The sequence below is a fragment of the Homalodisca vitripennis genome, chromosome 1 (genome assembly GCF_021130785.1).
Source record: "Homalodisca vitripennis isolate AUS2020 chromosome 1, UT_GWSS_2.1, whole genome shotgun sequence".
Classification (NCBI taxonomy): Eukaryota; Metazoa; Arthropoda; class Insecta; order Hemiptera; family Cicadellidae; genus Homalodisca; species Homalodisca vitripennis.
Window position 1 is genome coordinate 220,500,324 of NC_060207.1, and position 67,074 is coordinate 220,567,397.

The following is a 67,074-nucleotide window of genomic DNA, read 5'->3' on the forward strand; positions in this document are numbered from 1 at the left end:
GATAAAATTACTTATATTGCAATGTCATTGTGTATTGTGACATGTAGAACAAAATTAATTAATTTTCATTCTTAGAAGCCAATTTTAAATATTTGTAAACTTTACTAATTAAAAATAGGATTTGTTATTAAGTTCTTATATTTAAGCATTTCAACAAACATGTCATAAATGATTTCGTTATTCGTAATTAGATATTAAATGTAGTTTTTCGCTAACTGGATTGCAGTTGAGGAGAATATTGTAATGAAACATGGTAGTAAAATTGTTTTTATAAAAGTCCTGATTAAACCCTGTCTCTGTCCAAGAGTATTTAATTTCCAACGCTATCCGGTAAATATCCTCTCCCTGGATGTAAAAAGTAGCGCCTCAAAATCCCCACGGCCAATGTATTTTAATTATCTTCTTTTTACTGATAATATAATTCAGTACGCTGTTATCGCATTGTCTTTACATGATCGTAAAAAATTATCTATTAACGCTTTGTGGGGTTGGTTCTTTGGATTTTTAGAACATAATAAATCTTACAATTATTAATATTTACAATACTAGGTATATATACTCTTCTATTGCTAGACAAAAGATCCTAAAGTATATTAGAAGAGAGAAGAGTAAATTACAGACACCATAGCATAGTCTTGTTTCAAACAATATTTGAAAGTAAGACCTTCAAATACTATAACGTAATTTCTTAATAGACCAGATTAAAATTTTAGAATCAATTTTTGTCAAGTTAATGCTATTTTTAAAACTCGTATCGGCTAAAGCTTTTAATACCTGGTTATATATTTTTATTATACTTCTACTGAATTATGTAAAGTGTCAGAACTTGTGTTGAATTAGCTATGCCACATCTGCAATGGGAAACACATTCATTATTTTATGAATGAATTAATGGATAACGGACAGGTAATGTTTCGTCAGCGTAGTGCACTGATGGAGTAACGCTAGAATTGCATACCGGTGGTATAAAGCAATGAATAGCACACCAGTTGATGAGAAGGAGAGTGGCATACTGCTTGTGAAATAACAGACTGGTGATGTTATGTCAGAACTGTATATTGATGGTGTGACGCTAGAGTGGCACATCCATTGTTTTAACCCAGAGTGGCACCCCGATGGTGAAATTAGGATGGGTTAGGTTAGATTAGGATAGGTTAAGTTAGTGGTAAAGTCTGATCTACAAAATAGGCACATTAGTTGTCTCCGCATCCCTACCGGTACACCCGAAAAATACTTTCAAATTCGAAAATGTTGTCAAATGTTCGTAATTTTCAATTGTAGACTTTTGTTTGAGGCTCTGTATTGTCTAAACCGTAAGTCGTAGCTCGTGCCTGACGAAAAGACGCTTGTGTGGAGTGAAGTTATCTACAAGAAAGGTCCAGTGACTGTTTACCTTTTCTCCATCGGTTTCGTCACAAGACGCGTTTAAATGGGAACTTATTTTAATTTTTATATTTAAAGTGTAATATTAATATAATGTACGTATAAGAATAATAAAATCATAAAAATTAGGTTTAATCAAGCACTCATCGACAGGATAACAATATGTTTATTCAAACGTGTTTTAATATGTTTTATTTAAATAAATTAATACTGGTGCAGCTCTAATCCTGTTCGGAGAGTTTTTAAAATATGTTGCACCAAGGGAAGTAGTGGATAACCTAAAATGTTGGTGTTATGACTTCGTATGATAAGAAGATCCTAATTCCTGGTTGGATGCTGATGTTGATGAACTGGAATTATGCAAGTGTGCAAGATATACACGCATACGAAGTAGCTAAACAGTGATGGTAAAGTTAATATGCGTTATCTGTGAAACACCTACCTCTGTATCTCAATCCACATGTTAACCTCACAACTATCTTCTGCAGTTTAAAAAGTTTTTCTCTGTATGTTTTTTCACTCAACTGACGCCATTCCCAAGAACAACAGACCGTACTACACCAAACATGCAATCAATTCAACTATCCTTGTTATTTAGACTTTTAGACTTGGTATTTTTTTATTTACCAAACATCGTCTTAATTTGAAAAAAAAAAAAAAAAAAAAAAAAAAAAAAACATTCAGTTTTTACTCTATTATATGTTCGGTAGTGAAGTTTATTCTTATATATTTTCAGAGGATATTCATACTACATATTCTTTAATATTTATCACACTAAAAAGGATTCTTTAATGGATTATTCCAATTAACTTCTCAGTTGTATAAATTTAAAGGCTGAAGTGTTCAATGCACAGTACAATATTATATCATTGTAAGATAGTTTGGCTGAAAGTGACGTCAGTATAAGCAATGGTAAGCTAGAGTGTGTCGGAGAACACGTAGTAGAGCGAGTACGTGATATCCATCCAACGTCTCTCTACTCCGTCAGAGTGTGATTCCATTATCTGACAGCTTTTATTCTTGTAATGTGTTTTTTACTGCCCTTTATTTTCTTTTACGTGTAGGCTAGTGTTGTTTGCTTTAAAATATTCAATAAGATACATAACAAAGTTTAGTAATTAAAGGAAATTCATAGGTTTAATCGGACCGATAAAATTCTTTTTCCCGTAGAAATTAAATTCACCTATTTAAATGTAGAGTACTTTATCGTTTTATAGAATCGTAAGTATATGTAGCTTCATTTGAGGATACTTTTTAAAGAAATGTGTGGAAGTAAATACTTATAAAGTGAGCTGTATGTTTGATGAAATAAATTAATGAGATGTGGCATAGATTAATTGAAATTGTTGCTATCCAAGACGAAGCGATCGTTATTTGACGTTCAAAATAGTGTATTAGTGAATAATAAAATTTCCAGATAAACCTAAGGAATTGTACCAACCATTATCTATAATCAACTGTTGTGTTGGTTTGATTATATATTTACTAACTGACAATGTTTCCGGCCAACTCCCGAGGTTGCAGAAGGAATCTAACCTTAAAAATTAAATACATCACGCACATAGAAAACAACCCATGTATGTCAGTAAGGTGCGAATTGTGGGTAAGATCCGATTGTCTCAAAATTACTAGATGAATGACCTCCTAGTAGCAAGGTTACAGGCACGCTAGCCGATCACGTGACTGGAGAGTAATTGCTCCCCGAGTAAGTAAAACATGTATTTATTGTTGCAGAAGTAAGTTTTGTAAATTCACCTACTGAAATTTACTTATACGCTTATAAAAACTGTAGAATGCTTTTCTATAAATTTGATACGCGAAAATTTTCTTATATTCATTGCAATTAAATATTTTTATTTTGGTTACGTTATTATTTTTACTTATTAAAAACTCTTCCATTTTCCAAATAGTTTTAAAAATTCTCATATAAAAATGTGCCTTTTGTTTAAACAACAACTACAAGTACTTTTTTCCAACAAGTGTGGATGTAACTGATATGGTAAATGTAATGTAACCTATGGAAGAGACAACGACACGAAGTGAAGTGGAGAAGTGTTCACATGACAAGTAGCCAGACTGGAGCTTGTTATTTCAGTCATTAATCACTGTCAAAGTTGTCACTGCCGGCGACTCTCCAGTTGCAAGTTTGTATCCGCACTCTAGTGTAACTTGTGGAAGAGGCAAGGACACGACGTGAAGTGGAGAAGTGTTCACATGACAAGTAGCCAGACTGGAGCTTGTTATTTCAGTCATTAATCACTGTCAAAGTTGTCACTGCCGACGACTCTCCAGTTGCAAGTTTGTATCCGCACTCTAGTGTAACTTGTGGAAGAGGCAAGGACACGACGTGAAGTGGAGAAGTGTTCACATGACAAGTAGCCAGACTGGAGCTTGTTATTTCAGTCATTAATCACTGTCAAAGTTGTCACTGCCGGCGACTCTCCAGTTGCAAGTTTGTATCCGCACTCTAGTGTAACTTGTGGAAGAGGCAAGGACACGACGTGAAGTGGAGAAGTGTTCACATGACAAGTAGCCAGACTGGAGCTTGTTATTTCAGTCATTAATCACTGTCAAAGTTGTCACTGCCGACGACTCTCCAGTTGCAAGTTCGTATCCGCACTCCAGTGTAACCTGTGGAAGAGACAACAACGTGACCGACGTGTAGAACTGTTTATATGACAAGTTGCCAGACTGGAGCTTGTTGCTCGTGTCATTAATCACTGTCAAAGTTGTCACTGCCGGCGACTTACCAGCTGCAAGCCTTTAACCGCACTCCAGTTTCATCTGTGCAAAAAACAATTGCAAAAATCACCAAATAGGCAAAAGATAGTGATTACCATTGAAAGGATACTTTTATTTGTGATTAACTGTACTTGTGGCATTAAAATTCATTGATCATAGCACTCATTTGCATCATTTATCTATTTCCTAATGAGGTCGGTGGCTTTCTAATAAAGCAATAATAATTAGGTTGAGTTGGTTTAAATATTAAGCTAAAGCGTTGGAACACGAGTTAATAAGATTGCTACCCAATAAAGTATGCAGATATCGTGACACACAATGCTCCAGAGGGATTGACCTAATGGAATGACTTCACCTAGTTTACTGCTTACGTACGACTTGTACTCTAGTATCACGGCAAGCTGCACTTTACTTTAGACTATTAAGCGGCAACACGCTCAGTTATATGTACAGCCAGCTCGTGGCAACGTACACTTAGCTGATCAATCTAAAAATGAATCCACCTGCATATAATCAATGTATAGACAAGGTAAGAGTATGCCTCATAACATGTTGCAACAAGCCTCGCTAAGGTTGCTTGCCAAATTCAATTCTTTAGATGTGCTGGACAGATAAACACATAGTAAATCATACATAACACTTTTTTTATTTCACCTACAGACAAAGAGGAAATTTGTCAGCCTACTGACTCATACTTAATTACATGTCTATTTTAGGACATGCACGTTAATAGACATCATTCTTGTCTACGTAGAAATAAGTTTCATGCAAAATTATATGTCTACAAATGTCGAAAGGAATTTTGATCAAGATGTCTTACCTCGTAGTAAATTCAAAGTTAGTTCATTAAATTAGGTTTCATTGAAGTTTTCAAATAATAAACGTTCCGGTAAACTAAGGAGGATACTTCAACAGAAGATTAATAGAATTTAACGCGATGAAATCGAATCTTATCACCATATAATCTATTAAATGTCCACTAATGTTTGTCTTTATACTCTATGACTAAATATTTTACATATTAAATATCATATGATTGTACTCATTGTATTTAAAAATGTATTTATTCTGATATTTTCTCTTTGTGATCATGGTTACCCATAAGATGCAAAAATACTCGCTAACAATCAACCAAATCCTATGTAGTAAGATGCAAAACCTTTGGACTCATTGTTGCCTGTATGTCAATGAAGCTTCATGCAAAATTTCAATCCATAGATCAGTTCGTTTTCGAGATATCGTGCTGACAGACATACCGATAGACATAAAGACAGAAATTCAATTATTACATGCACCTCGAGTGATAGGCTTCGCTGACGCTCAGCCAAATAGAATCCCGCTCTAACGAACCTCAACTGGTAACTCTTAAATATAGATTATAGAATATAGATGACAGATCCAGGCTAGATGTTCGCAATCAACTGCACAATATTGCAGTAGTTGTCGTTGAACAATACTTTATATGCAAATTGAACTGCGTAGGTATATAAAAAAGCGTAAATTCTATGTAAATCATAGGTAATTCCAGCCCACGTCATTACGCCAGTGCACGACCATTTCAGAATACCCTGTGATGTTGTAACGAGAAAGAGTTGATCTTACGACTACCGCATCCTAGACCTAACATATATGGTGAAGGTCAACCGGTAGACGTTATCGACTGGAACTTCTCCTTTCTATATATACATACATGCCATTGTTTATTGTGTGATTCTTGAAGCTTGCATGGTTTTTTAGTAATTTACTGCAGTTTGTTAGAACAGTAAACACAAAAGTGGGTCAGACAAGTTTTACTCGCCATGTTTTAGTAAGCCTAAAAATGGCCAAATCATTGCAAAAGAATGATGATTAAATTAAATATAGTTAAATTTGCATTCTCAAAAACTTTTTTAACTTAGTGCGTTATTTTCAATGTTGTCTTGAGTAGTAACACCATTTGGCCTATACATTTGAAACTCTACTATATGGCAGTTTTTTAATGGAAACGAGAAAACTGTTAAAATACATATTCAGCTGATGTTAATCAACAAATTTAAAGACTTTATATCAAGGAATTTGTTATGGTTAAAAAATTAAATTGGACAGTATTTTTCAGATGTTAGGACAAGAGCTGGTAATTTAAATTAAAAGGAGATCCATTTCAAATTGATTTGGACGTACTTCTTGACCATTGTCAGAAAGCAGCAATGGAAATAACATGTTATTCTCAAGCATTGGCGGAACTTAAAAACATGGGTGTTGAATATTTTTGTTTGGTTTACCAACAAGTTGCTTTAGAAGCTGCAAGGTTTTTAGTGAAGTCTTCAACCACATAGCTCTGGGGTTTTAACATTGACTGATCTACAGTCGAAATATCGAGCAAGAATGTACGTCGACAGTTACATACGATGTGCCTTGTAACAGTTACGACCATTTTTTTAATTGTAAAAAACAAACAGTGCCAACTTTCTCACAAGGGAACAAATTGACTGTTATAAAAGTGTCAACAACTACCTTTTGTAGATTTCACACAAAACATTTGTATTTAGTTCTGTGTTTAATTGATTTATTAAAGATACTTACTAGCGGCAATAAGTGTACGCAAAGACTGTACGTTCAAAAAAATGTTTAAGGCAATTAAACGTTTTTGAAAACATGTAATAATAATATAATATGTAATAAATATCAAACATTAAAGCGAGCATGTCTGACCTATACCGTAACCTACAACATGAAATTTAACGATTTGTGTTCACCACATATGGTGATTATAGTAGAGGGGAGACGTGACCAAATGTCAGTGTACTAATGTAGGCAAAAATCCTGAAAGGTTTAGAACCCCTGGGTTAGAGGAATGCAGAGAACAGGATATTATATATATATATATATATATATATATATATATATATATATATATACTATACAATATATAGTATATATGTATATACAATATATATACATACATATACATATATATATATATATACAATATACTATATTGTATAGGGAACCATATACAACCATATATATTGTATTTATGGGAACCATTAAAGATACATCGAAAATATTTTTAAAACAAACTACGAAAGTAAGATGGCAGAATGAGCCGCATTTATAAATAAACCAAAATGAAACGAATAAAACGGACCTATATTCCATTTATTTAAGGAATGATTGATAATATAATAGTTTATGAAGGAGGAAAAATATGCATTCTATTCTCATGCAACTCAAAAATAAAGACTGTTTGAAGCCAGTGAAGGTTACGATTTCACTGTAGATGCTCGTAAGTTTTGACGGTTTGGTAAACACATTTTTTTATATCTACAGGATTTTCTAACCCCAAAATGCATGCAAAATATCAGAACATATACAAAAATTTGCTATAAGAAAACACAGGTTACAAGGCTAGGCATATAATACTATTCGACGAAACAAAAGTAATTGCGAAAATTCCAGAGGTAGTAAAAGAAACCATTCATAATGTTTTTCGCAGTATGTAATTGGAAAACTTCTATGATTGTTACTATTACCATAATTTTTCAAATTTCAATAACACTTTTACGAATAAAAACTATATTTTTTAATACCACTATCAACACATATAATTCAAATTTAAAAAATATTGTTGTAAGTACTATTTTTTACAAAAAAAATTATTTTAGTGAAGCTGCATGCACTTAACATGTTTATTGTATAGTATGTATAGAACTGAACATTAGTCGTAATACATGGAAATTTCTGATTTTTCACAATTATCGCAATAACTTTTAAATGTAAAAAACACTTTAATTTTACAAACTCATTTGATACATCCTAAAAAGGTATAAACCTTGTTTTATACAAAATAAATTATGAATAAAAATAAAATAGTCAAATCCCAAACATCATTTATCAGATTCTTTACTCATGATCATTTCTTAAAACATAATTATCTATCAGTATTTAAATAAAACGGGGGCATTGAGTGCTTCGTGATCCTTAACTATAAAAGAATCGAAACAAGTGTAGAATTTATAAAATATTAGTTTCTTAACGTCTAAATGCTTTTTAAACTAGTATTAAAAGAGATATCCAATCTCTTAGTTTTGAACATTACTAAATGATACATTTTAACCATTAAAATTGTTGTATTTATTTGAATATACAACTTTCCAGTAGTAACGCAGTTAAAACTATCACAGATAATATTTGTTATTTTCTTTCTTTGTACAGAAAATTATATTTAGCTGGATATTGAATTTACTGCATCAGTCACCCAGCATGTATGAAGCTAAAACAACTTTCATTTTAGAGTCTTTATCTTTGCCTCTTGGTAAGATTTTAAAATCCATATCTGTACTCGTAGGTATCCACAATGCCATTTCCGACTAAAATATCTGTTATTTCCGGTCAGTGAACGAACAGACTTCCGTTTTCTCTAGAGTGTAAGGAAGCAGCAAAAACACTGATGCAAAATTTACATTTAATACCCTGATATTAAATGTATATAAGAGTTTTTAGATTAAGCTTTACTTTAATATTATTACTGTTTACGAGTTTCATACCAAGAAGTGATCAAACTAAAAAATCCCGGTTTTTTTATTAGTACCTTGATCAATATTGCAAAATATGTCAATATAGCAAAATTTAATATTATTTTGTCAATATTAAATTCCAATTTCTAATTAACAAGTTTTGAGTACGCTCTCCGCACAATTTCAAACCTATAGTTATAATTATGCTGCATGTGTTAACATGTCATACGATAAAATCTCTTATGAGTGTACTTCGCTTAGAAATTTATCTATTCTGTTATTTTCTCTTTGCCATTATGCTTAGACGCATGTACATAACGCGCAGCCAAATCCCTTGGAATGTCATACAACATCATCAAACTTAATGTTTCCTATAACAGAAATTAAGCTTCAGGTAGAAAGGTTTTTAGATCTATTCGTTTTTGAGATTTTGTGTGGCCAGACAAAAAAAAAGAACACAACGTCTACAATTATTATTTTACTATAGCCTTGATATTCTTCAAAATCGACAGAAATGTGCCTGAATAAAACAACTACGAAAATTCGTATACTAAGTATTGAAGATTGTTATCATATGAAGATTATATTCTGTATTATTTTAATATAAAAATATACTTATTAAGGAGTATCAGATATTTTCATTCCATTATCAAAATATAGGTCACACTGAGGCAAACCAGTAAACGATTTCCCAATATTACTAGAGAGAAACTAAGTTTTTCTATATTCTGCATCACAATCGACCTAAATAGCTGACGCCGACTCTGTATGTTTCCAGTATTATCGATTACATGTATTACAAAACTGTAATATCGTTACTTTTCCACAGAATCTACGATAATAATGAGAATCATAACAACTGACAAAAAAATTGATTACCATCAGCATGTAAATCGTCAGCTCATTTTGTGTTAATGTTAGCTTATTATATATTAACGTTAGCGTGTTAGGCCTAACACGTGCGTGTGTTATAAAACTGAATAAAATATATGTACTCTTGCTTATAAAATGTTTTTTTTTTATTGTAAATAAATAATCCTAGTAAAAATAATGACTATGAAGAAGCTTTTTAAATGTTAAAACCCTTTATGAAAAATCTTTATATAAGCAAACGATTTCCACAAATTTATCTAAAAATAGTACATTATTTATAATACATTCCATTTCTCAAAGATTTCTTAGTTTGAATTATTTCTAATACTAATTTTCTCTTTTATATTCTAAATATTGTAAATTTAAAAGTCGTCGCTTTTATATACTTCCAATATAACAAAGAGTCTGTAGAATGCTACTGATATATGTATATGTTCATGTGAGAGAAATACATTCCAACAAAACATGACTAAAAAGGATAGTAATTGGCACATTAATAGGTTTAAAGACATTAACAGAAAAAGGTTAAAATGGGCATTAAATCTATATACTTTACATACCAACTGTCAAAAACGTACACTTCTTGTATATTTTTTGATATTAGAAACCTATTGACGGTGGGATCTACATGCATTCAATATTTCAAAAAATGCTCTGGATGAAACAATTTTTTATAAAAAAATTGAACACGTTATAAACATTCCATAACACATCTTATTTTTTCCTCTAGGTTTATAATTAACGTAGTTGTGTGTTTGTTATAGCTGCCATATTGAAACGAAATAATATACCAAATTTGTCAATAAACTTCGCTGTCAAAGAAATTTTAAGATCACTTTTTGTACCAAGCTTCAGCTTATTTGGGCTCTTTTGGGACTTATCGTTTCCAAAAGCTGCAATACGTAGCATACGTAACTGTGACAGATTATTCCTGGATCAAAGAGAGACCAAAATATCATATTCATATTTTCGAACCTCAAACAGCTGCCATTTTATTTTTTATTTAGCTATTTTTTTATTTCAATAGTGGCTTGTTGTAATAAGTTCAAATTATGTATATAGTTTGTAACCAAAAGACTCAATTAGAGAAGAAAAAACAGTTTTTACAAACTTCATATTTTACTAGCTTCATAAAAATTTAAAAACAATATATTATTAAGTTATTACATTTTAATTATACAATTTAATTATAAATCGAACAAAATCAAGTTCAAGAATTTCTTTAGTATTAAGGGAGATATTTCAATTTAAAATGCGAGTACTAAACAATATAAACTGGCATTGTGTGACACAACTGGCAAGTCGTTTTCTGACATGAAATTAAACGTATATTCTGTTTAAATTTAAACATATTCCAGTTAGCGATCCCTAGATACATCATTTACAGAAAGGATTTCCATTTTTACGACCCACATTGCATAGCTGTACCTGCATAGCCAAAGTTAAATCCCTAAATCTAGTAATACTTGTAAGTACATGTGACAAGTAGGTGCTTACGTGTTGCAATCACGTACACAGGACTGACGTCAGATACCGCTGGAGCAGCGGTAGAGAAAGGACATAGAAACCAGCCTGCTGCCGGCAGTACAAAAGCAGCCGTGTTGATTCTAATATAACATCCGTATGTGCATTGAGCAACCTCGAGCCTATTTTTACTTCCTTGTTTAGTGCTCTTTTTTCTAATTATATTTCACTGTCGGTTAGAGATGGGTAAAATACCGTGGAACAGTTCTTTTGGAACGGTTGCGCTCAGACAACGGTTTCGGGTCGCAACTGTTGTCTGATATTGATAGTTGCAGTTGCAAACTCTATAATGGTACCGTTGATGTATACAACTACTGTGGATGCGTTGCACTTTGCCCAGCTGTTGAAACTAAAACTAGACTCAAGACCGTCGTCAGTCATCGTTACCTACAAGAAAAACAAGTTTTTTTTATTATTAAAGACTTATTCACACTATTATTTGTTTAATACTTGTTGTTTTCAATGGAAGGCTTGAAATGATAACAGGATTTCGGACATTTGCCATTTTCTTATATTACAAAAGGTAAAACACAACGTTTCGAGGATTGGAATCTATACTTTTCGTCATGTGGGGGATGCATTAATTAATACATACAAAAATAAAGAATAGGAAGAAGTAAAGAAAGGAAAGAAAAGGGTTCAAACATACCCAAAAGCTGCTTGGAGTTCAATCCATACGTTGCCACTGCACAGGATGTAAGTCAGGCGTTGTGGAACATAAAATCAGGATTAAATATAAACCACATGTTAGCTTGTTGTGCTCTAAAATGCATGATTGATTCTTCATAATTTAGTAGTGTATTATTTGTATTACAAAGTTTACTTTCAAATTATTTTGGCATAACTTTCAGTGGGGCCATAACACCCAACATTAAAAAAATTATAGAGTGAAAATTAAATTTTAATATTACACCATAGTGTGCTTGTGTTTCATTTTTGTGTGTATTTATTACATTTTACCTCATCCTGCGAAAGCATTTGTATTTTATATAATGATCTATAAAGTGAAAGGACATTTTCAATAATAACGAGAGTTTTTTTTTGTAATAATTATTTTATAAATTTATATCCCGTTACTGATTTGGGAAATATTGGCGTTTCAGGCAACAGTATTATCTGGAATACACATACTCACCAATTTCTATGTCAAGATTGGATCGAGAATAGACTGTTACATAACTTACAATTAGTTCCTGGAATTCTCAACTGTCCTGGACTTCTGCAGCTCATCAATTTTCGTATACCTGGGCCAACAAGATCTACTGAAATATTTATAAGAAAAGCTTATCCCACTAATTATATGAAAAACAGTCCAATTTCTCGTTTAATGAATCTTGGGAATGCCATTTCAGGATTTGTTGACTTTCATTATGGCAGCCAACATAAATTCAGGAAGATGATCAAACAAATCGATTAATTTACCATCTCTCTGGGTTAAGTAATTCCTTTTCATCCCAGTCCTGACTTCTTCTCCTTCTGTATCCTCATGACATGCACACCATAGTTTGTTTTATTTGTATTTGTTATTATTATAATCATTACACGTTATTGTTTTACCTTGTTATTTACTTACTGTTATACATAATATTTGTGTTATTAATATTGGGAGTTCCGATGGCCGAGTGGTCTAAGACGTTGGACTTTGGTTCTGTGTAAGAGATAGCACAGGTTCAAATCCCGTCTGTGACCGAAGCACTTTTTATCAGTACCATTGACCTTGTACTGTATCGACTCTCCTCCTTATTCTGTTTGATAAGATCCTTGCACAGGCCAGTGGCCCATGAGGACGGACAGAATAAGGCTCAAAAGAGGATTGGCCTCTCCTTAAAAAAATTATATTATATATATATATATATTTCTGTTATTGCGTTATTACATTTAAAGATTTATTATTGTTGTATTCAGTATTTAAATTTATACCCAAGTCCTACTTTCTAATTATGTACTATATTTTTTAATAAATATGATACACGTGTAAACGTGTATCATAATTTTTATTAGAATTATTAGGTTCATAATTACAATTATCATTATATAATTTGTATTCATACCGATTTCATATGTTTGAAAAGGCATTGCCGTTGGTGAAATATATACATAAATATATCTGTGGGCTAGTCATCAGCTCTGTCTTAAAGAATCCTCTTTCAGGTGTTGGAATGGCAATAATGTGAGCAACTTTAGTGTGGATGTTTCTTTTTTAAACATTTTAATTAGTTAAAAATATACGTTCGTGATTGCAGTTTAAATCAAAACTGGTTCGTTAGTGGTAAAAGAGAAGTTAGACAATTAAGTTAAATTTTGTCGGTCAGCAGATGCGATTTACCGCCTAGTAGACCAAGTACCAGGATATCGACCATGATGGGGTACAGAGACCATTTGTCTCCGACGTCTGACCAGATAGCAAACGCAAGGATCGATAAGCTAGAGAGTCAGAGAGCACCTTAAATTCCACGCTTTGTTGGTTCATATTGTTAGCTGTCATGGACCTTGTGGACCAAGCCCTTGACCCTCTGCGACTGCACTTGGCTAACCGGACGGCTATTTGCTGACCAGATGAGGTTAGCCAATATCCTCAATCAGATTAAAATCTAGATCGCTATTTTAGTTTTTTTTTACCTAAAGAAATGGCAACGAGGTAGTCGACTCTGTTATTGATTTTTGAAGGCTCTTAATTATCGTTGGCATAAAAGGTCGACCAGGTGTGAAACTGATGTTATACACTCCTATTCCCGAAACATTTCTAAACGAATCAAGTTGGCTAGGCTCAGGCATATGCAACAAAACTGTCTATAAAAGCAACCCTGAATAGCTGGGTTATGTCAAACAAAAATCAAAAAGTTAGAAATCTAAACTACATTTCTAATAAAACGGGTTTTGTTTTTATTATCCGTGTGTATTTGTATCACAATATTCTACTAACATCGAGGCCTTGTTTTTTAAAAGTATATGATGAAATGCATTCAATTATGTTAAGAATTTATTTAAAATACTTAGTTTTTTACATAACGCAAATGTGGTAGCGAATTTTTAGTTCCGTTTTATTTCACTTTCCGCTTATGCACTGAAATTTAACGCTGTAACTAACTTGACTCCTGGAATCTGGAGTCCACATCTGTCTTAAGGGATCCAAAAGAGGCAATGAAGAGCTCAAAATTAACTATATGAATCGTTTCGACTGAGATTTATAGACTACAACACATAGTGTATCAAGATTATGAGGTATTCTCATTGTATCACCAGGTGAGCAATTGAGTGCACTACGATGTTGACTCATACGCTCTCTAAGCACGGTGGGGCAACCAAGTTTTATACACATAACGTAGCTATCTATGGTGGACACAGGTTATAGTGAAAATATACTTTAAAAATATAGTTAATACTAATTAAAATAGTTAAAAAAACTGTAAGTTTTATTAAATATTAGGTATGGAGCGCCTGATTATTAGTGTAATGCATACATCATAGACAAAGTTACTATATAACTTTTATTATAAATTTAAATACTGTTATAAAACTCACCTTAGCTTTTTTGACAGAAGTATTCTTTTCAGATCTGTATATAATTTTATCGGGCAACAAAGCAAACGCAACTATGGCACCAGAAATATCTGACTGTAAATAAATTAGAACGGCCCGAAGTATATGTTTTATAACCGAAATAGGATTCTCAGTCCTATATATATATATATATATATATATATATATATATATATATATATATATATATATATATATATATATATTCTTGATCAGAGGAACAAGGCAAACTCAAGTGAAGCTTCGTAAAAATAATGTATTCCAACCAGAAGTACTCTTATACGCGCAAATCCAAAAGTCATTCACAATTTTTCTCGACATCTAAAGCACTTAACATCTAATAAACACTGAAAAATATGTACGTGAAATATGCCTACATCCTTCAAAAAATTAAAAACCTTTTGAATAAAAACAAAATAGTAAACTAGCATTACATTAAAGTATTTAAAATCTTAAAAATTAATATTAAAATACTAATATTTTAATATTGCCTTCAAGTGGTAGGTATATCGTGTTGTGTATCATAATAGAATTGTGTAGTTTTTCTCAGTAATTTCTGTTATTTTTAGTTTTAAGTGATATTGATATTATTTTCCCTATTAGGTCTGTTATTGGACCTTCGCTCATATGCAGACTTGCAATCTTTGTGGAGAGTCTATCTATATTCATTATTAGTGCTCTGTCATTCAATGTAATTGAACAGCGGATAAATAATGATTTGATTTCGATTTGAGCCACCGCAAATAACAAACATTTGAACCAGTCTTGACATTTTAAGCAACCCAAATAACGTATTGTATAACTAACTTTGACATTATAAAGTTTACTTAGCATTAAATATTTTCAGTTGACATTCATCACAGGTTTATGGCAGAGAAATTTCAAAATCACAAACTGGTGAGACTCATCACGCAGTCAGTTTAACTGGCTTTTTACAATAAGGCTACATCTCCATCGATCTATTGTAACATATCGGACTTTCACTACGTTAATAATATACATACCTAGCTGTAAAAGGCCTTCTTATAAATTTTAGCTACAACCCTTCCCACCCTACCAATGTTATGTGTATTAAACTCGTATGCCGCGAGCTTTGTGATCGGGTCTAGGTCTAAGCCATCTTAATTGTGCAACTGATGAGACAATGAGAACACCTCTTCAACTAAATTATACTTAATTTTGTAGTCTAGGTGTCTCTGATGTCGAAACGATGGAAAAAGCTCGTTTTAAGGCTCTTCGTCGAGGACTTTTTTACCGACGGAAGCTGACTCCAGATTCCAGGGGTCAAGTCTGTGACAGGATCTCAGACGCTGTACTAATCGGAAGTGAAAAGGAGCTGACAACCTGACAGGATCTCAGACGCTGTACTAATCGGAAGTGAAAAGGAGCTGACAACCTGACAGGATCTCAGACGCTGTACTAATCGGAAGTGAAAAGGAGCTGACAACCTGACAGGATCTCAGACGCTGTACTAATCGGAAGTGAAAAGGAGCTGACAACCTGACAGGATCTCAGACGCTGTACTAATCGGAAGTGAAAAGGAGCTGACAACCTGACAGGATCTCAGACGCGGAAGTGAAAAAGAGCTGAACGCAATTACGTAATGCTTCCCTCAACGCGATAGTTTGACAATGATCATCAAATCAATTATCCTTCAAAGCCACCGGTCTAAACTGTTATTTAATATTACGTATGTGATATAACAGAAGAAGTACTAAAAGGCTATTACGATAGTTTATCTCCCATCGTTATAACTGACACTCCAATGTAAAGAATATAACTTTTCCTCGATAATTGGCACCGTGCCTTTGCACATTTCACTTACATTATTTGCACGCAAGTAAGCTGGTTAGCCGTGAATCAACTTGGACAGGTCGCGGAAGGTCACACAACTCTATTCGTGCAGAGTGATTCAGTACGAGTGAATCAGTTATTGTGCGCTACTACAGTGGACATGAGAGGCTGGACTATCATCGTTCTCCTCTTCTTGGGGATCTCTCTTCCAAGTTCAGGTACTAAATGAACATTATAGAAGTAGTCAGTGTCAATTATATTTACACTAATTTTAAAAGTGAGGTTCTTGGATATGCTGGACAGATTAAAATTTATTTTTATTATACATGTTATGATGAAATTGATTCAATTTTGTTGAGAATTTATTTAAAATATTCAATTTCCTACATAACACAAATATGGTGGCAAATTTTTACTTCAACTTTATTTCTCATTCCGTTTAAGCACTGACGCTGTAGCAAAGTTGACTCCTGGAATTTGGAGTCCAAATCTGTCCAAATGAGGTCGGCAATGAAGGAGCTCAAAATTAACTATATACGTCGTTCCGACGTGAGAGATTCTTAGACTACAACACATATTCTATCTATATGAAGAGGTGATCTCATTTTTTTATGAGATGAGTAACCTACGATGTTTCAGACACTACCCCAAAGCACGGTGGAATAACGTCTTCTACACATAGGGTACAGTAAAAACATACTTTTGACTTTAAGTTTTGTTAAATATTAAGTATTTATTAGATTTAATATTATGCATTAACTTTTATGATTCATTCCAGTAGGCTGAATAACACATATAAAGTACTTGCCTCGCCTGGAATCGAACCTGTATCTCTCAAATGCCTCTTTTTGCGGTTCAATTATATTTTAGGTGGCAATATATGTTACATATATGCTTAAATAACAAAACGTGACGAAATATGTTAATTAATAATAAAATTTCAAAATGAATGTTAAAATTTTGAATTTCTTTAATGTAAATTACGTTAATAGATTGAGAAATTAAAAATATATTTTAAATATTAATTAACTTATAATTACTGAAAATTTCAAATTAGTTACAGTTTGTTTTAATTAACAATATTTTCAATTACAATGTGTTTTACAAGTATATGAATAAATGAGTAATATTTTAGTACAGAGGCAACATTGGGGTCACATGTCCCTTTCTTACATTTAACCACAAAATAGAAACCAACTACTAAACCTTTATAACTATAGTCCACAATTAATTAGCTTTAAATATGGCTACTATTTTTGTCTTATCTTATCTTATCTTAACCAAAGTTTAAGATAAAATCCGGCTCTTATCTTATCTGGCTACATTTAAAAAGTAAAATAAAAACAAGGTATAGTACGAGTATAAGTAACGAAAATGTACGGTTACGTTTATACTGTATATGCAAACGTACCTCTTGTCGGTTCCCTTGTTATACATAACCTAAAACTGTCACACTAAATCAAAATGTATTCTTTTTAGAAACCCTTGACATACACCGACCCCTATTGTTTCAGTAAGGGCTGTAACGACGATATTAAAGTATGTATAAATCGGTTTATGTATAATTCAGGTTTCGGTGGGTGAGATATTCTTCTTTTAAAATTGGGAGACAACCTTTATATTTTTCTAAGCACAGTACTATTGATTGTCCTTCTATACGTAATTCATATATACGCTGATTTTTCACACTTTGATTTGACTCAAACCTTTCGACTTTATTATACTTTTGAGTAGACAAAATGTGTTAAAATAAAATACTTTCAGGCAGCACACATTTTTGTAACGAAATCAAGATTGTTTTGGTTTTTCTTATAACAAATGTCAAAAACAGTTTGTAAACTATGTTAATGCTAAAATGATTATCTAAAAATAACTTAACCTAACTAAGAGCTGATCAACACTGCTCCAAGTAAAAAAACCTGGGAAGGGCTGATCAGGTGTCACTAATGTGTAACAGGGTTTTTCCTGTATACATGGTCTCAAGCGGTTCTCAATTCTTGCCGTTGAATGACAGAGTTGGATGAATGCTGGTGAAGACTCAATTTTGACTCACTTCAATTACTGTGACGTGTTGATTAATTAAATGACTGTTGAACCTTCTAATAAAAATCAGCATGCACAGAGTTATTGTGTTCGGTTCATTTTCAACTTAAGACGTGATGATCATGTATATCCTAATTTTGAGCTACTATTCCTATTAAACTTATAAAGAACTAAGAGATCTTATTTTACTTAGTCAGTTGCGCAATAATTCATAATGTTTGTTCAAGTCATTTTACTTCGAATTTCGTTTGTATGTCTGATAATAATGCTTGTAGAACTCCTAGGGGTGCATCTTTATTATCAATTCCAATTCATCGCATAGCCTTATACCAAGTGCCTTAAAAGTACCACAATCCCCCTTCCCACCCCCCACCCACCCCACAATTAACTTTCTTACAAATAGAGATAGAGTGATTTACTTTGGGGGATGTTTATATGACCAACTGAGGCGATTTTTTATATATGAAAATATAACCCCGAATATTGGGCTTTTGGGGGATAAGTCAAAATTTTTAAATAGGAACTCCTACCAAGTGATACCTTATTTTAAATTCATTATAAAAAGAAGAAGAATTGCACAAACTAGAGGTATCTAATGTTACTGTATCAAATTTGGTAGCCAATTAAAATTTGAATTGTATAAAACCCACACCGTTTAAGTTTCATTAAAAAGGCAGATAAAACGTTCACTCACAAGTTATTTTGAGAACTTACGACACCAAATCATAACAAAGTTATTACAAGAATCAATAAATATCAACAAACATGAATAACATACCAGTTATTAGGTTTTCCCTGATTGAAGCCCATTAAGAAGTCCTGGGAATACCAATAACAAAGTTTTACTGTATCAAAGTGGAATTAATGTGTCACATACTAACTAGTAATTAATAAGAGATGACTTGGCAAAATCAGCTATTGGAAGTCCTAGGAATACAGTAATTAATTGTCCCAAATTGATTGTCACAGAATGTATTATCATATAATATACCAATATCACAGTGATGAGTCAGCGCTCAGACAGGTCGGATCGCTTATCTCTTGCTCTAACTAACCTAGTGCAAAGTTCAGATTATGTTCAATGTGAGTCTACATTGTATGGGTTTTGTATAAGAATTTCCTGTTTTTGCGTCATTCTTGTTTGTATATTTTTATTTATAAATTCTTAATAAATTAATTTTTTATTTTTGGTTATTTTTTTTTTTTTTTTTTTTTTTGAAATGTCTAAGTGTGGTGTTTGTGATGCTAAGATCAATCCTACAAAAACCAAACTGGCTTGTGGTGATTGTAAGGTGGATTTTTCATGGCTCTTGCTTGAAAATGAGTAAGGCCGACATAGAATGTATCTCTTCAGGTGATCTTGTGTGGAGATGTGTTTCATGCCAAGCAACAAGGAGGAAGAGCATGAGATTGGACACCCAGAGTACAAAGGAGGGAGGAATAACCTTGGAAGATCTTTTGAAAGTGGTTAATGAAATAAGAGACATTCAAAAAAGAAGCGAATCGGATGTCAATAGGGCTTATGAAAATCTTAATGACAAAATAGATGACAACACAAAAATGCTAGCTGATCAAAATACCAAGTTGGAAGGATATTTAAAAGTCATGGAAAGCCTGACACTGGAAAATGTGCAATTGAAGAAAAAGTTGCTGCTCTTGAAAATCGTGTAGAAGAAATGGAACAATATTCCAGAAGTAATTGTGTAGAGATACACGGGATTCCAGAGGAGAAGACAGAGAATGTTGTGAGTGTGGTGAAGGAGGGTTGGAAAGGCGCTGGACATGGCCCATCACGGACTCCATGATTGATGCCTGTCACCGACTGGGGAGGAGAATCAGGACCGAACAACCAACCTGCAGCCATCATCGTCAAGTTTGTGAGACGTCTTGACAAAGAAGAGTTAATGAAAAAAAACGGACGGTCCAAGAAGAATTTCTCTACACGGCACATCAACATGACTACGGACAGCCAAATTTATATAAACGAGTCACTGTCACCAGCAAGAAGAAGACTTTTTGTCATGGCCCGGGAGGCAAAGAAGACGAAGAACTTTAAGTATTTGTGGGTCCGAAATGGCAAGATACTTATGAGACGAGATGATGGACAGCCAGTGATACATGTAACATGCCAGGATGACTTTAGTAAGTTGTAAAAGTTAAAAACAAATTAGTAAATTTTAAGTCAGTTAAGTTTAAAGATTGTTTTTTCTATAATATTTATTTTAGGCCTAAACTCCTTTTTTGAAAGGAAAAATGAATCATACAATTAACTATGTTATTGTTTTGAAAAATCTTGGTTTTATTAGACTTAAATTAGTGTTCTTGTAATCAGTGCTTTAAAATTGTATTTTTATATTTTATAACTTAAAAAAAATGGTTCACACTCAATCTTGTAGTTTAACTAATACTTTTGAAAATAATACATCAAAATATTCGTAGCTTAAGACAGAACTTTGAAACTTTTTTTGATAGAATTAAAAAATATGAATAAACTTCCTGAAATCATAATATTATCAGAGATATGGATCAATAGCAATGAGAGTCAGTTTTATGAAATTGAGAATTATAACTTAAATATAAATTGCAATGAAGAGTACAGAGCTGGTGGAGTAGTAGTTTATGTAAGTAAGGTGTTACAAATAAAAGACAAAGAGCCAATAATTTTTGTAACTGCTGATATTTTAAAAATTACATTTAAATTTTTTAATGAAATTTTTACCATTTTTGCTTATATAGAACTCACAGTCATACTAAAGAAGAATTTATAGACGAATTAGAAACATATATTAATTTTTAACAATAATTTAATAAGTTTAAAAAATGTTTTTTTAATAGGAGATATCAATATAAATTTATTAGAAAATGCTAAGGTAGTTGATGATTATAATATTCTTTTGGCAAGAAATGGTTTTACTAGTCTAGTTTCAGGAACCAACAAGATTAACAGAGTTTTCTAAAACATGCATAGATCATGTTTTTGCTAAGATATCAGACTATAATAGAACTGATATAAAGACAGAAGTGATTGACTTAGATATAACAGATCATTGTTTAGTGAAGGTCATTGTGATGGTGCAGATGGAGGGGGTGGAGGGGCTTCCACAGCTGACTCCACCTGCTTATCGCATAGATTACGGTGCCCTGAACCTCTTACTTGATAACGTTGACTGGACTGAAGTGTATTGTGAAGAGAATGCCTCTATTGCTTTTGATATTTTCCATACAATTTCACACAAATTGTATAGATAAAAGTAAAAAACAAATTATTCCAAGGAGAAGCATTAAAAAGGTTAAAAACCTTGGATAAATAATTATATCTGTATAAAAAATCAAAACTAGAAATATAAACTTTATAAAAATCTTAAAAAACATCCACAGAATGAAACTCTAAAAAATTATTATGTTACATATAAAAATAAGCTTAGGACAGAAATCAGGGATTTAAAAAATACATTTTATAAAAATAAATTAATAAACTGTAATAGAAATTCAGATAAGCTTTGGAAAGTTATAAATGAAATCACGGGTCAATGCAGATCAAAAGAAAAATGTTCAGAAATTGTTAATAACGGAATAATTATTAAAGACAAAAAAGCTATTGCAAGTGAATTTAATAATTATTTTTTAAATATTACTGAAAATCTAATTTAAACAGAGAGAAACCCAACAATTTTCAAAAATTTATGTTTTAAAAAATATATTTAATAACGAGTTTCAACTAAACTCCATGTTTGTAGATTATGTAAGTGAAACAAGATGTAATAAAATGTTATAAAATCTTTAAGAAATGGTATATCTCCAGGAAATGACGGGATAAGTTCCTTTATGATTAAAAACATCTATCTGAAATTAGTTAATGTTTTGTCTTATTTAATTAAATCTTAGTTTTGAAACAGGGCTTTTTCCAGAAAAACTTAAAGAAGCAGTTGTAACACCGATTCATAAGGGAGGACAGGCAAATTTATGTAGTAATTATCGTCCTATTAGTTTACTTTTAACTTTTTCTAAAGTTTTTGAGAAAATAATGAAGAAAAAAATTAGTTGCTTATTTAGATAAAATAAAGTTTTTTAGTAAAAATCAGTTTGGTTACAGAGATTCACTGAGTACAGAAGATGCCCTATTAAATTTTTTGTCTGAAAATTTTAATGGTTTAAATACAGAAAATTATACAGCAGGATTATTTTTAGACATAAGAAAGGCCTTCGACACTGTTGATCATAAAAATTTTGTTGAATAAGCTTTTTGAAAATTGGAATAAGAGGAAATATTTACAAATGGTTTGAAAGTTATATTTGCTAAATAGGAAACAATGTGTGAAAATTGAGGACTGTTTAAGTGAAATGAAGGTTATTCACCAAGGGGTACCACAGGGCTCAGTACTAGGTGCTATCCTTTTTCTAATATTTATTAATGATTTTTGCAATGCTAAATTTAAAGGGAAATTAACTTCATTTGCTGATGATACAGCCCTGTGTTACACAGAAAAAAATATAAATTCAGTTGAAGATAAAATAAATTTTGACCTTAAAGCAATTCAGTGGTGGTTTTCAGAGAATCACATGTTATTAAACGTAGACAAAACAAAGTATATGATATTTAGTTTAAGAAAAGAGTTTAATTTTAGCAATCCAGTAATTTATAAATGTATTAAGTGTCTATGTGAAAATAAAATTTGTCATGAAGCATGTAAGGAAGTTGGGAGAGTTAACACTATAAAATATCTTGGAATGTTGCTGGATCAAGAGTTAAAATGGAAAGTACATATCTCATCACTAAAAAATAAACTTAGCAATACAATTAGGTATTTCTTTTTCTAAAAGGGATATGTGATAAAAATACTTTTAAAATGCTTTATTTATTCGCTAGTTCAAAGCAGAATAGAGTATGGTTTGGTCTTTTGGTGCGGTACCTATGATTCAAATATTTACCCAAATTAACATGATACAAAAGTTCTTTATACGCCTGATTTCAAATAAGAGTAAATATGAAACAACACGGTCCAATATTTTGTTCTCTTAATATTTTACCTTTAAAAAATTTGTTTATATATAAGGTTTTAAAGCTATTTTATAACAGAAGTGGACACACACAACAATACAATAATTACAAATGCATATTAAGAAATCCAAATCAAGCATTGTTACTGAAAACCATATACCACTTTTTTTACAAAAACTTTCAACTTTATAGCTCCAAGAATTTATCATAAAATCCCCCCATTCTTAAAGCAATCAAAAGGTAAGAATACCTTCTTAAAACGTCTGAAACAGTGGCTTATGGAATTTGAAGATGTAAACTTTCTTTTAAATATACAAACGTAGTATTTAGGTTTTTTCTGAATAAGTTAATTTTTTTTATTTAACTGTTAATTAGATTCTTTTATATATTGCTGTATATAAGTTGTATAAGCTATCTTTAATTTATAAGCTTTTTAGACTCATGAAATTTTTTGTTTTAGCACTAGAAGATTACTTTTTATTATATGTCTAATGTCTCTGAGAGCTGATATTTATTTTTGTTATTTCTATTTTAGCAATGGAGCCTCTAAACAGGTTTTTTACCTTAGAGGTCCTAAATTTTCACTTTTGATTTAATATAAATACTTGTATGTAATATGCAATAATTTCTCTGGTACTTATTAATATTTTTTGTTGTTGTTTAGTTCCTACATTAAATGTAAATGTGACTAAGATTTTTTTGTAGTCATTCCTGGCATGATGCTCTATTATTCTTAGTGCTAGCTAGTGCTCTCTTTTATTGTTTTCATTTTTTGTAATTTCTGTTTTCTAAGAATCTTTTTACTGTACAAGTATTTATTTTTGTAAAAAAAAAAATTATGTACAAAAGAAGTGAAAATAAATTATTCTTATATTCTTATTCTTATATTGAACTATATGGTTTCTCTGCAACATTAACCATTGAGAAACGGTTTTTTTTAGTAAATTCTTGATTTCTTTTAAATGTATACATAATTCTATAAGTGATTTCAAATGCATTTAAGTAAAACACTGGTGATAACTAATCTTGATAGTATTTTTTTTTTTTTTTTTTTTTTTTTTTTTTTTTTTTAACATCGGCAGAAAGACGCTGAAATGGAAAACGTTACTAGACCATAATGAGTCAAAAGTATTTTTTTTTAACAAACAAAAAAAAGTATGCAATGTAGTAATTTTCTCAAAACATTTTCCTTCCTGTCATATCCCAAATTTAATGACATAATTTTGTTTCTCTGTAAAAACCAGACTAATTTTTAACTTTAAAAAGCATAATTTTCACGTGTTTTTCAATCGAATTTCAAGAGAGTTTGGTAATATTAAATTAAACTAAACTGGATCCAAATGAACGTAAACGTTATTTAACATGAATAATACTTTCTTTGCAAAATATTTTTAGCAAATTCTATTATATTTTTACACTTTGGCAATGTAGATTTCGGTTATATTTTACGCTTCTAAACACCTTTATTCTATATTTGAAAATCTTAAATATTAAAACTCTTAGAGTTTAAACGTCAGGAACATTTTAATATTTGTAAATCGCCTCAAGCTATGTAAACCACGCCTTAAATTATTGTCAATAGTTCCTGAAAATAGCTAGTCATTCCTCATTTACAGCGTCTCTGTACTGAGGGCGCCACCGCCAGCCCCATATATCGGTCAAAGTCGGTACCTACAGCTTTACAGACCACACCGGAATTACAACGCTTCTTCGGTACCGAACTGCTCCGGATGCCAGGTACCTATTAACGATAAAGCCACAGCCACTGTCCTACGTGCATAAATTATTTTTACCCTTGATGTGGGTAAATGCCATAGATATTTCTTTGATTTTGTTTATTTCGGTTTGTAGAAGAAATTGATTTCCCAATTCTGTATAGTTCTTTCTGTATGGTTGTATGACAATATCAATGTCAACGTTCGTCCCTGTACATCTGTAATATCTAAACTAGACTATTGTTTCCAAAAGTAAAAATGCGACGTGAACTTAAACTCTAACTTATTAATAGGGAAACATGATCCACAAGAAAATAATGTATTAATGGCCCTATTTTATAGGTTTCCAATTTATATGCGACTTTATTGTTACAGGGGACAATGCAATAGATGGCCTGATAACAGAATCCCTGGTGAGGGTTGGCCAAATGCAGCAAATTCTGCTGCCGGTGCCAGAAGACATGCTGCAGGAAGCCTGGTTCCTCATGGGGTCTTACATCATTCCCCTGGACTCGGTGACCGAGGGGTGCCGTAACCACAGCTCCTTTCTTTTCGAAAGCTTCCTCAAAAGAGAAATGTGGGCCCTCAAAAGTAAGGATTTTATGAGGTGATTCAGACACCAATCGATAATAGTACTCTAAGTTCAATTACTAATAGCATAAGCTAGGTTGATGTTGTAATAAGAACAACAAAATTGGCTTAGCAAAGTGAGTGCACTATATATGTAGGTTTGGAGCGTTGCCAGATGTACTATCCAACTAGAAAACATTTGGCGCTGCTTCACTCCGGGTACGGTTACTTGCATATTTAAAAATATTGGATAATTGTCAGTCGTGACCCAGGGGATACTGGGTTTAAACAATCAGTTGCCAGGTTACAATCTAGACCTATCAGTGAACCTGTTAGACTTTTCATAGCATCAAACTTTGCACTTTGCAGTCTCATTGTCTCATCAGGTACCTACACCATTGAGTGTATCGATGTTTCTGTCGCGATCTCTAAGCACGGTGGAGCAACCGAGTTTTCTACACATAACGTAGCTACGGTAGCTAACATAACAATTGTTCCTTAAAGAACAGAAGAGCCCATTTTATAACTACTTTAAGCTAATCTCAATTAAGTATAATATCACGGAAACTTTTTATCGCAATTTTGGGCGCAATATATTTTTTTAGGTGGAAAGTTTGAGTTATTTTATTGGTATGTTACTTTCGTGTTTTTCTTAAAAATAAAATTAATTTTGTCAGTAACGAAGATATTACTTGTTTATAACTGATAATTTTTTATCTTTGGGTAAAAGCAACATTATTGAGAATTACTTTTCGATCAGATAAAAGCATTTTATTACACTACAGATCATCATATTCTAGTCAACCCTTATATTTTACCATAACACTTCAGTACTGTGGCATTCAGTAAATTCAACTGCACTACTATTTTGTAAGTTTAATATGTATATAATAAAGAAAGAAAAACACAAAATTTCACAATCCATTAATATTTCGAATTTAAATTGTCGTTTTCAGAAAGAATGTACTGTAATATATTTCTAGTGTACTCAAAGAATAAAATGTCGTAGTTTTTTTGTATCAGTTGAATTATTATAATCTGAATTTAAATTCAAATTTTTACTTAACTTTAATTTTTATTCTCCTTATTATTTTATAACACATTTTTGGAAATGGTCTTAAATATTAAATTTGTTGATTTTATTATTTATATTGTCAACTTGAATATTAAAGTTTAAACTTAAACATCTTTTGTTTTTTGAAATGTGCATGTATAATTTAAAATTAGAGCAAGTACATATATTAAAATTTTCTTTTAAATTATTTAGAAAATTAAACACAGCTCATTTCTTATTCAGACAAAAAGGCAATTTTAATATAGCAACACAACTAATTAGTGCCAAAATTAATAATCTTCTTCTAAATGTTCCAAATAAATTTTAAAAGAATTTTATGGTACATTACAATTCCTTTTAATGAGTAAAATTACGAGATATTTCTTTTTGAAACCAATTCATCTTCTTATCTGTTGGGTGAAGACCGTGATGGTTGTTCATCGTAACATGTAAGGGATTTGTAGTTAAACTAATATAGTACTTGTCATAAAAACTTGCAAGACAACTGAAAAATTTCATTCTTTGATTTATATTTTACAGTGTTATTGGGATTATGTTTTAATATGTGTTAAGTATTTGAATTATTAGTTAAGTTAAGTTTTTGAAGTTTTGCTGATCATTTGAAGTATTTGTTAAGTATTTAAAGTATTTTGAATAATCAAAAATATAATATGGTCAAGAATCAAGCTGACCACCAAATTGCATGTTGTTCGGTAAGCTGGCCTATTTATTCGTGCTCTAACAAACGGTAATTTACTATTGAATTAAAATAGTAATTATTCGCCTTTGAAAAACATTTGATAATTGTTTTTTTGTTTGTAATTTGATAAAACTGTTTTCTCAAATTTCACCACATCATCTTTGATATAAAGATTGAACTTGTTATAAACATCACGATGCTGATGAAATTAAGTGAGTGGAGTTTGAGATATGATGCAATTGAGATAGCACTGCCACATTTTTCAGTACAATATAATATTCATGTTTTGAAATTATGTCTTAGAAAAGATAATACAGTTTCTATTTTTAATTTGTCTTTAAAGATTTTAAGACCTTTGAGGATTTCACGTTTTCTATCATTCAATGATTTTAAAAACACCACAAAGTTATATCCGTTAGATACATTTAGCCAATCAGGTAGTTTTGAGAATATTCAAGACATTATATTACCAATTTGTCAAGTAGGTTGTCGGTAGGTATCAATTTGTAACCCAACAACGTTAAAACAGTCAAAAGTTTAGTAAAACAAAACACACAAAATAATTAATATCTCGAAAACTAAAAAAAATCGGATGACATTTTTAGGTTATTTGAGTACCTTTAGAGGTGCTCTGAGCTTTTGCTTGACACAAATTTTCGGGACACCCTATATAACCTTAGGATGTTCTGCACATTTTGGGCACAAATAATCCTCGGATATTTTTCAGATTTCTGATAATTTTTGTCACCACGCTCTTCTCTAAGTTTTGCTTTTCTAAATGAAATATATTATGAATATTAATTACGAATTTCTTAAATTTTATTTTCCAGTGGTGGACGCTGCTGGAAAACCCGGCGCCGGCATCTTAGACGGCAACATCATGTTCCTGGGAAATTATGACGAATGTTTATCTGTCTCTGCTCCTGGTGGTCTTTTCCGAGGCCAACAGTGCATCGTCGAGACCAGTGGCCTGCTGTCACCAGATGCTGTCAGCTCCTTCACACCTAACGTAATAATAATTATATTAAATTCCAATCTGCTCTTAAGTTTAAATTTATTAGTGCAATGGAAATATCCCAATACCGGAATGTTATAGCTACACAACCTCCACTGGATGTTAGTGACTTTGATGATTTTAAAACTCCATCCGCAATTCTATTTACTCCATGACTGGCTTGGCACCTTCACCTCTTGGGAATGTTGTCACATGTTTCCTGCGCTTTTTTGAAATTCCAGCCTGTCTTTCTTTGACAGGCTCATGAACCCTGGGATTACTGACTTTGCCTTGCCTCTATATCCTGGAGGTGAACCTGTATTGTCGATACAAATTTGATTTTACACAGGGCAGTGGCGTCCACGGATATAATTCGAGAGGAAGGGAAAACTTGATGATGGTTTAGGTGACAACATTCATCTCAGGTTGGTGTCAAAGTGATCAACAGACTCCCGGAGTGTATCAAAGAATTAGCAACAAAGAAACGTTTCAAAGCTAGATTAAGAAGATCTTTTTGTGTCGAATGCTTTTTATTCCATTGGTGATTTCATGAAAAAAAAAAAAAAAAAAAAAAAAAAAACACTTGGATCAATAAAACTTTTTTGGAAACTGTTGCCGAAATGAATGAAATTTTAACATTAATGATTTACAAAAATCGATTAATGTAAAATGAGTCTAAATTGATATCTTAATTGAAATATGTATAATTGTGTTAATAAACGTTATAGGACTTACGCATGCAATACAATTTTAAAAACGTTTATACTGCAGTAATAAAATTGGTTTTTGAATTCACAACTTTACTTCAAACACGAGTAAAGTTACAAATAACAAATAAAATTAACTGCAACCAAAGACTGTCATGAGAGCGGCTAAAATCAGACAATGTAGAAAAGAGAGAAATTTTTGAGTGCAGGACATGTCAAAAGTTTTGGGGTGTTCTCTCAATTTTCTTTTTTTTATAAAATAAATTACTATAGGTAAAACCGCTAACAAAAAAACCTTGGTTGATTTGAGTTCACGCAGGGTGGGGTATAAATATCCCTTCGCCGCCCCTCCAAGCATCCCCACCACTGCTCGGCGCTCACTCTGTTTCAATCTAATAAAATCAGCTGACTAATCCGGCTCAGTCGGTATCGTTCACTGCTGCGACCCGTTCAGTTGAACCGGTCAGTACAGAGTTACTAAGCCTTCCCGCTAGAGAGTGTTTTACGGTCATCGTGTTGATTGAACAAAATGAACGACTGGATGTAATGACCAAGTGAATGAAAGGATCCGCTTGCAAAAATGTGTTCGGATAGAGGAAGAAACAAACATATTTTAAAGTGAATGGATAGATATATAACAATAAACATATTGTTTCAGGAATCTAGTAAATGTAAATATTATATTATTATTAGAACTGATTAACAAACATTAACTGTATGTTACTATATGCATTACTAAATATTTTAAACGTTAATACTTAAGAACAATGGACTTGGTTGATTCATATGCCTTTGATTTATCATAAGATTATTTCACTACAAATGTTTCGATAAAATTACTAAACATCAAACAGAACACATTGCAATGTTTGAAAAATAAATTTATTTTTATAAATAACAACACATTTTAACCATTTAATCGATTAAGTTACCACCATTTTTCATAATACCCAGGCTGAGTCATTAAAATAATATTACGCACAACTTTTACACAGAACGCCTCTTCTCAGATCGACCCTGAACATCGCACCTATATCGACCACATGATAACTTTTTAAATGCTAATAGGCAATCAATTTTTAACAGCACTAATGTTAATGTTTTACATTACAACTACAGAATATTATTACAATTTCAATAGACAATCGAATAAATTTAAAACGAGGTCCAATAAACGCTAAAACCATGGATTACTTCAGATTTAGTTCATGCTATAACACAAAGAGATAAATTACGTAAAATTAGTGAAAAAAGCAACCATTTAATGTGGAGCTTAAAACCCGCTATGTCCAATTGCAGGAACATTGTAAGCAGAAATTTAAAGCGATTAAAAATATTATTTTTGTGATAAATTCGACCAAGCTAATGAGGATTTAAATTATGTTTTGGGGGTTTTAATTAAATTGAGTGATAGAGGGGTTAACAAAGTTTCTTCCTTAAATAAATATTTGCCAAATACCAAATTATTCAATGACAAAATTAAGCTTGAAAGTAGCTAACGAATTTAATAAATTCTTTACTAATGTGGGTCAGAACTTGGCGAACTCTAATGGCTCAAATATAACAATCTTTTTCTAAGACAGATCTTATAGGCTTCATTCGACCTTTAACTTACGCACTGTTTACAAGAGGTTATATGTTACGTATCCAGTTTGAGAGGAACTTTCGCTTCTTGGGCACGATTCAATACATGCAAGTATATTTTTTTAAAAAATCACATCATAATGTGAATGTATCAAAACACATTCATTTTTGCACAAATAAAATCCACAAGTACATTTTGCCTTCAGACAATTACGAGAAGTACTCACAGATAAGGAAATTAAAGTGGTCTATTTTGCTTTCGTTCAATCCCAAATTTCATTTGGTATTATAGTCCATGGTGCTGCTTTCAAAACTATTCTTGAGCCAATATTTTTTTAACAAAAAAAACATACTAAAAAATAATGTTCTTTAGAGTACAACATATTCTTTAGAATTAATTTTCTTCGAGGAAGAACTAATGACTATAAGACATTTGTTAATCAAAAAACCATTCTTATTTACTTATACATTAATTTTCATATCTTTTAGCGTTTGACAACGTATACTCATAAAACACGATACTCGCAACAAGTCGTCATTTACAGTTTCTATATTAAAAAAAAAAAAACATTCAGCGTAACAAAATTTGTATTATTTTTCACAAGTTTTGTAGCGTAACGTGTGTTTGAGTTACAACTTTGCTTCTGTGTTGCAATTACCTAATCTTAACTGGTTTAAAAACGCCGTGAACAATGGGTTATTATCGTTAGATGGCGAAGAAGTATATAGACTTATTGTCCCTTGTTATCGCTGAACTTCTAACCCTTCCTCGCTATTTATTGTTATTCGGTCTGTCCTTCACTATAATTACCATAACTAATACTTCATACGACAGTGCAGCAAAACTAGATTTATACTCGGTTACGTATCATTATCAATGTGACTCATCAATTGCCTGCGTGGTCACTGTTCTCATTGCCATCCAGCCGGATTAAAAATAAATTCTAAAACCATTAATAATATAAAAAATTACTAAAAACTACTATTTTTACTTATAAAATCATTTGTTTTATTATTAGTTTTGAGTTCCAATATTCACGACCAGAGCCTACGCACAAGGTCCTAGGCCCATGTAGACTCATCCCGGTTATACTACTCTTCTTATTTCAAATTTTAATTGAATTAAATAGAATTAATGCAATGTTTATTATAATAAGAAATAATTAACTACTTATAAGTACCGTATTGTTACACTCTGAGACATGATTTCAGACATTGTAGGGCTATATATTTGCTTTCGTTTGTTTGCAAAAACGTGTATATGTGTTTTATTGTACTATTTTTAAGAAAATAAACCATTTTCATTTCATTTTTCATTTCACCTGATTTGGAAAAAAAGTATCAAATTTATTCAGTTGCCAGGCCAAATTGAACAAAAACTTTCAAAGTGAACGGGTCTTTTGAAACACTCCGACCCGGATCACTCGTTCACCTGACTGACTCGTTCGAATTGAACGGTCCAAGTAAGTAACTGCAGTTATAAACAATATGGCGCGAGCAAGACAAGATTTAAACAGCTGACAAGAAGATGCTCCGCCCACTCGCCACTCCCCCCCCCCCACTGGAGGGGGACCCCTCCTGCGCTGTGCTGCTCAAATATTTGCTTCTGCGCAGGTTTCTTTATTAGCGGTTCACCTATAACAGTAAGTGGTAACAAAACATTTAAATTTGTCCATTACAACCATTCCCCTAATTAACATTAGGACAATCATGAGTATTAAAGGTTAATGAAATTTTAGAATGGTACAACCAAATCATTACACGTTCCCTGAAATGGGATCCATGCTCTACATATTTTTGAGCTTCCATCTTTGTCAAGTCTACTGAAACTTTGATGGGGTCCACTGTCGGTTGCAGATGGGGGTATTGGCTTATACCCGCAATGACGTGATGTTCTCAGTCTGTGTGCCGGACTCTTGCACGGCTCAGGACGTCAAGATCCACCTGGACGTGGCTCTCAACTCCATCAACGTGACTGCCATCATGTACGACTCGAGCTGCTCTTCTGCCACCTCCCCGCCCCTGAATCCGGCTGACTACCTCGTCATGTGAGATAACTTCTTCAAAGATTTTATATTTGTTTTTTTACTCAACCAACGCTCAAGTAGGGCCGTGTATTGGTGTAAATTGTTTAAGATTAATGCCCCCTTGATGTGAATAGCCTTAATTTGAACAAAACTCACAAAATTCCGATGTCCACATTTTTCACAGCGTTTTGGAAACATAATGGTTTTTTCTGAACAATTTCTTTTACGACGGGTGTTTATTTTGGAAAATATTTACCTATACCAATTAAAATTTCGTAAAAGCCAAGGCGTTAAAACTGAGACATTATAATGGTTATTTTTTAGCTTCACTCCTCAAATAATGAAACCTTAAAAAGTTATGTCTTATTATGTTTATTCAGTTTTCGTATTTTTTTCGATTCACTTAGAAACACAATGAGCCGTTTATTGGTACGTTAAATCTGTTCAAGAACAAGTATTAAGTTTAAATAATTTAGGTGTCATTATATTTGGTCATAAGATGCAATAAAAAACGTTTTTCTTATAATTCTTGAGTTATAACTGCTGGTTTTTAAGTTAGTCAATGTTAAAAAGTTGTAATGGCCGTCTTTTTTAAATTATAATATCATAATATTTTATGTTGTATTACTGTAATGCCTTTTAACTGCAAATGCTTTGTTACTGTAAACATTCGGCTAAAATTTTGAGGAATTGATCTATTACATTTTAGGATATTAATTTAAAAAATACATAATGACAGACAGGTGGGAAACTAAGCATCGGACAACAATGTTCAGAGGTGCGGGAAATCCTATATGTATGTATCCTAACAGTTCAGCAAATACTTGGTTTAGAGATTTAATGATTTATGATCACGGTTTGGCTTTATGATTCAAGTAAAGTTCCTAGTAACGCTTATACTGGTAATCATGAATGTTCAATTCCAAAAAAGTGCGACAGGATAGTATGCAGAGATGAAGGTTTCTTTCAATTTCACCTCAGACATCAGTAACTTCAATAGATAATCAAGCAATAATACCTGGCATAACTCCTTTCTTCATTATAATCAGTTGCGTTTTTGGATACGAATAAGGTTCACTGTAAGACTCAGATGAACTTGAAAGATGAGAAAACCTCGTGGCACTGGCACTCAAAGAGTTAATTTAGATATTTCTTTGAGTGACTGTACGTAGGTACGGCGACTAAAGATCTCTGTTAGATGTAAACTTCCAGTATCGAAAGCAGATGACCTCCAGGGTTGGAGGGGTGTGAAGGATCGGGTAGTCTTTCGACCTCATCCTGTGGTACCATTAAGTTAAAATGGATCAAAAAACCTTTTTATGAAAATCGTCTTGGAGATTCTTTGCGATTACATCTCTCTTTACAAGTTAGGATGCCAAATGAAGCAATGTATGAGAGCAACATGCTTTTGTGCAGAGTAGAACAAGATACGATGAGGTATCGGCATTAGTATTTCTCTCAAAGACTACATCATGGACATTTAGCCACCTCACCATCCTGAAAGGGTTTACCAGACAATTCATGGAATATGAAGAGTTGTAATAATAATGCAAATAGTTTAAACTTAATTACGTTACATCAACTAACACCTGGTACAAATCTTTGCCCTTGAGGCTTGCACATTTATTAGAATGACTTCATAGTTTCTAAGATTCATCAATACAGCCACTTTTGCCAGTGGCAGTGAATGACTTAGGAGTATTATATTGTTTATGAGTAAGCTAGGAAAACAGTTGCTACTTTTGCACAGTTCAATAGAGAGAAACCTGAAGTAGTAATGGTTTTAATTGTCATTTAGTACAATATTAGAGAAAATATTATATTGAATGAGTTTACCTCTTTTGACGTGGTTACATTCGTACCTGTTACTTTGTACCTGTTATGTTACTTAAGATAGTATTTATTACTTTTAGCTCATATATAATCTTGGGTTTTTACATTGTGGTGATGATTAAAGAAAAACCGAGGTATCATGTCATCATATGATCATAACATAACATACCAAATTAATAACTATATATACACTGACATTGTCAAAATTTTCTTGAAATATATTTCTCATAATATTGAAAAGCGGTGAATTGCAAATTGCTATTACTCATGTATTTCATTTTTTCAGCACGGATGGCGCCTGCAATAAGGTCACATAACTAAGCATGTGAACTCTCTGAATGTAGCTTTCCACCACAAACGCGCGCACGCACACACACACCACAGGCATTTCAAGCTAAAACAGCTGTAGTTCAATAATATGTTGCAACAAATGTTTTTTTAACTAATATTAAAAAAATTCAGCTAAGAAATTTATTTTTCATTGCTTAGTATTTTTCAGTAATAAAATTTTGTTTTCCAACTTCAGTGCGCCACTATTAAGGTTTGATCATTAGCTTCTGAAAACCTTAGACACTTCTGAACCAAATTCATGAAATATTCCAAAGGCATTCATGTACCTATAAGAAACTTCAGCAGTCCGACTGTTTGGCGTTTACACTTTATACTCGTACATTCAATTATTTAGAATGGGTTTCGAATATGAATAAATTATGTTACACTAAAGACGAGATGATTATAACATCTTTGTTAAGAAATGGGGAGATGGGCTTAAAATGGCTAATATATTGTATTAAACTTGTATAAAACGACCACTAATTGCAATTTGTGTAACTATTGTTCACAGCCTGGTACTGCTCACTATCGTAGTTCTGGTTACGCTGAGTACTTGCTATGACAACCTAACGTCAAAATCAGGTAAACTATTCAATTATAGACAGATCAGAACATTATTTACATAAAGCACTTATAAAGGTCAATATAAAGAGGGTATATGTGATATTTAACTTGTAACAATTGTGTAATGTCAGCTGATGAAACTGCGCATTTTTGCTTGCTGAGCTACCTCGCCACATCCGAACCGACCAGTTTTGCCTCCTGAGCTACCTCACCACATCCGAACCGACCAGTTTTGCCTCCTGAGCTACCTCACCACATCCGAACTGACCTGTTTTTGCCTCCTGAGCTACCTCACCACATCCGCACCGACCAGTTTTGCCTCCTGAGCTACCTCACCACATCCGAACTGACCTGTTTTTGCCTCCTGAGCTACCTCACCACATCCGCACCGACCAGTTTTGCCTCCTGAGCTACCTCACCACATCCGAACTGACCTGTTTTTGCCTCCTGAGCTACCTCACCACATCCGAACCGACCAGTTTTGCCTCCTGAGCTACCTCACCACATCCGAACCGACCAGTTTTTCCTCCTGAGCTACCTCACCACATCCACATTGCGTTGCGTTGCCTGCTGATCTATCTGACCATTTCTTAACTGCACTTTTTTCTCTGCTGATCTACCTGACCACACCCGAACTGCACTCATTTTCCTTCTCAGCTTTCTAACGACGCACATGATTTAGATTAGGAATATATGTGGTCTCAAAAGCCACGAATTTCTCGGGGAATTTATCACAAAGGAATGGTTTTTGTTCCATCATTTCAATTTATTTATGAAGTAACGGTGTTCATTCTCAAAACTATAACGTTATTTTAAACCCATCACAAATATCAAACTATAAGTAGAAGATGGGGTATTCCAATTTATAATAATAATTTCTTTAAGAAATAAATAAATAAGTTGGGCCAAATAAATGTAACCTTCATTCAGCTATTGTTAACTCATCCGAAAAGATTGTTATTCAATAAGGGGGGTCGGGAGCTCCATTTAAGCCCATGTTAAATTCTTAAACTTTAAGGAACATTTACAAAAAAAACTATAAATGATAGCACTTAGAACTTTTTTTCTTGATAAAGCACAACAATATACATATTTTAACACGAGATTTTTGTAAAAAAATATTTTTTGGATTTTTGGCAATTTAAAAAAAAATACTCTAAAAATTACCAGTAATTTTTATAAATTAGTCGCAATAAAAAATTTTCTGATTGAAATTTTTTTAAATCCATGTGTTAAAATGTGTAGAATAATGCCCTCTCCAAGATGAAAAAAATTATTGATCTATCATTTATAGTTTTGGAGATAATTTTCCTTATTTACCGAAAAAAATCATTTTCGGAAAAAGCCATTTATTTGGAACATCCATTAGCTTAGCAACTAAACTTGCTTTATAAATGCATTCTTGCACCATATGAGGGATTGTCTGCTTCTTCTGCTTCATAGTCGTCTTCTAGCCTCTTTTTTGCCAGTGTAGTCTGTCTTCGACACTTTTTCTATTTCATCGACGGCTTTATTCGCTTTTTTGATGCGTAGCATGTCCATGTCTTGAAGCACATACACACAGTTTACCCCAGGTACAATCCCTAATTTAGCAAACACTTCGCATCTGACTATATTGCCTTTGTTGAAGACAGCAATAGCATCATATACCCCTAATTCTAGAGTTGATAGCATGACAAAAGTTCGCTTGGGAATACGAGCCCAAATCATGTTATTGAGCGATTCACTTTGGTTCTGTTCAAGCAGGTTTTGAAGAATTTGCAAATTTACAATGTCATTAGTGCCACAGTTACCTTAGTACTTATTGTAATCTGCAAGACAAGAACTAATTTTCTTGCTAGACAAACTGTCCTATTGAGGCTCTGGAGGAATTGGGCTTGGTGCACTAGTCCTAGGTTCTGGGCTTTGTGTACTAGGCCTAGATTCTAGGCTTCTCACACAGTCACTATCTACAAACACCACTTTAGGCTTCCCTACTTGCTTACGTTTCTTAAAGACTTTGTTACAAAATCTAGGCATTGCAATACCTTTGAAATAAAACTTCTAGCACACAGAAAACACCAGGAACTTCAGAAAATAAACTGTGACATTTGAAATGTTATTCTTGGTTATAAACAGAAAAAAACAATAACAAACAAGGTAATGAAAGAAAAAAACAGGTGACAAACAACTGTACCAATAGCATAAAACGTAATAGTAATACAGCTCTATTTTGCATAAAGAGTTATAGTACAATATAAAATACTGTCTCCTCAATGCTGAAACTCTCACCAAAAATATGAAGTACAGCCTTTAGAAAAAAATTTTTTATTCAAGAACTACTTGACCGATTTTCATGAAATTGGTCTTGAATTAACCGCTATGAAAAGCAGAATAATATTCAATAAAAACACCAAAAAAGTAATTTTTGACCCATTTGACCTCCCGACCCCCCTTAGAAGTGTTTCATCATGTGCTATTTTCATTACTATATTTATTATAAGCTTTATTTTATTTTACTATAGCTCTAGGTTTGACTATGTTTTCTTGTTGTCTTTGAACAATAAAGACTGATTGGCTGATATATTAAGAGCCATATCTGAATTACAAACGTGTTTTACTCCATTTTCTTTTCTAATTCAGACATATTGTTGTTTGGTGCGTTCTTCGTAATGAATATGAAATATGTACTTAATTATTGCAAATATGTAGTCAGCTTTTTCGCACTTTGTGATCTTTGTCATTCTTAGACTTTATTGAACTAACATTAAATTGAGTGGGGTTTTATATTTTCAAGAACAAAATGATCTTCTGGTCAGTTTCTCTGTCACGTCTAATACTAGTCAGCTGTTGTCTACCAGCGACTCCCCGGACAGTCTGCCCTGCCTGCACGGACTAAGGGTCCTCGCTATGGTTTGGATCATCGCAGGCCATCGCTTCATGCACGAAATCCTTGTTCCTGACGTCAACGGTGTTTACATTATAGAGGTCTGGCACAATATCCTTCTTTGCAAACGATCTAAATATTATATGCTGTTTAGAAACTTTAAAAAGTCACAGTTACATCAGAAACAGTTAAATTCTATAAATCGTGTTAAGTCTACCACAATGGGTTCATGATGCCTATGTTGATATACATTTCTGATTAAGATTCTCTCTTTTTCTAGCACCTTGATCGACTGGCCTGGATTCCATATCAGTCCATCGGCAAAACGGTGGAAATATTCTTCCTGCTGTCTGGAACTCTGGCAGCCTACAACTTTTTCCGAGACCGCCTCAAGGGAAAGAGGTTCCACTATCTCAGTTTTTGCTGCCATCGTTATCGCAGGTCTGTAGACGTAAATAAAATGCAAATCTAAAAATTTTATTTACCATATCTTTCAAATATTTTAGTTTTTCTACAAATCCCATACATATAAGAATGATAATCATCTCCAAAGGCCAAAGTTTAGTACTAAAATCAAAATTAGTATTTGGAGTAAATAAGGGGTAAATATTTTGCTAGGAAATGTATGTTCAATATTGCAGACAATATATTCAAAACCTTTATTTTTTTACCTTGTTTTATAAAGAACTTTTAAATTGAATATCATGCATATGGTGATTAGCCATAGCTTATGTAAATTTATTCATAAACTTGTATTATTATATCACCTTAATAATTCAAATTTATAAAATTTCCATGCAGGAATAAAATATAAAATAGTCTTAGTATTTCTTTTGAAATTTTTAGTTGAAACTTAAATTTATTGTGTTTATATATTTTAATTTGTTAATTGTGTAGTACTTTATATGTTTTTACCTTTTTTATAAAATCAGGGTCAAAATATTAAAGGGATAAAGAAGTATTTTTATTCTTTTCGTATTTGTAATATACTACATACGAAGACTGAATTTAACAGACTTTAATAAACTTTCAGTAAACAGAAACTGCTGGTTCAAAAAAATACCCAGTATATTGGCAATAGAATATTTATTCTAGTAAGAAAAAAATCAACAACATTTGTTCAGAACAAACGTTTTCTGGTTTTATAAAAACAGTATAAGATTCAAACTTACCAATTGTAATTGTTGCGTAAATACTGAAAATGCACTGCCAACTATTAAAGAAGGCAAAACTCTTTTTTAATTATAAACTTCCATTGTAACATTTTTCAATTGAAATAAGATTAATTGAACCTGGTTGGCTCGCGTTTCAAAACTGAGTGTGGCGGTCCTATCTCGAAGAGGATGTTCAGCATGTACCAAGAGAACTGCCACGAGAATTGGTGGATTAACCTGCTGTACATTAGCAATTATGTGGTTCCTTACAGCACAGTAAGTTGTTTATCAATATACATTGTGACAGGTTGACTCCACCAGTGTTGTTGGTATCTATACTCTACGCTACTTTGCTGATACGTGTGGCGGACGGTCCTATCTGGAAGAGGATTTTCAGCATGTACCAAGAGAACTGCCAGGAGAGTTGGTGGATTAACCTGCTGTACATTAGCAACTATGCGGTTCCTTACAGCACCGTGAGTTGTTTATCAATATACATTGTGATAGGTTGACTCCAACAGTGTTGCTGGTGTCTATTTTCTACGCTACCTTGCTGATTCGTGTGGCGGACGGTCCTATCTGGAAGAGGATGTTTAGCATGTACCAAGAGAACTGCCAGGAGAATTGGTGGATTAACTTGCTGTACATTAGCAACTATGTTGTTCCTTACAGCACAGTAAGTTGTTTATCAATATAACAAAATAAATAAATTAAGTTTAAATCTCTAGGGCGTTTTATGCAAAACAACTCCATAATGTATCTAGATATCAGATAAATCAGTGCTTCCTATTATAGTTTTCTGGTGTGTGACAAAGAACGTGGTTGACATTCACCATCCTTTTAACTTACTTATAAACACAATCTGCTGATTTATCGTAAAGCAGTAATTGTCTCCTCTTACTTGTACGAGATATTGACACATTGCTAGATGCACAATATGTAAGCACTACAAATGAATGGTATATTCTAAAAAGACTTTTCCATATTTCAAGAAACAGTATGACGTAGATATTCTCCCATCATAGAGGTTCGGCATAGCAGGACCACACGAGATCTTTTAGAATGTATGAAGTAGGAACGCTGGGAGTTAAATTTTTGTATGGTGTTTTTATTCTCAGTAACCTTAATAATGCCCATACTAATATCTTATCCTAGATGGAAATGTTAAAAACAAGAAGGGTAATATTAAATTGAGGTCAAGTTATCAGGCATTGGTTGACTATCGTATAATTATGTTGACCTTAAAACTGAATCTGGTCAGCCCAGATGCTGAACAACAAAACAACAGAATGAAGATAGAACAGTGCAATTGGTTTCCAGCCAGATAGAACATCAATCAAATTCTCTGGACTTGATAGCCTCTTGAAGTAAAGCACAATAGTTCCTAGAATAAATGGAAATGTTTTAGTTTGTCGGAGTCCTCATCAACTCAAAGACCAACCAGCATTCTTCTCTTATCGTTGATGGAAGATAGTAATATTCTGAAAATAAATCTTGAGCAAAAACTGTCTGCGATCACCTATGTACTAGTCCACAGCATATGGGACAAATTTATAGCTCCAAATTTCAATTCGAACGTTCACTGTGGTCCAAGGGACTGCCAAATAATTTGCGAGACAATAGACACTGTTGGCAATATCTTCTTTAACTCAATCTCCCCTATACTTGATCAGTTATTGACTGGAATATATTTTATTTTACGTAAAGTGTATCTCTAGATAAAACATTACTTTTTTAAATTAATTCACCTGCGAATCTTTAATGCTCTGTCCTAGTGTATGCCATGGACATGGTACGTCGCTGTCGACTTCCAGCTACATGTTCTCTCTCCACTGTTGCTCCTGGTAATCTATAAAAAGAGGGCTCTCGGGTTTTTCCTTGCAGGCATCGTTCTCTTGGCTTCAAACTCTTATGCTATGACCTACTTCTCTTGGAACGGTCTATCGACTGGTGGAATGGTAAAAAGGTAAATATCAAGTTGAAAATGTATCTACCAGCTAAAGACACAGAAATAGAGGGGGGAGATAGAGAGGGGAGAGAGAGGGTGTGAGGGAGAGAGAGAGAGCGTTAAATTATTGATATATTGATTTCTCTTCATCCATCAGTATACTTTTATTGAATACCTATATATAACTGTATAACCTTATGTCTATTTGTTATTTTGTGGGATTTTTCAAGCAAAACTGCAAAATATTCCTTCGTCAATACAGGAATACTTAAATACCTAGTGGTTATTTAAGTATGTGTGCATTTAAATCTGGGAATACAGTAGAAGAAACAAATTTATTTAAACTATGTCACTTTAAAGTTAGCCAGACATGGTGCGTTTTGCTGTAATTTGTGTGATATTACAGAATGATCTTACTGAAATTCCATATTATTTAAGTAAGATGTCCCATAAATAAAAAGACCACAAAAATACATAATTTTAAGTGACATAGTGGGTGATATCAACTATAAAATTAAAGCTTATTCAAATTTTATCAAATACGAATTCTTGGACTTACAAACTATGAAAACAACATACTCGTATTACTTTTTGTGGATAATGTGAACTTCTAATTCGAGACCGCTTTAGTCTACGATTATATTATTATTTGCTAGAATTCCCACACCCGCGAAATAGGAACCCGGGACCCTCAGATGATAATCTGAGGCCCTAAACCCTTACTTATAGGGTTTATACTTACTCATAATATTGTGACTAACTCATTTAGACCACTACCAACAGTTTATGTTCTTAGAGCGTCAAAACTGTCTCTTCCTTTTTACTCTATGATGTGTCTTTCAACAGGAACTTGCCGCTGGAAAGTTTCACCATACAATACACTCAAACCCACTTCAGGCTGAATACGTTTATCATTGGTCTCTGTTTTGGGTATCTCTTGTACAGGATCAAACAGAAAGAGTTCAAAGTCAAGTTATCGAAGGTAAGTTAATCACTAAGTAAGTTTTAAAATTTCTGATTCAACTTATAATAAACAGGTATTTGTAACGAAACACGTTTAGTGGTTAAGGATCACTAACACCTAAGAAAGCGTGTCCTAGGAAGATAATTTTAATTTGCCACTGATAACTTCTCAAACTGACATTTTTCACCCTTGCAGGCTTTCCTTTGAAGCCTGATAGCGGACGAACCCTTAGAGCTAGCTCGAATCTGAGGAAAATTCGTTAGTCTACAATGAAGTGAACTACAAAAAAAGGTCCAATGACTTTTCTCTATATCTTTATGTATTAACCCTCGGTAACATTTACCCCCCAACCCGAATTTTCCTGGTATGACCAAATAATCATTTGAGTAAATAAATCACCCTGATTTCGTAATCCCCGGTAAACATTAACCCCTACAGGGAATTTGCTGGGATGAATAGTTAAACTTCCTGAGCAAATTACGCTACTCCCTTGCCATTTTAAAAATTCTAACTTAGAATCGGTTTTTATTATCATTACACTAAAAACAATTCACAATAGCTGACCAGTGCAAACTTTTCTTCCATGCTGTGTATTGGCTAAACCGAAATTCGGAAGCTAAAATCCGAGGTTTCAGAATCGAAAGATAAAATTAAATTTCCGACAGTAAAAGTTCCAGTCACTTTTTCTCGTATCTTTAATAATTAAGCTACAAACGCCCTCAAACTCAAAACTCTGGTTGAATCCGGAATGAATCAATAAAATAAGTCTACGTTAAACACTTCCAGATCCCTAATCTAATGCTCGGACTTAACCTGGTCTCCGAATTCCACTTATCTCCGATTTAGAACTCCCCAATTTATTAGGGGCTTGGGGGCGTAGCCCCCCAGCGAGCCGAAGGCGAGATCAAACAATATATTAAAACTCAATAAAATGAATCAACCCTTCCTACCATAGCTGCGTTTATGTCTACACTCATTTCCTTTACATACGATAGTCAAGCCATAAGATGTCTCAATTTCATATGTTGTGCCTAAAAGCCCATCTGTACTTGATCGTTAACGTTCTGTGATATTTTTCTCTTTATACAGAACGATACTTGGTTTAATAATTACGTGCATATTAATATTTTAAATAATAAATAGTATTTCAATTAGGATTATTTACTCATCATCTGACAATGATTCAGAGCCCAAGTTGTCCATTTTAAATCAATTAAAAAGTGAAACAAAAATTGTATTTTACCATCCGAGGTTTAAACCGGGGTGACCTCCCAGTTGCAGCTATAGCCTACCCCTATCTTACGGAGAAGGTTACATTTTTCTTACCAAGTAACTTGTCTTTCATCACGTAGACTAGTTAGATTTAATATAGGTTACAAGAGGGGTGAAGCGATATCAGACCTAGTCTCTTACCTTCAATAATGTAATGTATACTTCACAACTCTATTAAATTTGGACTTTAAAAATAAGAAACGTTTTGTTAAATAATTTGTCTGTGTAACTTACCATGATTTTGACATTTGCATGTTGCCTGATTCAATACAAATTTTGGTATTTTTAGTTATAAATTTAATTATTATGTCTATTAAAGAAAAACTTTGTGAAACACACAAAAATAATACATTCTAATTTTAATTATTTCTGCGCCAGCGGCAAAATTTATCCTTAGTTACAGTTTTTTGTACATGGCTCTTTGGCCAAAATGCGTTATATAAACTGTGTAGTTTTTCAATTTACTAGAATTTGTACCTTGGTGTTAAATTTATTGTCAATACTTTTTACTGTCTTTAAATAACAATTGGTTTTATTGCAGGCTACAAAAAGATTGCGATCTAAAAAACGAAACAAAACGCCACTAACTTTACACTCGTATCAGATATTGACTTGTACACACATACCAACGCACGCGAAGCAGTTTAGCGTTGTGGCTATGATTTACGCTAAGTTTTCTGCTTCACCCACGTCGAAAATACAAAGTCCATTAAATTTCGAGATAGTATTGCCAATTAAAGAAAAACTTTGTAGAGCCATTCTTCAATCAATACATACACGTTAATTTTAAACTGAAAGGGCCACCGACACAGGTGAGTGAAGGGGGCGGAGCTCTATCCTGATTGGCTGAAGGAACAATCAGTCTGACTAATAAAACTATCATGAATGGCTTATTATTTTTCGCAAGCTGCCAAGTCTTCGATAATCTGACCTTATCTCTTCGTTATTAGTTAGGAATTATTACTCCTTCTTGATTATTCTTAAGTTTTCTTTTCGTACTTGGACAGTAGCTTTGAATTATATTTGTTTTGTCAAATTTCTATTGCATGTTTGGTTTGTAAAATATCTTTTATTATTCCTGATGTTATTTTCGTATATTTATGTTATGCATGCCTAAAGTGTTCACAAAATTGCGTAGATGTTACGTTTTGTATCACTAATGTTAGACCACTTACATAGAAGTTTGTTCACAACATGGCTTACTCAACTGATTTCAGGACGCCGAGAATCAGGACAAAGTATCAAATAGATATAGCTACAACACCATAGAAGATAGAATCAGATTATCGAAAAACCTGGCAGCCTGTAATGCTACTCGCTGATTGGTCTATTTTTTCGGTGAGTGGTTAAGCTTTAGTCAATCACAATAAACCTTCGTCTCTTTACTCAACCACTCATTAAACTGGCTCCTTCCCATTTTGATTTAATAGTTTTTACAAAATATGCCTCACTACAACCAATGCCGTAATATTTGAAGGTTGTAATACTTTAAGCAAATTTGTACGCAAAGTAGAACAAAAAACTAAATTATATTGATTTGACATTTTTGATGATCGCAATTCCTTTATGATCAATAATACTGCCATGTTTCTATATTTACTCACTTGTTAGACACAGCTGTTGACGGGGTGGGTGGTGGCGGCTCTATTGTTCCTGGGCACGCTGTTCTCCATGACCATATTCGATGATCCCGAGTACGTCCAGACACCATGGCTGGACACAACTTATCCATGTCTGGAGCAGGCAGTCGGTTCCCCTAGCTGTCATCTGGGTCATCTTCGTCTGCACAATCGGGAAGTGGGGGTAAAGTTTACTGCAGTAAAAACATTATTTTAGTGTTTGAGTTTACTATACATTTTGTTTAAATTTTCCATACTATATTGAATATACAATCGAATTATTTGTTATAAAGCCAAAAAACTTTATGTTAAATACTACAATGGGATAATTTTAAAGCAAAGTTCTTTTCTGACAGAAGACTTTGGAAGAACAGGTTAACATTAGTTTTACAATGATTTACAAGATCTCATCAATACATGTCCAACTGGATTAAAGATAAATCAGTTTCAAAAAACTTTCCTTGATAAAAATCTTTCAGACTGGTATTGCTGTTGAACGAGTCCCCTGGCTTAGTTTATTTATTTGTTTCATTATATCTTGATTAGTTAAAGGTTGTGTATTTCAAAGTGTAAAGATCTGGGGAATAATGATTTTCTTCCTACACAGTGCAAACTGTTCTTTGACAAGTTTTACCAGTAAAGTCACCTTAATTATCAACTCAGTGTTGAAAATGAAAATATCAACAAAGTGGCAAGTAAGAATTGGTCATGTTTGTCCATTTCCCCACTACTAGAATACGCATTTATCCTCCATAACTTCCCCATGCACATAGAATACATGGTAAGTGGTATGTCGAAGGTTTTAACACCGCTGTAGTCTGGTGTTGACTATACCACATACACCACAGTCAGGGTTGTATCCATAGGACAGTTCATGTACACAAAGTAGGAATTCTCTAATATCGTTCCTTATTTTTCTAACATCCAATTAAATCTTTGCATACACACGTGACATCTCCTTCTACCCAGGAGCCAATTCAATGAGACCTAATGGTTTCACTGAAAAACACGTCTTAAACACTACATTAATATCTTTTTTGGAACTTTTGAAAGGACAGAGAAAAATATTGATTCAAACTGCGTCTAGGCAATGAAAACTTAAGTTTTCTATGTTCTAAAAATTTCATTTATCTGGAATAAGTTTGTCTTTAATATTTTTTTTTTTAATTGACGTGGGATTTTTTGACGAGCTTTAGCACACTCAATCACTCGAAGGGCTGGAAAAATATCGTTTTCTGTTGGTCTGCACGACATCCTCGAGACGAACGAACATCTAGACGACATTTTTGCTTTAATTTTCATGTTTATATAGGAAACACCAAGTTAAATTTGGTGCCTATCACTCCATGAGATTTGGCTGAGTGTTACTGAACAACAATTTTACATTAGTTTTACGGGTAACCGTTTTTATAAGCTATTAAAGCCTTGAAATGCTGTATATTTTGATAAGCTAACGCTAAGATTTCTGAAAAAATCCCACTTTTGTCTCAAGAATGAATTAAGAGCTATGAACTTGAAATGTTTCTTGCATTTTTACATAGGCAATGGCATTTGTTATGATGGACACGTTCCTCTAAAGGGTTTGGCTGAGCGATTGTGTAAATTAACTATCCTCAGAATATCTTTAGAGCAATTTTATCTGCAGCCTTTAAAATTTTGTATAAAACCGTAATGAACAATTATGCATAATTGTGTATGGTGTTCACATAATAGGCTGACAAAATTTCTCTTATACCTGATTACAGGACATCAACACAGCAATGATAGCAAAGTAGTGGCCTTGTGAGTCCATGTAAGTAACCGCTCTAATGTTCCCAGGTATAATAGACAAGGTTGCTGTCGTGGAGAGCGCTGTTGCCATTGTCATTGTCACGCCTCAATTATTGTGCTTACCTCCTTCACATGGTCGTGCTGCAAGTTCAGATATACAGGACCAGGTCTAGTCTCACGGTTGATACACTGAATATTGTAGAAGTAACAACTTTAAAATATTTTAGAACATAAATCATTCGTAGTGGTGCGCTGAGTTCCGGAAAGATTACTTTAATTAGTTCGGAGAACTGACGCTAGGAGTGCACCTCGTAGCTTTGATTCTATTGAAATGTTTGCTACCTAACCTCTCACTACATAGATCCCAGTCCAAGCGCTCACTTGTACCGTTATTTAGTTATATTTTATATAATACATATTGACGCAACCCTGTAACTCGTTACTGGCTAATATAAGTTACATCCGATGTTCTTGGAACTAAATTCTTGGTGAATTAATAACCTAATTGGCACGCGTATTGATTTTTTCTTTCGTGAACTTTGTAGCTACCATCCTGCTGCCGAGCAAAATCTCGCGTTGCCTTGTACCGACGTAAAATTTATATTTTCGTATTATTAATTAGCTCTTTATGTTAAACATTCTAGTTTCGAGTTGTAAATAGTATAATAATAACTTACCTAGATTTATTTTTTATGTGGCAGATTAATATCGATAGTAGTGTGGTAATGTCCTTCTGACGAGACCACGTTGTCATGAATGGTTAAGTCGGTTAATACCGTCATGATTTTGTTTTAGGCGAGTTTAACTTCAAGTTACTGAGTGAGTTTGATTTTAACTATGAGTGCAACTTCGAGTGCTTCCAACATTCATATTTTAGACTTCTAGTCTAGTAATTCTTCACGCTTGTGAGTCGAAATCATTTTAAAGTTTTAATAATTATTAAAGTTCGTATGCAAACCTTCCCATACAAATTGGAACCATTAAACCCACCTCCATTATATCATTTAGTTCATTAACACTCTATTTGGCGGCAACGTGGTAATACAGTGTTTTATTTTTAGCACCTAGAAGCGGTGCTTTTATGTTTATTTGCCACAATTAAACATATAAGTAATCTTTTCAAATCGATTATTCGTTACTACGACCTCGGTAGTATCCAAATCCATGTGGTTTCGTCCGTTCGGTACACACTTTTACCTTATCTCAGTTTATAGTAGCGGATGAGTTATATCCTTTATAACTAATACAAAGAAAGATAACATCTTATTCTTCCTTATTTTTTAAAACGTGCATCTGCCTATTATTTGAATAAAGAAATTAAATATTCGAATCTGTTCGTTGACCGTTAACTGCAACATTTACTAATAAACAAAAATAATATTTTATGATGTATTTTTAATGAAAATAAAATTGACACATAATTTTAATTACTTCATTATCACAGTGGCACCTGTTCTTCGCTGATGTCTTCATCGTCTACATCCTGGCCGCTATCCTGTACCTCGGCGTGGAAGCTCCTATCGGCAATGTCCTTAATTGTTTATTGAAAGGTAAATATAATTTTATGCATTATTAGCATAATTAACTTGAGTATTATAATTATAGTTCAAGTTAATGACCTCAATCGGTTAAGACGTAAGAATTATAAAGACACATGCAGAGCATTAGTTTGAATTTTTGCAAAATGTTCCATATCCATGCATTATACGATTCCCTTTTCCAAAATGAAATGGTATCGAGGAGTAAAATCTATGCGAATGGACTCTCCACGCCCATTTAGAGAGAAAACTCTTGTCTAGTTTCCATTCAAAAATCATTATTTATCTTTTTACGATTGTCTTGAGCTTGGAATTACAAAGTAGACGTGTGTCACTGCATATGTGAGAATGGCTCAGTCTGCGAGGTTACTAATTTCACACCCTGTATAGACCTCCTAATTCACGAATAGCATACTTGGGTTACAATTGTGTGTGGTGTGTTGGTGTGTGTGTGTGTGTGTGTGTGTGTGTGTGTGTGTGTGTGTGTGTGTGTGTGTTGGATGTGTTGGTGTGTGTGTGTGTTGTGTGTGTGTGTGTGTGTGTGTGTGTGTGTGTGTGTGTGTGTGTGTGTGTGTGTGTGTGTGTGTGTGTGTGTGTGTGTGTGTGTGTGTGTGGTGTGTGTGTGTGTGTGTGTGTGTGTGTGTGTGTGTTTGTGTGTGTTTGTGGTGTGTGTGTGTGTGTGTGTGTGTGTGTGTGTGTGTGTGTGTGTGTGTGTGTGGTGTGTGTTGTGTGTGTGTGAGTGTGGTGTGTGTGTGTGTGTGTGTGTGTGTGTGGTGTGTGTGTGTGTGCGTGTTGTGTGTGTGCGTGTGTGCGTGTGTGCGTGTGTGCGTGTGTGCGTGTGTGCGTGTGTGGTGTGTTGCGTGTGTTGTGTGCGTGTGTGTGCGTGTGTGTGTGTGCTGTGTGTGTGTGTGTGTGGTGTGTGTGTGTGTGTTGTGTGTGTGTGTGTGTGTGTGTGTGTGTGTGTGTGTGTGTGTGGTGTGTGTGTGTGTGTGTGTGTGGGTGTGTGTGTGTGTGTGTGTGTGTGTGTGTGTGTGGTGTGTTGTGTGTGTGTGTGTGTTGTGTGTGTGTGTGTGTGTGTGTGTGTGTGTGTGTGTGTGTGTGTGTGTGTGTGTGTGTGTGTGTGTGTGTGTGGTGTGTGTTGTGTGTGTGTGTGTGTGTGTGTGTGTGTGTGTGTGTGTGTGTGTGTGTGTGTGTTGTGTGTGTGTGTGTGTGTGTGAGTGTGTGTGTGTGTGTGTGTGTGTGTGTGTGTGTGTGTGTGTGTGTGTGTGTGTGTGTGTGTGTGTGTGTGTGTGTTGTGTGTGTGTGTGTGTGGTGTGTGGTGTGTGTGTGTGTGTGTGTGTGTGTGTGTGTGTGTGTGTGTGTGTGTGTGTGTGTGTGTGTGGTGTGTGTGTGTGTGTGTGTGTGTGTGTGTTGTGTGTCTGTGTGTGTGTGTGTGTGTGTGTGTGGCAAAAAGTACTTGCTCCGCCGGGAGTCGAACCCGGATCTCTCACTTACCGGGTGAATGTGCTACCATTACACCACAGAGCGCTTACTTTTTCCGATTCAATTATTTTGTATTTGGCCGTATCTGTTCACATATGCGTTTAAATAAGCAAACTAACATATGATCGGTACATGTAACATATATATATGTTACAGTAATATACTGTAAGATACTGATCTCAAATTTCTCCTCTTTAAATTATTTACGGGCAAAACTGAATGGAGATTGGGACCAGAACTTACATTTCTTTTTCTCTAAAATAGTTTTTGAGGGTTTATAAGATAATTTACAGGTATAACTATAAAAATCACAATATCCCATAGTGGTTTAACTTAAACATTTACCACAGTTTTTTTTTTTTTTCACAGACTCACCAAAGTCGACCGAGAAGAGTCAGAGTGCAGTTCCTACAATCCAGAATCCATGAGAAGAATACACTCCACATCTTCAGGGAATACCTCGTTTTATATTTATAAGATGTTTAGAATAATTTCACGCAAATATGTTGTGTTTGAATATGGTAATTCTAAAAATTCGGAACTAGTTTGTTCTGTAGTTAAAAGTCACAACTCAAATAGATTTAATTTATCAAACAATTTATTATTTTATACGTGGTTCCATGTGGGATTCAGAAAGAAATGTTTTATTAATACACTTTTTATTAAATTTCATATCATAGGCTACTAGCAGTACAATAGTGGTACAGGGTTTATCATAAAAGAATGGTGCGATTTCGAACAAGGTTTAAAAGAAAAATCAAACTACTTACAGTTAATATTTTCTATTCATCTAATTTTGTCGTCTCAAACAGTTTTTCTTTTACATAATTAATACATTTTTTTAAGCTTGTAATTTGAGTTTTAATATAAAACTTTGTGAACTGTTGTTTTTGGAATACCCTAATTTAATGCTTCGACGAGGGATGGACTTCCCAGGTTTAATTGTTTAATTAGTTCAACCGTTCTGTCTGGTACACCTGGTATGCCGGTTGATTTTCATTCCTAAACTGATCCAAGTTTCTTCCGAATTGTTTAAAACAATAATGTTATGTTATTTTTGTGTGTTGGACCTCTTCCAAATTCACGTTTGAACACACGTTGAACTAAAATTATAGATTTTAATTCAGCCAACAATAAAACACACTTTTGCTTATCTTAATCCGAGAACATAGTAACTCACTAAACTCACAGCAACAACAATACAAGACTGATTTTGAGGTTAGAACAGCTTATAAACAAATTTTTGGGTTCGAGGCTTTAATCTAAAAATTTTTCCTAACTATCTAATTTTCCTACGAATTACTGAAACTGCACCATTCTTTTATGATAACCCTGTATTTTATACTAGGAAAAAGCCCACTCTGCAATTAAATTGCGTTTTATAAACAAATAATAATAACGTTCATAACTAATAATCAAAGCATACTCCAACCTAAACATCATAAATACTTTTACAAACTACAACGACAACACACTTTTTACTAAGTGACTCCCAATGCATGTTTCCTATGAGTTTAAACTTAGATGTGTAGATAATTGAGTAATAAAAGAAATAAAAACTACAAGATGAACAACTAGTAATACACATCCAAATACTTAACAACAACAAAGATCAACAATAATAAACAACTAATAAAGTTCTAAATTCAATAAGTATTTTTGTAATGTTAAATAAAATTATCCATTCCTTTGCAGGACTTATTGAAATATAATTGTTAAAGTGCAAGGCAAGGTACGTGATAACTTGCTATATAAACCCTGGAAGAGATCTATACAGAAATAATTATGTGCCATAAGATTTTATTTATAAAAAACAACTAATTATTACATAATTAAATTTATTATTATTATTTTGGTTCTCAATCACCCATCTTAATGTCACGCCTATGGATTTGTTTCTGGCCAGCAGTTATTATTCCACGGATAAACAACTTCAGAGAAAAAGGCGACCACGAAATAACGATGATTACCACAAATATTAACCCGTAAATACTTAACTACGAACCTGCCTAAAACAACCCCTAACTAATTAGCTTTTAACGCCTAGACATTAATTAATACAAAATAAAACTTCACCAGAAGGGTTAAGCACCTGCAACTACACTAAAGTCTTCAATCGTTAAGAAGATAAAAACAGAATTATTTTTATATCTTACTGTTAATGTGTAATACGTTACTTTTAATATTTACAAGAAGTTATCTGCTTAGTAACTATTACCGAATGCAAAATGAATACTTACGGAAAAGCTCACGGGATTTTGCATCATGTCTCTAAATTTTTAACATGCCCATTTAGTAAATAGGAATCGCAACACTTATACCAGAAATAGATGTTAAACTTAGCGTTCGCTATGATTTTTTAAAGTACTATTGAATATTATAATTTATTTTATTTGGTATAAGATCAATTACTCGTACATTTTTGTATTCTGTATTCCCATTACTCCATAGAGGTTAAAACGGAGTTACATCCCAAAGAGAAGAACTAAATTTTTATAAAATTTAAAAATGTACGTGTTTTGAAACCCTCACCATAAATTTTAAAGAGACTTTGATAGTTTTGCTCGGAATACGAATACGAATCAAATATACAACAACTACTCATTGTTTGTTAGCGTGATAGTTACTGTGATAGGTTATAGTATGTGCAATTAAGGGTAGGGTACGATAAGCGGACCCGGTTTTTTATATCGAAATTGGCAAACGATATTATTTAATCATAACCATCGATGCAATCAATCGATACTAATTAATTATTTTGAACAATTAACTTAAATAATCTAAAAGCTGTAAAAACTTTCAAATAACACATGTAAGGTAATATTTCAATTCTACATAAGTAACATTTCATTATTAAGAATGGCAGTCAATTTTAGAAAACTACACAACATTGCTTTGAAAGAAGATAAGACATGTGTTTTGTGGCTTCAACATGTAGGACTCGTACCGAAAAACCAATTATGTGAAATTTGTGGGAAAGAAACAAATGTAACTATGAAAGGAGCAAATATGGTCGTCTTCAGTTTTCCTAATTTTGTTTATAATAATTTGTTTGATCACTGTTAATATTAAATTCACATTTTAATTTGATTGTTGTTGCGGACTACAGATACTCTTATATCGATTGATAGTCTAGGATTTGAGATGCGAATATTAGGTATCGATGATTACATTATCGATATGAAAAACCGGGTCCGCTTATCGTACCCTACCCGTACGTTATTTAAATTAATTAACTAACTGTCAGTTTTGGTACGGCTCTGTTTGCTGTCAAACTAGAGGGAAGAAATGGATCATTTAAAAAAGTAATTGAATGACACTGTCGGTGAGGGGGGAGACTGCCAATTAGTTACTAACGGGTTGAACAATTTCTGCTCTGCATGAGACCATTAAAGCTGCAAATTAATTGACATTACTGCACACTTTTATGAAGTTGATTTTAAGCGAATCGTTTAACATTTCAACTACTGGAGAAGTTCATAACAATACCTCATAAAATGATAACAATATCGCACTTATTGCTAAATACCTATTTTAATAGAAAGCCTGAAAACAGTATTTTTCTATTGCAGTAAATAACCTATTGAAACGGGAGAGTCCTCAATTAAAATTAAAATTCACTCACCACTAATTCTCCAACCTACCCGATATCCCAGAAACTTAGCACAAGCATGCATGATGTAAATACGAGTACAAAATCTAGAGCATTTTCATAATTCATAGGGGTTACAATGCTGTTCCAACCGCAAGAAGAACTACATTTTTGTCTTTCCAATTGTGAAGAAAAAGGGGCGTGAGTAACAACTTCGGTAACAACACGCTTTAAAATTGTTTTTGACTATATTGTTTTATACTTTTAAAAATGTATCCATTTACTTGTCTTGCTGAAGAATTCATATATTTCTATCGTCAGCCCTTTTTGTGGGATTGATTACATGAAACCATAAAACACCACTTTAAATACTTGCAACACCAATTGGAATGACAAAAACTGTCTCTTTCTCTTTTTTTAAGTAAAGCTGAGTGTTATATAACTCCTTTTTCTGAATCCAAGTGGTGCAATCAGTTTGTGAATGTGTAGATTTTTCTTTAATTTCAGACACATGCCCCTTGAACATGACTTTCCTTAATCAGTGCGTTACTGAAGTAGAGTTCGGGCAACCCGAAAATTAAAACACTAACCCTGGTTTTTTTAATAACTTGTAACCTGTAAATTCGAAGATTATACAGGGTGTAACAAAAAAGTTGGGCTGGCTATACATTTTCAGATTGTCTGTGTGATTCTAAGGTAACAGTTAAGAATATTTTTTTTAATTTCCACTTCGTTTAGCAGCACACACACACACACACACACACTTATTTCTTTGGAGACATGACAATACGTCTCAATCCATACATAATTAAATGTTTCGAAAAAATATCTATATCCATTATACACCATAAACAACATCTTCACCGGAGTCTTTTAACTCTTAGAGGTATTTTTAACCCTTAGGTTAAATGAGAAAACTGATCGTAACAAGACTTACAAGTCTAAGTATATAAAAGCTTACAATTATTTAAACATCTTAAAGGTCATTTTTTTTTTTTTAACTGCCAATTCGGTTGCCAATTTTATATTGAACTCACTGTACAGAAATTTTAAATATGGAGCTTGCATATTTTATTGCTCCGTTTAAAAAAGGTAGGTTACAAAAAGATTGTTTGAGAGTAACAAATACGAGTTTAGAGGTCTGAATCCTTAATGTCATCTCATTTCATAACTTTTTTATGTGACTCACAAGAACATTATTATATTCTTTGTTATAATATTTCAAAGTTGATAAACCTGGTAGGTTGTGAAAAATGTGACGCATTACTAAAAATGTTTTATGATCAGCTGTTAGGTACAGATGTAGAAAATCAATTTAAGATTTAATCAACTGGAAAAATTTCTAAAGTGTTTCTTTCATTGGCTATTCACAGATTAACCTATTATCAAATTTTCTCAGTTAAGTTACGATGTAACAGAATACTAACGTTGTATTGTCTTTGTCTTACAGCAAGATTCTTGTTGCTTAAACACTTAAAGTAAAGAGTATTACATTAATTAATTTGTTAAATTATTGTATGACTTTCGTACAATTTCTTGATATACTTCAAATATAATTTTATGGTGACGGTGGTGCATGCCACTCTATAGGACTAGGCTGGACGTTAGTGAACGATTTTATATTAGTCTTATTGATAACTATAATGTCAACGAGACCATTTCAGAAGTAAGTTTTTTACACAAAACCATATGATAGTTTAAAAAGTGACATAGTAACACTTATATAATATCTATCTGTGCGGTATATTGAAAAATATTTCATCTTTAGACTTCACCAAATTTTGCAAGAAACTTCTATGATTACATTCATAGGATTTTGCTGAGCATCTTTGAAACCAATCACTCAGTAAAATGCCACAATGAGGTTTCTGCCAAGGGGGTGTAAACATTTCCTTTCTCAATGATTGCCTGTGGGTTTATCACCAGAAGATCTCAAGATTGACATGACCTATAGATTAGAAATATTAAATTCAACATCAGCTAAGCCTATTACGCGGTTTTACTTAGAAACTGCTCGTTACTATGTTATTAACTTCCTAGAGCATGTCTTTGAGTTTGGAAGTAAATTATGTCTCAAATATTACAGTGCGTGGCAGTGATTTCCTGTAAAACTATTAATATAGACTGTCCTTTGAAGCAGTACTATATTTTTATACATGGAATCTCGAGCCGCCCGACGAGATGAGGCTTATCTGATGACCTCAATCTCTTATCTCACATCATTTATTACTCTGTAAGCTCTCAGGCATCGTTATATTACTCTCACTTATTTGATCCGCACGATGCCTTGGGCAGTGTGTGAAATCCACGTCCTTCTCGTACCGTTTTAATTAAACAACACTGCAGCACTTTTTACTCTAGTGCATTGTTCTTTTTTACCATAATCGAATTTCACGGTCTGCAAAATTGTTGTTTAATATAATAAATAACACCCCCGTTATTTTAATTATCTACCATCGCTACATAACTTCAATGCCAAATACTAAATACAATTTAATACAATTTGTACAATATTTCAAGACGATTCAGAGTCCCCTGAGATAAAGTTTTACATATATTTTTACTCACGTTTTTTCTCTATAGATTCTCCACATTTTGATTCGAGTGCAACTTTTCATAAGTATCTTAATATATAAAACTAAATTACAAGCATTAGCTCACCGAAATAAATTGAAAACATTTCTCAAACGATTTTCCCTTGTAATATCATTGAATCCTTCAATAATATACAAATTTTAACCTTCAATTATACACAGCAGAAGTAGATTAATTATTCCGTTACCTTTCAGGGGGATTTATTTTCGTAAAATTAATAAACGAAAAATATTCTTCAAATAAATTTAGTAAATGTTTTCTTGTGTTCGGTACTCATTTAAAAATGCACTGCTTCGTTTTAGAAATACTATTCTCATTTTATTGTATGTTTTTACGTGTGTGTTCATAACAGACCAGAGTGATTAAAATATTTCTAAACAAATAAATTAAAAATTCAAAACGTAAAAAATTCGTTGCTATAAGAATAATAACACAATTTTATACTAGGTATGCGTTTTCAATTTTATTTACAAATATATATTAGTTATAACCAAACACAAAACATGATATAAAACAACCTAAAAAGGTCTTGAAAAGTATTCCATCTAAAAACATTGTAACCAAAAGTCATGCGCTTAAAGGTCTCTTAAAAAGGGGTGTATTAGTTTTAATAACATTGTTACCGCTCATATACTATCAGATGGTTTAAAGTTAAATAAGTATGCTTGAATAAAACTTAATTTCTTGTTAAAGTATAATTTCCAAGTCACAAAAACTACCATTCCTAGAAATTGTATAGCTCTGATTGTGTTGAAAAGTAGAAGTTATAGCGTGCAAAGAAAGAAAATGTTCCATGCATTTCATTTCGGTTCTGGCAGCTTTCCAGGAAATCTCTTAGATGCAAACTCTGCATCATTAACTTTTACCTGACATCAAAAAGATTTAGAAACATCGAAGAAAAAATAATGACAGACAGACGAATTCGCCATTTTTAATAAAAATTATGACTGTGTCCAGATTTTTTATTTAAGAATTGAATGGAGAAGCGGCCAGTTATGTAATTGAAGAAGTACCCTACATAATTTAAAAACCTGGTTCTCCTTCTAGGACTAGTTTCTCTTCGGCTAGTATCTCAACACTTTTCTACTTAGGAAAACAGCACTGGCTTTAAGAAGAGCCAAAATTTGACCATAAAAATATAGGCTGTATCATTTCAAACACAGGTTTTATAAAATTGTATCATTTTTTGATTGCCTATTACATTTTGATTAAAATTATCTTTGTTCAATAAGGAAAGTTATGCCAATTATTAAAAAATAACAAAAAAATAACATTACAACCGATATAATCAAATATAGAGAATGACGAAAACACAACCTTAAACGGCGAACAGTGGTGTACTGAACCCCAAAACAAATAATTGTTTATTACTCATCTGACAGCTGGAAAATAAGGAGGCCAGTGGTAGGCCTTGAAGCCTAGTAATGAAAAATAAAATTAAATGGGTACAAAAACTTTCTTTGACAAACTTAAACTGAAAAATATGAAAACGAAATTTATGTAGGGTCCTGTGGACCCCAGTGAAAAAAGAAAGAAAAGAAAGTTAAATATAACTTTTGTGAAAAATGCAGAGTCTTCTATAAACGAATATGGATGCGATTGGTATAAATTAGGTTGGAGGGAAAACGCAAAATTGTGATGAGCAGCAAGTTACGTGTCAGAGGGGTAGGGGGTGGAATATTGTAGCCCAGCAAATTGTCTAACTCCGCTAGCTTGATATCGACATTGTCCCCCATGCGGGCTGACATTGTCCTACTTCACAACTTTAACTCTGGAGTAATTTTTTGGTTTCATCCAAGTGATAGTTTCCAGAAAATTAGTTAGGAGGAAGTGGCTGGAAACAATAGCGCAATCCTAATAATATTATAAACGCGAAAGTGTCTTTGTTTGTTTGTTTTTCTTTTACGCGTAAACTACTCGACTGACTGTACTGAAATTTTACATCGACATTCTTATGGTCCCTGGGTTTAATATAGGCAGGCCTATTCTTATATTGAAACTCCTTCTGGGCTACGCCCCACTGGTCTTTAAAGTAGCAAAAAATGCCATTTCGGTCTCTAAAGTTGTGTAATATTAATTGAATGAGCCTGTCGAATGTAATCAACTGTTCTGTGTAAGCATTGCTTATTATTTTTAATGCGTTTAACCACTGGTAATTATCATAACTAATTGGATATCAATGTAATATGTGAAAAAACATAAATAAATGACAAAAAGGTTGTACTCTGTAATAATGGTACCGTATCCACGTTGTTTGCTTGATTCCCATAACTGGGAGAAACTATACTGTGCAAGGAAACAGGAATTTTCCGGACATTTGCCATCGTTCAGTGAAACAAAAAATCAGTAACACTACGTTTCGAGATCTGCAATCTGATCTCTTCTTCAGGTAATAACTAACCTAACACATAATTTACGAAATAGTTTAAAATAAACAAATCATGACAGAGCGTTGTGACACGCCTAAGTCAGGAATCACAACCACCATGTTATGTGTAAGGTCTTTGATTTGTTTACTGGTTCCGGGTCCGTACCGAGAATCAATTCTTTGTTTGAAGTTTATTTTTGACGATGGAAGGATTGTGAGGGGAACAGGATTTTTTTCCGGACATTTGCCATCGTTCAGTGAAACAAAACGAAACCAAACAGTAGTGTTACTGATTTTTTGTTTCACTGAACGATTGTTAAATGTCCGGAAAAAATCCTGTTTCCTTCACAATCCTTCCATCGTCAAAATTAAACTTCAAACAAATTATACTGTGCAGCCTATACTTTTATGATGCTCATCTTATTTACAGTGTTAAATTTTAAATGGTTAATTCACATTTCTCTAAAAATTATGCCCTGAAGAGCGGAAATGAGTGGCCGAAAATTTGTGAAACTGTCTCTGAGTCAAGTAGATCACACGCTAAATGATGTTGCAGGTATATAAATTAATTAGAAGTAAAAGTAGGAAAATAGTTATCCAGAAGTAAAGGTTAAAACAAGGTTAATTGTTTATAAAACAAATTTATGACACACTGGATTGAGAATGAACTAATATTGTTACATCATCTTTAATACTGACTCTTAAAAATATAACAGCACATCTTAGCTATTTGTCTATTTAAAGACGTGCAGCTGCGCTATAAACTATAAATGGACACAATTCATTTCACGGTTCGCTGAATGGCTGTTCGTGGAATACAAGGCAGAATGATGGAGAGGACAGGGACGTTGTACACTCGAGTAGACAAATATCGGGCTGTGTCCTGTCAGTGACCGCTTGCTACCCTCTCGACTGGCCGCCATTTGTTCCTGCCATTTCCGGACTTGTTCTTTCGACTGCTTCTTGACAAATCCCATCTGTGAATTCTTCGTGAACTCCTAACAAATATTGTTTAATACTGTAACTCTGTTTCAATTTGTGCAGTGAAATGATTTGGCTCAGGAGCTCTAACGTATAAGAATTAAATTCCAAACAAAATCTGAGACGAATCGCGGTAGATAAGGTAGAGCAGTCGGGTTCCGTTTGTTTTTTTATTAAAAATGATTTATTGATAACACGTTAAGATAAATAATTTAAATCTAAGAAAAATAGAAAAATGTGTATTTCCATTTGGAATTGCAAGCATTTAAAATAGTATTTTGGCTTTTTTTCTAATCAGGTCTATAAGAAAAGAAAAATGTGGTGACGATAAGAATATATTAATTCTTTTTCGAGATAAGTAAAGGGAGCAATTTTTAAAAGTATAAAACAATGTAGTCAAAAACAATTTTAAAACATGTTGTTACCGAAGTTAATACTCACGCTCCTTTTTCTTCACTGTAAACTGCAAAAAAGTATGTTGTTTGTCAATAAATCCTCTTGGAGTGATCGAAAAAGATTTTTTATATAATTGTTGTCTTAATAACAAAACCAAAAAAATTTTTGACAAATAAACACCATAAACAACAAGTTTTCAAACAGCTCCATATAGAACATTTGTAAATGTTGTAACTAAAACTAACTATACTAAGCTAGAACTAAAAATTCATGTAAAAGAAGGAAAATATAATCACTTTAGGTTCAACCCATCTGGTTGACTTCATTGCAAAATTAATTTATGTGCGCTTAAGTGATGAAGCTTTTTATAATAGCTTTAAAATGAGGTGTCACTTGCTAGGGGTTCCTATTTAAAAACCTGACTTACCCCCAAAATATCGCATTTGAGGGAGGGAGTCAAAAATTGTCATACGTCAAAAAAACTCAGTTTGGTCATATAAATATACCCCAAAATAAATCACCACATCTCTATTCATAAGAAAGTTAAAAGTGGGAGGACTTTTAATACACCCGGTATATGTATTACGCATACATTTATGTACAGTACTTAAGAGACGTTTGCAATTTGATTAATCAATATTAGCGTCAAAAATTTTTATTTTTGAGCAAGTCATAATATGATGATAAGAATCGGTGTCATGAAATTATTTATATTTGCTGGTCAGGACTTGTCTAACTACAACACGACCTACCTAGTAACTTTACCTAAGTGTGTGATTGCTTCTAAGTTCTAAATTGACTCTGCCACCCCCGACCAAACGTCACCACATGAGTACACTTGTACTCGTTAGCTACAAGTTCAACTAACCACCCACCCACCCATTACTCTTTTAATTTCATATTCAAGCATGTCTTCAAACACGACTTTATAGTGCTGAGTCAAATATAAACTCGTAATATTTTCCTCAAAGGTACCTTTACAAGTAAATTAAGGCTTAGTTCAAAGTTTTGTATTGACGATGGAAAGTTTGAAAGAAATACAGGATATCGGACATTTGCCATCGTTGCTGGTTATAAAAGGTATAACACAACGTTTTGAGGATTAGAATCTATCCTCTTCGTCAGGTGGGGGGGGGGGGTTATTAATATGTACAAAAATAACGAACAGAAAGAAAAAAAAGAAGGGAAAGAAAAGGGTTCAAATATATCCAAAAGATGCTTGAACACCAGTCCAGGCGTTGTCACTGCACAGGATGCAAGTTCCGAGCACAAATCACAAATGTGCGAGGATCACAATCACACATCACACTAGCACAGGCTACAGTGGGATACTGAGGGTTGGCAAATGTCTGAAATCTTGTTATCCTTTTAAATTAAGGCCTTTTTACCATCGCTTTGATTGAAAAACGTTTACTTTAAAAAGCTGTATATCTGATTTTCTTTAAAAAGGTGTTTGAGTCAGTCCATTTAATTTTGGTTTGAACTACTCATCCATTGAGCTTATTTTTTTCCGCTTTATCAATTATATTTTTATATTTACAACTCAACAAAACTCACCATCCCCTAAAACAGAGTACATTAATTAGGAAAAACGTCAATGCTTGAACAGTATTCCAGGCGAATAAAAAATGTTGACTCAGTGCAATGTACCAGTTGTATTATTTTCCAGCTAATTCCAGCAAATTAATAACTAATTATAACCTTGTTAAAATATGCCTGTGTTTAATAGCATGTAATTTAATTTAAATAAAAAAACTAGTCTGCTTTGTTATAGTAAATTAACCCTAGAACTGGCATGCAATCCAGTTGAATCGAACAGCTACAACGGGTGTCCTAAATGAGCTAACCGCACATTGAAGACGTCGTCAGGAGCATAGCTGTGCGGTCTAAGGCGCTACTCTCGAACGAGGGAGTTAGCCTTGGGTTCGCGAGTTCGATTCCCGCGCCTGACGTTAGGGATATTTGCGGTCTGGTGTACACTTATGAGAGTCACTGGTCTGTGGTAAAGCCAGTAGGGGGAGAGTCCACCTTAAAGTAACGGTAGTTATCTGGGGTGAAGTTTACAGGATCAGTAAAAATAGCTGTTAAGAGTTAAACCCCCATCTATGCTACAATAACGCCCAAATTATAAAAATGCATAATTCCGTACTCACGACGAGAAAAAAAGAGTCGTAAATTACGACTTTGTCAGTAGTAGGTTCAATATTTTAAATAACCTTTTATAAAGTATACTAACATTTAAATTGTTAAAAGAGGCCTATTTATAAGCCATAAAATAAGTACAATGAACAGAGAGTATTGTATATGAAACAAAACGCTAACTTCAGTGATCTCATGCGGATATAAAGTTGTCGAAGAATGTTCGTAACAAATTGGGCCTCTACCTCCCTTCCCTAACAATTTCATTACGTTTTACCTCTTCCAGTCATTTCTTCCCTCAAGTCTGACAGCAAAACAGGGGTTTATAGTAAACTGTAGCTTTAGATTAGTGTGTATTCTACCATATTAGGTCTATTATCTAATACAATAAATCGTGTATGAAGTTTTAGTTACAATTTTGAAAATTTGACCTTTTTATAAATATTTTGTATGGACGAAGCACAACGCAAAGTCCATTTCCAAATAAATAAATACTTTGAAATCGTAATTTTTATGTAATTTACACCTCCAACTGTAATTGTTTTCTTATTTCAGTTTCAGTTTTTTATATAGACGTTCACTTATAATTTTATTGAATGCACACCTTGTAGTAAATACATCTAATAAGAAAATCGTGTAGATAAAGCGTAATAAATATTAGTATTGAATTAGGTTAGTTATTACCTGAAGAATAGATCAGATTGCAGATTTCGAAACGTAGTGTTACTGATTTATTGTTTCACTGAACGATGACAAATGTCCCGAAAAATCCTGTTTCCTTCAGTATTGAATTATTATTGCTTTAATTATTAATTAAGTTATTGTTTATTAATTATTTTCAATTACTTAGACTCTATTTATGATTAAAATATGAAATGCAGGACCAATCCTGCCAACGGACAGATTCTGATCTCCAGGCAAGGGAGAATTTTCCAATTATTTTGTTAGGTTTAAATTAAGATTTATCTTTTGTTGCCAATTTTAAACACTATGTGTTTTTGGTGTTTTTATTCCATATGCGCTATTTTTTAGTATCATTGTTTAAAAATTTATACCAATAAAATGGAAAATAAGTCTTTTGTATACAGTACATAAAACGTTATGAGTTACAAAAACCAACTGGCTTCGTGTCGCGAAGGAATCATAATTATTTCCGAATATGAATAAACTATATTGAAATATATTGTTAATACTAAATTTCAAACACATATTGTTTTATTTTTTTAATTACTTTTCTCTTGAATTCTGTAAACTAATAACATAAATATATTCCATTATGATTTCCATCAATTTAAAATTTGATTTCTCTCTTTGTTGTATTGTTACGATGTTCATAATTGTGAAATGAGTTATTAACGAACGAATAATAAGTTATAGGAATATCTCTTTTTCGTCTGGCGAGTTTTAGAAAACATCGGTAAAAAAAAAGAATAGTTGCAAACAAATTTCTCATAACAGGTTAATCAACAAAAATGATTACTTCTCGTTTTATGATTATTTTATAACATTTATACTTCAATGATGTTAACGATTACTTTTAGGTCTCTTCTAATGATCTGTACAGACTGGTTATCTATTGGGTTGACAGAGTAAAGTGTTTATTACTAAGCAAATTGCTGGAAGTAATTGGTTTTCCAGACGTCTGATGGCATCTTGCTTTCTTTGAAATGTGCATATTGATCACAGCGTTACAAACAACGAGCAGTTTTACAATCTACAAATTTAGAGAGCGTGTTTTTGTTGCGATGGTATATAATCAGATTGCTGATAAACTTAAGTATGAAATTCGGTGTATTCACGAATAATAGTCCAAAATGTGCAAGATCAAGTTTGATTAAATTTGAACCTAAGGTTGACAGTAGGTTAAGCTATAGAAGTGTTTTATACTGACACGTTAGACTTGGGCTTGAACACACTTGCTAACTTTTAAATTGTTCACATTCCTTTTATGTGTAGATAAATAAAACAAAAAGTCTACAAAAAGGAAGGTGTACACTACAATTTGAAAATTTGTGTATGAAAATAACATTAAACTTAATAGCAGTTGTTGGCTGACTAAAATAAGACAAATAAAAAAAAAACTTGCTCCGTTCTTTCGGGGATGTTTTCCAATTCAAACCTACTAAGCAATATCTAAGCTTACATTTAAAGCAAATTAATATAAATTACCAGTGTTGTACAAGATAATATAACAAAATTGTAATTTAATGGGCCAAAAGGTATAGAAGAAAGGGATGCATTCGAAAAAAAATAAACTGATCATGTATTGTTTTAATATAAGACGTGAGGATATGTGATGCCTAATGAACAATAGTATTAACTTGTACAAAAAGATCCTGAATCCTTGAACAATTTGAGGAATTTGTTATTCAATCCCCAATCAACAGTATATTACATTGTTTCGTAACAGAGAATAACAGTTAGAAGGTTATTTTTGACGATGGAAGGATTGTGAAGGAAGAATTTTATTATTTGCATCCGTATTCACCTTGCCATCTTTAGGCAAATCACATTTGTTGGGCCTGATTTTTTTCAAGTTTGGAGATTTTCTTTTTCTTGTCTGTTTCAGAAACTTTTTTACATCTATTTTGGATGCTTTCGAGAATGTTGTTGAATTCTGTACCGATCTTGGTTTTTAATTCAGTTTTTTTACACTCAATACTATTTTGGAGGAGGCATCTTTCATGATGATGATATGCAATTCTTTCTTTAAGTAAAGATTTAGAAGCAGAAGACAAAATTTTACTGGCTTTCCTACTATGAAAAGGAGTTTTTAGAGTTAACCCTATAGGCATAAGGTTTTCAACCTCACATTTATGCAAAAAAGTTAAATGATTAATGTGTTTAGTTAACTTAAGATGCAAGCTCTCAAGATCCTTGATTTGTTTACTGGTTCCGGGTCCGTACCGGGAATCAATTCTTTGTTTGAAGGTTATTTTTTGACGATGGAAGGATTGTGAAGGAAAAAGGTTTCCTTCAGTAACAGTTAAATAACAACACTTTTTTTAAGATATATGACATATTATGAAATAAATGCAAAATAGATATTTTAAACTTTGCAAAATCAGTTGCTTCTGCAGTACACGAGAATCTTTCTGAAAAAAAATTAATAATCAAAATCAACTACGACGTCCTTACGTGGAAGAAGTGAATGATCTGACCTCATAAAGCTCGGCAGTTTTGATGGTTATTTTTATGGACACCTAGTTAAACTCCATAATGAATATATTTTTATCCTCTGTCTCTTGGAAACAGATAATGGCTTTACCAACTCCATGACGATCAATTCATAACGATATCGCTCAGCAATTTATTGTAGACTTAAGGGCGTTTGGTTTGTGCCAGGATATATTGTAGTATTGGTTTTACTGTTTAGAAATAAAATTGGGCTTTATGGGTAGTAGGTGTAATTTTTTTATTTCATACAAGACTTCATCGCTTTAATGGATCGCAACTAACGATATAATCAATTTTTCAGTTTGTATATTCTAATATACATAATACACAAGTTATTAAAATTCTCTTTTAGACTAAATGGTTTTACTGCGGTAAAGTATGACAAATGCATGCATGATTTAAGTACGTAAATATAAACGCCCTTTTATATCTTTAACTAGTTGAGAGTTTAAAACCATTAGCTTCTTTATTTAAAGTTTACTCTTAAGAATGGAAGGTTTGAAAGGATAACAGAATTTGGGATTGCCATCGTTATATGTTACAAAAGGTGTAACACGGCGTTTCGAGGATTCAAATCTATCCTCTTCGTCAGGTGGGCAAGATATTAGTACATACAATATTAATTATTTGTATAGGTATTAATACCTCCAATACTTGCCGCAGAGAGAGAGAGAGAGAGAGAAACTTTATTTACAGACTTCAAGAATGAAATAGCGTCAATGATAAATTACACACTGTCAAAGAGAACAGTCTCTGCCTTGTTCAGGTCATGTACCTGACCAGGATAAAAACTCGGCAACACTATAAAATGGTCTTTGCTGTAACCAGTCTCTGAGTCGGGACTTCAGTATGTGAGGGCTGGAGCTCTTGATTTGTTCAGGCAGCCGGTTGTAGAGTCTGGCACCAGCGTAGGAAGGTTTTTTCTCAAATCTTGAGGTGTTGTGCGTTGAGAGATTAAAATCCCGAGCATGTCTGGTGTTGTAGCTGTGCACCATCTCGTTGCGGCAAGGAATGCTGGAGCGGCAGGCTGCAGTGATGACTTCCAGTATGTAGACGTTGATCACCGTGAGGATTTGGAGATTCTTGAAAGGTTCTCTGCAGCTCTCCCTCCACTCCAAACCGGCAAGCATTCTCACGGCTTTTTTCTGTAGTATCAGCACCCGTTGAAGGTTGTGATGTGAAGCCGCTCCCCAAAGCACAATCCCATATCTCAGGTTGCTCTCAAACAATGAGAAATAGGTCATTTTGGCTGCTTCCATGGTGCTGATTGACATTACTCATCTCAAGGCAAACAGAGCGCTGCTTAATTTTTTGCACAAATTGTCCAGATGATCAACCCATGACAAATTGTTATCTATAATGATGCCAAGGTGCTTTGTAGACTCCATGAGTTGTAAGTTGGGGAGGGGAGAGATTTCTTCTTGTTTTCTTCCTATGATTACCTGATTGGTCTTTGTTTCGTTAAATACGAGTTCATGCGAGTTACAATATTCAACAGCCATATTAAAGGCAATGTATGACTGCACCTCCAGTTCTTGCACACAACGGTTTGAGGATAGGAGGACCGTGTCATCAGCGTACAATATAGCTCTACAGTACTGGGAGGTATAGGCTGGCAAGTCAAAAGTATACAGGACGAAGATCACGGGCCCCAAAACCGACCCTGGGGTACACCCCTTGAGACTGGAAGTTGGCGAGATCTAAAAGAGGTGGTTGTGTTCTTGATGTTGAATTTGAG

The 67,074-nt window shown here is 33.2% G+C and overlaps 1 protein-coding gene across 1 annotated transcript; it reads left to right on the forward strand.

Annotated features, from left to right (window-relative positions):
- Positions 1 to 16,401: 16,401 nt before the first annotated feature.
- Positions 16,402 to 50,671, forward strand: LOC124353060 (nose resistant to fluoxetine protein 6-like). The gene is made up of 14 exons (XM_046802872.1): positions 16,402 to 16,570; positions 25,485 to 25,700; positions 28,264 to 28,442; positions 32,576 to 32,766; positions 35,423 to 35,493; positions 38,252 to 38,442; positions 38,622 to 38,782; positions 40,003 to 40,171; positions 41,271 to 41,461; positions 42,290 to 42,425; positions 45,291 to 45,482; positions 47,117 to 47,266; positions 48,513 to 48,618; positions 50,458 to 50,671. Exons 1-12 carry the CDS (start codon positions 16,513 to 16,515, stop codon positions 47,120 to 47,122), a joined length of 1,761 nt encoding a protein of 586 aa, XP_046658828.1. The 5' UTR covers positions 16,402 to 16,512; the 3' UTR covers positions 47,123 to 47,266; positions 48,513 to 48,618; positions 50,458 to 50,671.
- The last annotated feature ends 16,403 nt before the right edge of the window (positions 50,672 to 67,074 follow it).

Bases quoted from the DNA above. Each gene is read 5' to 3' on its own strand.
- LOC124353060 (XM_046802872.1), top strand. From the start codon at position 16,513: ATGAGAGGCTGGACTATCATCGTTCTCCTCTTCTTGGGGATCTCTCTT. The intron at 25,701-28,263 runs GTAAGGATTTTA...TTTATTTTCCAG, and splicing joins AGAAATGTGGGCCCTCAAAA to TGGTGGACGCTGCTGGAAAA. The intron at 32,767-35,422 runs GTGAGATAACTT...TATTGTTCACAG, and splicing joins CCGGCTGACTACCTCGTCAT to CCTGGTACTGCTCACTATCG.